General features: G+C 34.0%; 5 protein-coding genes and 1 long non-coding RNA gene across 9 annotated transcripts in view; 3 read left to right on the top strand and 3 right to left on the bottom strand.

Annotated features, from left to right (window-relative positions):
- Positions 1 to 5,320: 5,320 nt before the first annotated feature.
- LOC102617956 (IQ domain-containing protein IQM1) lies at positions 5,321 to 8,406 on the bottom strand. The gene is made up of 7 exons (XM_006475419.4): positions 8,253 to 8,406; positions 7,625 to 8,124; positions 7,313 to 7,493; positions 6,961 to 7,137; positions 6,614 to 6,844; positions 6,353 to 6,454; positions 5,321 to 6,019 (listed from the first exon to the last, which is right to left on the bottom strand). The coding sequence occupies exons 2-7, from the start codon at positions 8,110 to 8,112 to the stop codon at positions 5,588 to 5,590; spliced, it is 1,611 nt and encodes a 536-aa protein (XP_006475482.1). The 5' UTR covers positions 8,113 to 8,124; positions 8,253 to 8,406; the 3' UTR covers positions 5,321 to 5,587.
- Positions 8,407 to 15,388: 6,982 nt separating this feature from the next.
- Positions 15,389 to 18,523, top strand: LOC112497872 (uncharacterized). The gene is made up of 3 exons (XR_003064818.2): positions 15,389 to 15,815; positions 17,206 to 17,255; positions 18,234 to 18,523. It is a non-coding gene; the product is annotated as an uncharacterized LOC112497872 (long non-coding RNA).
- Positions 18,524 to 25,810: 7,287 nt separating this feature from the next.
- On the top strand, positions 25,811 to 28,200 carry LOC102617476 (uncharacterized). Of its 2 annotated transcripts, XM_006475418.4 has the most exons (5): positions 25,815 to 26,048; positions 26,259 to 26,499; positions 26,618 to 26,658; positions 27,074 to 27,421; positions 27,874 to 28,200. In XM_006475418.4, exons 1-4 carry the CDS (start codon positions 25,955 to 25,957, stop codon positions 27,400 to 27,402), a joined length of 705 nt encoding a protein of 234 aa, XP_006475481.1. In that variant the 5' UTR covers positions 25,815 to 25,954; the 3' UTR covers positions 27,403 to 27,421; positions 27,874 to 28,200. The 2 variants fall into 2 exon arrangements, with proteins under 2 accessions (XP_006475480.1, XP_006475481.1); XM_006475417.4 differs by lacking the exon at positions 27,874 to 28,200 and having other exon boundaries at positions 25,811 to 26,048; positions 27,074 to 27,631.
- A 1,220-nt stretch (positions 28,201 to 29,420) lies between these two features.
- Positions 29,421 to 33,684, top strand: LOC102617188 (BTB/POZ domain and ankyrin repeat-containing protein NPR1). The gene is made up of 4 exons (XM_006475416.4): positions 29,421 to 30,453; positions 30,933 to 31,680; positions 32,970 to 33,173; positions 33,277 to 33,684. The coding sequence occupies exons 1-4, from the start codon at positions 29,911 to 29,913 to the stop codon at positions 33,537 to 33,539; spliced, it is 1,758 nt and encodes a 585-aa protein (XP_006475479.1). The 5' UTR covers positions 29,421 to 29,910; the 3' UTR covers positions 33,540 to 33,684.
- An 888-nt stretch (positions 33,685 to 34,572) lies between these two features.
- Positions 34,573 to 36,916, bottom strand: LOC102616876 (heat shock factor protein HSF30). Its single transcript, XM_006475415.4, has 3 exons — positions 36,038 to 36,916; positions 34,993 to 35,918; positions 34,573 to 34,872 (listed from the first exon to the last, which is right to left on the bottom strand). Exons 1-2 carry the CDS (start codon positions 36,599 to 36,601, stop codon positions 35,010 to 35,012), a joined length of 1,473 nt encoding a protein of 490 aa, XP_006475478.1. The 5' UTR covers positions 36,602 to 36,916; the 3' UTR covers positions 34,573 to 34,872; positions 34,993 to 35,009.
- Positions 36,917 to 69,933: 33,017 nt separating this feature from the next.
- LOC102615714 (uncharacterized) overlaps positions 69,934 to 72,089 on the bottom strand; it is a 5,449-nt gene continuing 3,293 nt past the window's right edge. The window contains exons 6-8 of one of the 3 annotated variants that reach the window (XR_370371.4): positions 71,775 to 71,915; positions 70,409 to 71,627; positions 69,934 to 70,314 (exon numbers count right to left, since the gene is read on the bottom strand). Coding sequence is in view for 1 of the 3 variants with exons in the window: in XM_006475414.4 (XP_006475477.1) it covers positions 70,641 to 71,627; positions 71,775 to 71,915 (1,128 nt within the window). In the remaining 2 variants the exon portion in view is untranslated. Of the gene's footprint in view, positions 71,628 to 71,774; positions 71,916 to 72,089 lie in introns of all 3 variants that reach the window. The other 2 variants (XR_370370.4, XM_006475414.4) reach the window with 2 other exon arrangements.

Genomic DNA, 72,089 nt, shown 5'->3' with positions numbered 1-72,089 from the left:
GGTTTCATTGATGATCAAAACAAACTCATACAAAGTTTAATGACCAAATTGGTAATAGCAAGTACCTCATTAAATGTTACGTTAATTACCTATGAATCTTAATTTCATAAAATGGTGAAATCAACTTCTTTTTTTTAATTTCTTTTTATACATAGTGAAGCATCAAATGATGAACAAAATCAAAATCTATCTACATCAACTCAATTTAATAATACCCCACAAGTAAAGTTTAAACTTATACAATAATTTATGCTGTCATAATTAATAGTTTAGTAACTATTAACTTAATTATAATTAGAAATGTTGTTTTCTTTGTTTTGCTTATGTGTACAGCATGTAAGCCCAAATCGGAAAGGCCAAAAGTGCAAGTTGTTGAATTGGCTTGAAGTAGATGAAATAGTTGCAATAGGATGTTGGGTAACAAATGATCCTAATGCAATGGTGCATTGTGTAGCTCTTGGAAAAAATGCTTCTCGTGTGTGGGTAGATGAGGTGAAAAATCCTTCTATTGAGTTGTGGAAAAAATTTGCAGATATGGAAACAATAGAAGATGCTTTGGGAAGTTCAATTGCATGGCCAACAAAAGTGATTATTGTTAGGGAAGATTAATTTTGGTATGAATGGTTAAAGGTTTATTTGAAGGCAATATTTTGACGTAGTGTTTTGGTTAGATGATTTTGATGGGTCTAACGGTATATATCATTGTTGTAGTGACTATTGGTATTTGTTAAACTTCGCATTCATAGTTTTGAATGATGTTTACGGTAATGCTAGGTCTTATTTTGGACATTAACTTTAGTTTGCCTTTGTATATGTATGATGTTAATATTTTTACTCTTAATATACCTGATGGTATTTGTAGTTCATGAATTAATGAAATGTAGTTTATTCCTTTTGTTAAAAATCCCAGTTTTAATTATAAATCATATTGTATTCGATTATGTTATAAATATCTGATAAATGCTATAAAGTAAATAAAAGTTACAAAATTAACCAAGCACAATAGCATTCCAGAAAAGATTATTATGGCATTACCAAACTTCATAAAATGCTATCAATAGTTTGTAGCATGAAAACATGTTATGACGTTTCAACTAATGTTATAGACTCTTCAGCTAAATTATAACATTTATATAAATGTTATAAATTACTTGAATACAATTATTCCTTGAGCATTTAAAAAACATTATAAACAAATAGCACTCCAAAAAATGCTATTGCATGATATTTGATAACATTAAATAAATGCTATTATAGTTTTATAACATCATTTAAAAACCGCAATACATCTATAGCAGTTTTTAAAAACGCTATAGAGAAAAGATAGCATGGGCAATCACAACGTTAAATAAACACTATAATAATGATAATATAATATTTTTTTAGCGCTATAAAAAGTCATATTTGTTGTAGTGATAGTTCCTTTAATAACTAACTATTTTAAATCATACGGTTTAAAAGTCCATCCACATTTTAAAAAAAAATGCAGGCGTCCGCACCTGAGAATGATTACATACACACTAACAAACCAAAAAGCACAAATTTTCAATATACACAATTTTCAATATATTAAAATTTGTGTTTTTTTATATTTTAGTTAGGGATGGCCAACTTTAAATTCGAAAGAATCCAATCGAATTTTGGATAATTCAGATTGAAAAAAAAAATCTATTCAATTTTAATCAAAACTTCAAATCTAATCCAATCTGATCTTAAATAAATAGGATCAAATTTAGATCGAATGAATATTTCAGATAAGTTCGGATTTGGATTGAGTTCAAATCCTCCATTTTGCTCCCGAATCTACCATTACTTTGTAAATTCACCACCTTTTTCGATAACCTCAAAATCATAATTGATTAATTATACATTTGTATTGGTCAAGATTATCAATTATTATTGATCAAACTAAGTTATTATTTGACAAATGCAAATCCTAATGGTCAATACAAATGTGAAACACAAATATGAATATCAAACAAACACAAAATCGGTTATTATTTAACAAAACACATCCATATTACTATGAACAAATAACCAAATTTGTATTAAACACAAATATGTTTTAAGCATAAAATCAAACACAAATCATCTGGAGTTTTCATGCGCTAGAAACCTCGGTGGCATGCGACTTACAATTGGTCAGCTGGACGTCGATGTCAATTAGGTGTTGTGGGTCTAGACTCTAGAGGAGTCATGGCGGCTGCAACTAGGTTCTGGTTTGTGTTGTCAATGGTTGGGTTCGTTTGGTTTGGTCGCGGATCAAATATGTCCATAACCTAAGTTGCAATTCAGCAATTTATTAAGAAAAGAATGGGAGATGTGCATAGATAGAAGATATTTTTCCAAATGATATAAGCTTAGCAAAGGAGATGGTTGCAATTGGTTTGAGTTTGAGCTTTGAGGTCTAGGAAATTAGGAATTAGGTTTTCCTATATGCTTTTATATTTTCTTTTTTTTAAGTAACAATACACTCTGATTGGATTATCCGAGTTGACCTAAATCTGATCTGATCCGAATCAAATATGATCGGATTCAAAGCTAAATCCAAACATGATCCAATGCCCAACCCTAATTTTACTGAAGTGAGGATGCCTTCACTAGAGAATGACACTCTCTCTCTATACACATACACACACTCATTTTTGAATTGATCAAATAGGGAAAGTAGTATTACTAATACAATTCCTTAAATAATTTAAGATATTAAAGCACATCAACAACACTTATAAATGCAATGAATTCAACTAAAAAAATATTTCAATTAAATTTGTGATGAAATTTATTAATTTTGTTACTGTTTGAACTAGCTCCCTTTGAATCAACTTCCTGGCAACATATAGAGAGGAAATAATAGCTTTACGTAAAAAAATACATAAGTGCCTTAGTATCGAGTATAAATTAATCAAAAAGTTTATATTGTGCACATTTTAAAGGTTTCCACCATATTAGGCAATAGTGTTGCATATCCCTTTTGGTTTATTGTTGTGCTTGCATGCCTCTATTAAGTATTTTTTCCTTTGTGATTGGAGATTTTGCTTCTTGTTCCCATCCTTATGTTTTCCTTCATTATTTGATCTCTATTATAGGTAGGGTCCAGCCTAACCCCCACCATGTTGGTAGTTTTAAAGGAGAGGAGGAAAAACAAAAGGTTTCCACCAATTGAGAAAGAAAATTCTATTTGATTTCTTTACTCCACAGTAACTCATTTTTTTTAAACGTTTGTATAATGTAATTATGTTGATTAAAAAGGTAATACAGTTAGAGAATAGTAAATTAAAGGGTTTAGGCCCAGGCCATGTTACGGGACGTATAAGGGTTGGGCTTAGGCTTTCACATATTTTTAATTATTTTTTAAATGGATGTAAACTTGTAATGAATTAATAGTTAATAGGTTGTTGTAATCAATAATAAATTAAAGAAAATGACTATTTTACAATAAAATTATAAATAAATTATACAGACTTAATTTTTTAAAAATGGATTATCTAATTCAACCCTTTTAATTAATTAATTAAGATTTAAAAGAGAGTTTAGTATTATAATTTTAAGTTTTTTGAATCATCATTGATTTATAAATAAAGGATTTAAGCTTTTTATTTTTCTATTATTTTTAGATTTTAATTTATAAATTTATTTTTTAAAAAATAGAAGTTTGGGTCTAGCTACAATTTTTTTTCTTAAGTCTTGTCTAAGCCCTCATGTGGAGGCCTCGCTTTTATGCCAACCTTAAATTAGGGGTGGGCATAAACCCACAACCCATGGGTTTATCCAAACTCAAACCAAATTAAATGGTTTGGGTTGGGTAAATCATTAAAATTGGTTAGATGTGGGTTTTATATAGAAAATTATTTTATTATGGTTTGGGTATGGTTTACCCATGGGTTATGGACAAAACCCCAACACTCAAATTTTCAAATCAAATAAATGAAAACAAAATAAATGAACACAAATAAGTGAAAGACCACCATTAAATTTTTTATGGCGTGATCAATTGTCAACAGTTAGAAAATAAAAATAACAGTAAAAATAAATTTAAATTAAATAAATATTGTTGTAAATAACATAAATTTTTTTCTTAATTACAAAAATAATTCCTCCCACATGGAAGGATCATCATAGAAAGAGCAGGAGACTCTACTAATGATCAATAATAACTCGGTTTGGACTGAGTCCGATATGCTAGATGGCAGCTAATTTTTTATCAATAATTGAATGTAATGCCCATATTAAGTATTAAAACAAGAAATATATGTTTTGATATGAGCAGAAAAATTAATAATAAAATTTTTTCTAGTAATTATTTATTTTGTGAACATTTTCTTATAATAAATATTTTGCAATATTTTAAAATTAAATGTAAAAAGTATAGGTAAAATATTTTATTATTTATCTTATAATAAATTTTTATTTGTCAATCAAGTTTTCTTATAATAATTTTTTTATCATTTGACTAATAATTTTCTTATATATTTATTATAAGAAAATTTTCACAAAATAAATAAGTATAAAAAAATTTTATTATTAATTTTTTTGTTCATATCAAAACATATATTTCTTCTTTTTAATGTTTTATTTTTTATTTAGTTTATATTCATGTGATTTATTTAATTTAGAATAAATATAAATAAAAGAGTAGTTGAAAATAAGGGTAATATTATAAACTTATACTATTAGAGGAGTTTTTGGCCATTATAAAAGCAGAAGGGGGAAAAATAATATATGTTGATTACTGTAGGGGGGAAACTGGCAATCTCCCTAAAATTAAACATATAAGTAAACAACATAACGCAAAACTACCAAAACGATAAATAAAAACAAATATTGCATAATTAAATAAATAACAAGTGGCAAAATTTATTATTAAATTGTTAATGTCATGTTTGTGAAAGTTTATTATTAAAGAGTACGTTCTTATTTATTGAGAAATAATAATTTTTGTGATTAAACTTTATTTTGATTTTCTAGTATTCTTTAATTTAAGGATTAAGTTATTGTAAAATTTATAATTTTTATCCACTATATTTTTTTATATTTTAATATCAATTTTATAATTAATAACAATTAATAATTATTATAATTTTGATATAATTAAATTTTATTAAAATAAAAATTATTTTGATAATAAAATTCAAACCAAACCCAAACCAAACCCAAATTGTTTGGTTTGGTTTGGGTTAAAAATATTTGGGTTGGTTTGGATTGGATCCAAATTTTTATGGTTTGGTTTGGGTTGACTTAAAATCCAACCCAAACCAACCCATGCCCACCCCTACCTTAAATACAGTATTAGATTCATGGTTTGGGAAGAACAGAAAATTAGAATATAATAGAATAATATAAATTAGAAACATGACCATTGCGGGATGATTATTTCCTCGTATTTTGGTATACGCAAAAGAATCAGCAAAACCCAATATACAAATCGGTGAAAAATATATATTAATTTGGCTTAGTGAAACCAAAATTTGAAAAAAAAAAATGAAACAATAAATTAAATTTAAAAAAATGGAAGAAAAAAGTCAAGTTAGCCTCCCCATCCTGGTATAAAGTTGAAACCATTCACCCCTTTTAGTGAATTGGTGGTTTAGTTAGCTGCAGGAATTGGAGTCCTTGGGCTTGGGAGGCCCATATATGCAAGCCTTGGAGAGAGACGGACCCTTGGGCTAGGCCGCGGCGAAGGAATTGGGCCGTAGCTGACCAATGGCCCAGTCACAGGACGAGGTGATAGGTTAACTTGTTCCAATGCCTTGGACTGTAAGTTCGTAGGATAGTCCCGCACACACCCGATTCGTGGACCAGTACCCGTAGTCCACTTGCATGACAACCGTTTAGCCAGGTCAAAGTCAAACACCTTCGGATTGTTAACCTCCTTGATGTTATCATTTTCCGCTTGATTAACAGTTGGGATTGTATCTTTTGATTGTTTAGCTAAAGCAGGGCCCACCGCGGGCTTTGATTTTGATTCCTCAATGGGTGGTGCAACAAATGAAGGATTGTCGTCATCGATGGCGTACCTCTGTCATGTAAAACAATGAAGCTAACATCAGTTGTTTTGTCACAGGAACAGCTAGATTTAAATCCTATTCAATATTTAATTAAGCCAACTGCATAGAGGGAAGCGCTAATTAATTAATTCACATCCCCCCCCCCCCCCCCCCCCAAACACAAACACACACATAAAATTGTCCCGATCTAAAATTTTAAATTTGTAAAAATATATCAAAGTTATGTACTTTAACAGTGTAATCACACAATACTATTGAGTATTGAACCTAAAGTTCAAGATCTTGAATATATATATATATATATAGTAGACAATTATATATATGAATGAAAATAATGTAGATACCTTAACATTGGTGAGATCTACATGGTTTTCCTCAAGGAAGCTGATAAATTCCCGGAAGTTCTCTTCTGTTGGGTGATAGTGACCACTATATGGCCATATTGCCTGAAAAAGTGAAGGTAATGCAATAAGATATTAATGGCATTTTGTATTTGTTAATTTGCGTTATTAATATGTTCAGAAATTTAAATCTGCACTTCATAGGTGCCCACATCCTGAAGACCCCTATTATGTATCTATATAAGTAAATAAATAAATACATACCTCCAGAATACCATTATGGGCAACTAATCTTCCGGCAGCCGTAGTGGCGCCACCGGATAGAAAACTGGAGTGCTGAAAGGAGCCTTTCTTTTTAGGGCCAACATACAAAGCCCTGGTGGTGCTGAGCACAAATATCCATTTGGAACCCTCAGTTGTTTCCACAGGAATTCCACTTTGCCGATATAAAAGCTTCCCATTTTCAACCACCACTTCAAATACTTGTCTTTCTTGCTGCGTTCCCATTAATAGACAACATCCATAATGAATTCGTGCAAGTTGCGAATAATAATTAAAAGGAAAAAAAAAAATTTATCTTCAAATTATATTATCACATAACTTAAACTTACTGGTCCAAGATATGTAATGCATTGACGCTGAAGAACAGCCCTAGGGCATTTCTCAAGATTCACTTCTTTTCCATCTCCAACATCCAACCAGTAAAAGAAGGGTTGCGTGCTCTCACTATCAAACCAGATATCATAATACATATGTAGATTATGCCCATAACGGTGTCGAGGATCAATCTGCTCAGAAAATTATATAAGATCGATCAATCAGTGCTCCCTCATTCTAATAAAATGTGTATCATGATAAAATATTTTTTTTGTATTTTTTCTTTTAAAAAAAAAAGAAATAAAGAAATGCCATAGACTAAAATATAAAAGACACTGTATTGAAATACATGAGTTATATACTTACAGCCTCGAGCCAATGTTGTAAAGCGAGTTTTTGAGCTTTATCATCTTTACTTAAACCCTTTCCGACCTTGGCTGCTCTGGTCCTAGCCCTGGCCCACCGTGACACTGCGGTTTCCGGTTTCTCAATATTGAAGAATGATACTGAACTTCGCTTCAGGGCAGCAAAATCCAATGCCTTCCACCTATATATGTGTGTGTGTATTGTAATAACAATTAATTCATGGAAGTAACAAATTAAATTAAATTAAATTAAATGAATATTCCTAAAAGAAAAGTTAATTAATAAAAAAGAGAGTAGGTAGCTAGTACTAACCAGAGCTCCTCAACAACAACAGCACAATCTGCAAGGTTTCTTCGAGTTCGGTAACTCTTATAAACCTTTTGAAGCTTAACCGCAGCAGCATTAAGCTCGCACACCGGTCTCGGTGAGAACATGATTGCCGGTTCGGGAAGAGAAAGGGAAGGCATTGGCACATGCTTCAAGGTATTTGAACCCATCATAATCTCTTTGTTGTTATCTTCAACAGCTACATAATTCTTGAATGAAAAATTATTTTCTAGCAATTTTACATTTTCTGGTTTGTAATTCTTTAAGCTTCTTGTTCTTTTAGTACTTTTGATGGTTTCATCATCATCATGATAATGATCATTTGAGGAGCCATCTGTTTTCTTGAAGCTATTTACCCTTACGGTGACCTCACCATCTTTGGTATCAAAACTGATGTTGTATGCCAAACTAAAAATCCTGTGTTTCAGAATCTCTTCCCAGGCCGATAAGAGCAATGAAAGCGAAAAGCCCATAGATATATCTATCTGCAATTTTTAAATTAATAGGAGGAACCCAGATTAAATTAAAGAGAAGCAAATTAAAAGAACATGAACACGACCCTCAATTATCAAAAAAGAAAAGAACAAAAAAAAAATCTCTTCTATTAAATTACCTGTAGTACTGTGTTAGAGGACCGGAGACCTGCTTATTCCAATTTTTCTTAATTTGTTTTATGGTTGTGTTTTTGATTTGATGTCAAGATGCAATTGATGATGTTAAATTTGACTGCTCCTTTGCTTAATTTATATTACAACTGCTCAGGGAACAAAACAAGTAGTCCAGTCCACAAAACCTTCAAAGACGTGCTGAACACAACAGTTTTTGAATGGAAGATAAAAGAGATAAAGATGGGCTCTGAATTCAAGGCTTAATTTTAATTTCCAGGTTCAAGACCAAGAGTTTGATGTATTCAAAGCTTGAAAATGTTGAATTCCTTTGCACAATATGTTCCGTATTACGTGTAATATGTATACATAGAAATCTTTTTTTTTTCGTTATTCAATTCAATTTTAATAACATTACACGTGTGAATTCGAAAGATATTGAGGCTACGAGCGGTCAAAAAAAGGAAGCATGTTAGACTTTCCATGAAAATCTTTGAGTCTCGACACAGACCTTTTTTGGTGTGTTTCTTATTTATCATAAATAGTCAACAACCATTCGGTCACCCACGCGCCCCTTAAAAGCCTCCACTTATGATTTCTTTATTTGCGTAAAAACTGTTAAACTGTTACAGATACTGCATTTATTTTCCCATCGTCTTTTTTGACTCCTTTATATATATATATGTTTTAATATAGATTTTTTTTTTGACGATGTTTTAATATAAAATTTTACACTTTATTAAAATTTAAAAAAATTATTAAATCATATAATTCAATAATATAATACCTATAAAGCCTATTAAATCATATAATTTAATATTATAATGATATTATACTATTAAGTAAGGCTTAATAACAGTACAAAGTTTATAGCAACTAACCATCCGAATTCAAGCCTTGGGGGAGATGAGAGGAGAATAAAAATTATTTGGGTTTGACCCACCCCCTTACCTTTTTTTTTTTAAAAAAAAGCAAGGTTTAATAAATTTTTCAAACTTTAACAAAATAAATCAATATACACACGCACGCACATACGCGCGCGCGCGCGCACGCGCGCACACACACACACACACACACACACACACACACACACACATATATATATATATATATATATATATATATATATAATCATTCTTTAATAAGGGTATTCTCACTTTTTTAAAGTGAAGATGTTAGTAAAAAATTAAAAAAAAATATTTTAATATACTAATAGATAAAAAAAAATATAGTTTTAATGCATTGAAATATGTGTTTTATTTATTGACAACATCACTAGACAAAGGCACCCCTCATTTTTTTTAACTGGACTATTAAACAAAGCGGTTTAATAATTAATCAAAATGACTCTATTAAAGCACATGATTTAATTGTGAATTGAATTATGAATTAGTAGTGTGTCCATAAAAAAATGAAGGTGTTTACATTAAATAATGACTATACGTACGTACGTACACACACACATATATATACATGTGTATATATAGACACATATACATATGTGTGTGTGTATAGTAGTAGTCAATAAAGACATCCAAATTTTTATACATAAAAAAATAAATAATTTAATTTTTTTTATTTTTATCTTTTAGTGCATTAGAGTTTGTATTTCTTTATTTTTTAACTCTTTCTTGATTAGTTTAAAATAAAAATATTCACACCGGAGCAAACATAAATTAATTAACCCCAAAAGGTTAAAAACGCCAAAATTTAGTGTGGAAGGGCGCATGACATGCAATAGCCATTTTGTTGTAACACGAACTAAGAAATGCTCTAGGAGTATTAATGAATTAATGAATTAATGAAGCTATGTGCTGCACCGTGCACGTGGGTCAAGATCATCTGCTAAGAATATTGGTCAAAATCAAGACCATTAAAAATAGTTCTTCCAAAAGTGGAGATGTTGTGGGACTTTTCAATTCTTTCCACATCCCCAGGGGTAGGGGTGGGCAAAATACCCGACCCGACCCGATCCGATCCGACCCGACCCGAAAAATTTCGGGTTCGGATCGGATCGGGTTATAAAGGAAACCCGATCGGATGAAGATGGTGAAACCCGATCGGGTTGTGATCGGATCGGGTCAAATTCGATCCGATCCGAAAACCCGATCGGGTTGCTTTAAAAAAAAAAAACCTAAATCTAAACACACACGCCACACACAAACAACCTAAAAAAAACCTAAATCTTTCTCTTCACTCTCTTCTTTCTCACTCTCCGTGTTCTTTCTCTTCTTTCTCACAACTCACACAAACAACCCTCTTTTTTCTCTTCACTGTCTTCGTTCTCTTCTTTCTCGCAACAACAAAACTACAGATGGTTAGCACAACAGCGGGCCACATGCAGCACACCACTCGACCAGATCTGCTGCACTGACGACAGGATCTGCTTGCTGCTGCATCAACGGTTGCTGCACTTCACTTCGATCGGATCTGCTTTTCCGGTAGCCATCGACAAAACCCGTGAAGCCATGAGCCATCGACGAAACCTGTTGCCGCTTGATCCATCGGCTGCCGCTTGACCCGCGCGAAGCGATCCATGGTTGTTCTTCCAACGAGACCGAGACTGAGATTCATGACACCAAGTCCTCCAAGCTCACAACTTTTTCAATTCTATTTCAGTTTATATTTTTTTTATGACAGTCACTGGAAAGTGGAAATGGACTAAAATGAACTAATTATAGGGATGGCAATGGGGAGGGGAGGGGAGGGGACCAATCTCCCCATACCCATCCCCGATGTTTTGCATATGTCCCCGTCCCCTCCCCGTCCCCGTCAAAATTGCTTGAGAGAATCCCCATCCCCTCCCCGAATAATAACAGGGGATCCCCGAGGGTCCCCGGTCCCCGAATAATTAATAGTCTAATACATTTTTTATTTTCGATTTTAAATTAATCATATTAAAATAAACTCATACCGCTATTGTAAGCTCGTAACCAACTTTGACAGCACATTAAGGCCTCCAATGTGCTTGGATGAAGTTTGTTATGGTATGAGCTCACAACTCTACCACTAGTGTTAAAAGCTGATTCAGAAGCAACTGTTGTAATTGGAATTGCCAAAATATCTCTAGCAATTCGAGCTAATGTAGGATACCTATTAGCATTTGTCTTCCACCAACTCAAAATATTAAAATCTTCCATCCGAGATATAACTTTCTCATCCAAATATGAATCTAATTCATCTGCAACAACTGCACAATCTCCATTGTTTACATAATCATTAAAACCTGTCATCCATTTGGTTGCTTTCTTATAAGAATCCCCTGTAAATCTAGTAGAAGAACTACTACCAGTATAATCAAAGCAATAAACAGTTGGTGAAAACTTCAATTAATACTCTTCAACTAATTCCCGGCAAAGGGTGACCACTTTCCCAACATACAACTATTTTGATATTTATTATTTTTAACAATATTTATAATTTTGTTATTTATTTATTAGTAATTTTAAAAATAAAAATAAAATTAAAAATTAAAATGGGGAAATGGGTAGGGGATGGGGATTCCACCTCATCCCCGTCCCCTCCCCGAATAAAAAGTTGGGTAAAAAATTTTCCCCGTCCCCTCCCCGAAAAAAAAATTGGGTATAAAATTATCCACGTACCCTCCCCGAATGGGGAAAATCCCCGAGGGTACCCATCCCCGTGGGGATTTTTGCCATCCCTAACTAATTGCATAAAAGTGATCTTGTAATTATTAAATAATTATTAAACAACCCAAAATTAACACAAATGACTCTTTTATCCTTAACCCGAATTGACCCGAAATTGATCCGAATTTTAGATCCGATCCGACCCGACCCGAATATAACCCGATCAGATCCGATCCGATCTAAAATTCGGGTTGAATTCGGATGAGTTTCTCTCCAACCCGATCAACCCGAAATCCGATCAGGTTGATCCGAACCCGATCCGAACCCGATTTTGCCCACCCCTACCCAGGGGTATGATGACTCGTAACTTTTTATTTTTCAGTCAAAATTTCCACAATTACCGATGATCAAGATCTTCCTGTTTGGTTTAGAATTATCACGTTGGTCTAATTGTCTTCAAGACCATTTTTCATAAAGCAGTCTCCAGGAAATTTAAATATAACTTTCAAATTAATGAAAAAAAACTTTTTTAAATTAATAATATTGGAATCACAGAAAATCTATTAATTTAACAAATATCAATCTATCAATAAATTATTAATTTATGAAAAAATTCTAATTTTTGGAAAATACAATATGTTTATAGTATTTTTTTTACCTTAATTTAATACTTATTATGCTTTACTTTTATATTAGTTAGTTGTCTTACATTGATATAATTAGATTATCTTAGATATTTTAATTTTCTATATTAAGTATCACGTATGCAGCCCGTTTCGTGTTTATTGCAAAATGACAATGTAAATTGAAATTTCACATTACAAAAAGAACTAGAGATGAGATTAGATATCAAGAGTTGGACTATTGGCACCCCTATGATCTCCTTATAAAATCTCATTTTCAGTTATATTTATTTTATTTCCAAAAATGCCCCTTTTTTAGATACACTTTTCTAAATTCTCAATTTTCATTTGATTTGTTTTATTGTTAAAACTTAAAGTATTATTGTGCTATTTTTAATTATTTTCAATTTTATTATTACTCTACACACAAATTAAAAAGTTATATGGGTGATAAGTTTTTTTAGTTTTAATCATTGGGTGAAATAACACATATTTCAAATTATAATTTCAAAGCAATTTTAAGTATAAAAATATTTAATCAATAAGAAATCAAAAGAGAACAATAGATTATTCTAAATTTGTACAATTTATTTTAGTTAGATAGAAATAATATATAGAATTTTTTTTAAAAGGATTGATTATGAATTAAGTAATTTGCTGGAAAAAAATCTATATGTGTTTAATTTCAATTGTCCTTAATTGTAATTTTATTTAAAATGGGGTTTTATAAGAATAATGTAGGGATGCCAATAGCTCCACTCAGATATCAAATTAGTTTCAAGAAGTATCAAACAATATGAGAACATATTTTACAAAAACCACATGACATATCATGTTGATTTAGTTTTAGATTTGGTAGTTACTAATTTATATAGTAGGTAGGTCCAACAGGCAAATAGGATTTTTTTAAAAAAAAATTATAATCGTATAAATCTATTGAATTATTAATTTACCACATTAACCGCAAGTTTGTGACCACCAAAAATCATTATTTAATTGAGGTTATCAACTATCAAATTTTTACTTATTAAGGTTCTATGGTATATTCAAAATATATTGAGAAATATTAGACCAACTAAACTAAGTTTTTTAGACTTGAAATTTATTTTATACGTGGCTAAGTTATAAACGATCTTTAAATAAATTGATTAATATTTTAGTAAAAGGCCAAATAAAAATAATGCACATTATAAGAGTAAATAATGATATAACGAGACTTGCCATTCATAATGTAAATCTAGACAAACATAAGGGGGCTTACACCAAAATCACGTCCCTTTCAATACTTCTATTAGTAAAAGTTAATTAACTACCAATCTAAATTGGTAGCAAAAAGTTTATATTTTTACACTTTCCATATTTAAATTAATTATGTCAAGAAGTTTTTGATAGATACATATATTAATTTAATAGTTCAATTCCATTGAAATAAAAAAATTTCCATCTATTGGACTAGATTACAAAAGGCTTAAAAACCCACAAAAAGCCTAAATCCATTATTTGTAAAGAACACCTAATTATTTAGAAAATATTATTTTTTCTAAATAAAATGTCCAAATTTATACGATTATAATTTTTTTTTAAACAATTTTGTTCATAAAAACAATCCTATGATAAATCATATGATAAAATTTTTTGAAGCCCATATATAAATTGTTTATTTTATCTAGATCTAGAACAAAAGTTTCCAAGGGTAATGACGATTATAATTTATAATTTTTGCAAGAGACGTGAGTAATGAGACACAAGTTGCAGCTGATTGGTGGTTTGCGGCTATGAACATATCAATAACAGCTGGGCATGATCGGGATGGGACAAGGAGGAGTGTAGCAGTGATTAGGCGGCATCACTAACGGTGGAAAACCTAATAGCGATGGAGATGAGTGGTTTTTTGGGCTGTTTAGTGCAGACTTGGCTGTTGTAGAGGTGGTTGCCAGTTAGATGGGAAGTCGCTGGTGCGGAGCTGAACTTTAGTTATGGCAAAGCAACACCACCGACCGTCAATGGAGCCATCGGGTTAGTCAAAGTTCGGTCAACAATGGGCAAGTTAATATACTTAACGGTTATTTTACTTCTTCCTAGTAGTAAACAAAAAGAATTGTAAAGTGGCTAAAATCTTCATCCAAATATGGTACTTAAAAAAGTTTTGCTTAATAATCTTTTAGGAATATTTAAAACACTATAGAAAAAGACAATAGATGACAGATTGTGACAGATTCTTCGAAAAATAACTTATATCATAAAATTATGACAAACTCATGATTAATAATGGTTTTGTGATATAATTATTGTCCATACAATAAACTCGTGATAGAAGTTTGTTCTATCAAAAAATAATGAAAGAACTATGATTTTGACCATGTTTAGCTGAAACATTAATATATTATTATTTTATTTAAAAACCAAAACAGTAGCATTTAGAATTTACTCAAACGGTATGTTTTAAAAATTAAAATAATACAAAAAATAAAGGATAATTTTTAAAAACCTCCCCTGAGATTTGGGCTTGTTGCAAGTAGATGGCGAGAATTTATTTATTTGTAAAAAACCTCATACCGTCAGTTAACTTTAACATTGACCGTTAGTTGACTGTGCAAAGACAATATTACCCTTAACAACAGTTTGTAAACGAAAATAACTAAAAAAAAATTAAAATTGTTGGCTATTTTACACTCTTTAAATTATTGATATTTTCTTAAAGTTCCTAAAAAAAAGATAAAATAAAAAACTTGAAAATGAAATAGTTATAATCTTTGCCTATGATATTGTAAATCTTTGGAATTGACAAAAATAAAATTGTCAAAAAATAGGGTTTGTGCTTTTTGCGCCAACAATTTTAATTTTTTTTTAGTTATTTCTGTCTACAAACTGTTGTTAAGGGTAATATTATCTTTGCACAGTCAACTAACGGTCAATGTTAAAGTTAACTGACGGTAGAAGATTTTTTACAAATAAATAAATTCTCGCCATCTACTTGCAACAAGCCCAAACCTCAGGGAAAGTTTTTAAAAATTATCCAAAAATAAAAATGTATTAAAAATTAAAAAAAAAAACAAAACAAAACAAAACTCTACACTTTCTAAACATGGCTCCCCCTCATTCGCTTAGAAAATTTTCCGATTTGCCTCTCTTTTCTCTCCATGGCAAAAAACTTTCCCTTTGATTTACTTCAATCCTTAAGCCACAATAATAAAAAAAATACACCAATTAGATCAATTCTCTTCGTGTTCAATATGTTACAAAACCCAATTACTTCATTCTATTTGTTTTCAGTTTCTCTGATTAATCTTATCTTACTGCCTATTCATTAAAACCCTAAATTGCCAATTCCATTCACTGTTTGCTTTAGTTTGCTACAGTAAGTTCAATTCTCGCTTTCACTAGCTTTAATTTGTTATATGTTTCATTTGAGATTGTGGAATTTTTGTTTGGGTTTTTATCTATGATTTGGTTTGGGATTTTGGTTTTCCTAGTAGATAAGAGCTGAGAGGACCGATGTAAACAATTGCCATGATTTAATTTGATCGGTTAACCTCAAATCGCTACCTATCATTGAGACCCTAAATACCGTTTCAGTTCACCGTTAAAATTGAGTTCACAACTATAAGTTCAGTTGTCCCTCTCTCTCTCACTCACTCTTGTTCATGTGTTATATGAGTTGGTTTTTCTGATTTGGTTTTTCTTTTTCTATTAGTGTGGTATTTTTTGTGCTTACTCCATTTAGTCCAAATGTTTTCCTAACATAGATCCTCTTTCCACAAATAGTGTTCACGTTGAATAAACTCAATTTCTAGAATGAAACATTTGATAACTGATATCTCATACTTGATAATAATGTATATTTTTTGGGAATACATTGGGAAGTAAGTAAGGAAGTAAATATAGTAACACTTTTTTGTTTTGCTTATTTGATTTGCTGGATTTAATAGTGCCACTGGATTTTTTGTTGTAGCACTCTATGGACAATCAATTTGATGTCAACTACCCACGACATCTATTGCTATGCTTATCAATAAACCAATGGGAAATTATCATTTGTATACCCTATAGTTGCTCTATTATCAAAAATACTATAACACTTTGAGGGTGTATCAATCGTCAACTAAAATGTATTTGCCGTCCATCAAACTGTTACTTGCTGTTTAAATAAGATGACGCCAGAGGGGTAATTTGGTCTTTTCATATGATACAAGTGATAATTTAAGGGTATACAAGTGATAATTTTCCTTTACTTTAATTTAAGTTTCAAGGGTAAAATCTTCAATTCACTATAATTCTGTTAACTTTGAAACGGCAGCTAACTGTTTGGTGGTTGGCAAATAGCTTTTGTCAATTTAGAATGGATGATTGATATACCCTCAAAGTATTGTAGTATTTTTAATAATAGAACAATTATAGGGTATACGATTGATAATTTCCCTAAACCAATTAACTATACTTGGGAGTGGATGGTTCGGTTATCTTGTTAATTTACTTGTTCTCTCCTTCTATACATGACTAGCAACTTGTTTGTAAAATAAAATAAAAAATTAGATTTGATTGTTTGTATTTGCATCTGAGTGACTTGAAAGAAAAAGAAAATAGTAGATTACGAATGAGAGGAATTTGTGGAAGTGTTTGTGAAAATGTTAAATTTAAGTGATAAGTTCTTGCTTTAGCTTTATTAATAATTAACTTTTAGGCAATTATATATCGAAGAAAGAAAACTCATATGATGTTTAACATTTATTTGTTGGTGATTGTTGCAGCATTTTGCTTAGGAAAAACACAAATGTTGATTTGATGGCCAAGGAGCCTGGTAAGTTCATTACTCTGTTTAATTTTCTTTTATTTTTTAAATATTTTACATCTTTTTGTTCCTTGAAAGATTAATTAAATTTCGAAGCCTGTTAAGTTCATTGCTATGTATTAAATTTCTTTTCTTTTAAAAAAATTTTTTTTACATGTTTCCTTTCTTGAAAGCTTAATTATAGATCAGTGTTGAGAGTTTGATCTCCCTTGGATATGCTAAATCAGTGATTATGCCTTTGACATCAGATGAGAAGATGACACCTATATGCAGTTATCTGTAAAAATCTTGTTAGTACACTGAATTAGCTTGTCATTTGAATTATTACTTCTAATTGATAAATTTCTGGTTGAAGGAGCTAAGAGTTTTCTAATTGTTAGGTTCAATGTTAGAATATGTAGGTTGTTGAGTAATCATTAATCACGCACGCTTTGTGCCTTTTATTCCTTTTTACTATTATTATTTCAATATTTCAAGTTCCAATCACTTTTTGATGCTTAATGAAATATATTTATCCAAGAGCATGAAAACTTTTTCGCTTGGAATTTTTTATACTTGGCCACTAATATTTTACAATCCGTCACTCATGGACTGATAGCACAACATCAAATTCTCCGACGTTCTAATAGTTGCTACTTTTATTTTCCTTAATAATTACATTCTTAAAAAGTAGTAAATGTAATCAAAATAAATGAAAACAACTTGCTGCTTGTGCAAGCTTATTGGAATCTAATACTTATTGCTCTCATTATGTGCATCTATGGTTTTTCCCCCATTACTTTGTCCATAATTTGATTTCAAATTATAATGTATTCTCTTTTATAAATGACACATTAATTGAGCTTTTATTGTTTAAGTCCCTTTTAAGTAGCATAATGTTGGGTTTAGATAATTTGCTTTATCGTATTTCTAGGTTTCTTATTTAGTTTAGGATTAGAAGTTAAGTTGCATATGATAATTAATATTGGTGTTGGAATTAAAGTACAGCTTTGCAGGAAAATTAACTGCTGGATGGTTTTGCATGGATTCAAGTGTTATTGGAATTGGAGTGCATTTTTGTTGAAAAATTAGCTGCGGGATTGAAAGAAAGTGATTCTGCTTACTGTTAGGCCGGAATTTGAACACAGAATGCCTAGACTTGGATTGTTTATTGTATTGTGAATGGATGCATAATTTTTTTAATTGATATATTTTAAAGGTATAGTGACACTGGTGGTTCGTAACTTTTAATTTGTTAGATATTTGGTTGTACTTTGGATTTTATTTAATATTAAAAATTTTACTTCTAAAAATAAAATTGCAAAATTTGGGATTTTATAAAATAAATAATAAAAAAACTGCAGTTCAAATAATAATAATAAAATATTAATTCAATTCAAAATAATAATAATAAAATTTAAAATAATAGCAATAATATAATTTTAAAAAAATTATATCAATTTTCCTGTTAGAAAATTTAAAAAAATGTTAAAAATTTCGAATAATTTTCAATTTCTCACTAAAATATGGTGTGACATACATATGATTATTGAAAACTGTTATAAATTCATGACAGAAAAAAAATTATTATAAATGAGTAAAAGTGACATAGACAATGGATAAATTATCTATTATATAATCTCTTTTATGATAACTATTTCCTATTATTTATTGCTTGTTTTCTTATGCTGAAATGATTTTATAAATGCTTTCATCAAATTTTTTTCAAAATTTTTATATAATTAATTTCAAACAAGTAACAAGAATGATGATCGGGAATGGGACAACTAATTAATCATTATCAAAATCCTATTAATAATTCTTTGTCACGTGAAGGGCAAGTTAACAAGTGGCGACCCGAAGATTTTACGTTTGAAGGTTGGACTTTCATATTTCAACTTTCTAGCACACCTCAATAGTGTGGCCGTGTGATCAACGCAGCGGTAAGCTGGCATTGTGTTAATTAATTAACCTTTTGTTTGACAAGCAGACTAAATTACTAATTATAAATTTATAATTCATGCAAGTAGATAAGTCAAAGATCAAATAAAATAGTTTCTCAAAAGTCAAATCAAACGGATGAGGTTTCGACGTACGTTTAGTCGAGCTTAGGTAATCTAAGATTTAGGGCTTTTGGAATTCTTACGACTGTGAATAAATGAAAGAACACGTCAATCTAAATCCGTATGTAACTCAGCTATAGTTGTAAATGCGCATTATGCACACAATCACTTAATTTCAAGTAACAATAGGAGGACTAAGATTGGTTTTTACTTTTTAATTAGTGAAATTTCTCGTTATAGATATATATTTTCATCGCGAAAGACATCCCACTCGTATTTTGGAGTATAATCGTTGCTATATATAAGTAATACAATACTTTGTTTTTGTGAATGGATTATAAGCGTAGGATTGAACAATCCAATTTAACTTTCGTGACTTTAGCCCCGTTTGGAGAAAATTTCTCCTGTTTCATACGTGGATAAACGAGCTATTTATCTTTCATTTTAGAGTAATAATTAGTAACATTATTACAGTGATAGAAAATAAATAATATTTTAGAGAATGGACCTAGTAATATTGTTACACTTCATAAATAATATTTCTTTTTGAATAAAATAACCTCATGAATAATATTAAACTACTTACAAATTAGTATGTGTGAGTCTCTGATAGTATAATCTTACAGTTATACAAAATAAATAAATCATAAGATTATTGACAATTCCAAATTTGAGCGTGGCGGAGGGTTATACATATATTTGAATAATCTTGTAGTAATAGATAAGAAATAAATCATAAGACTATTGACAATTTCAAAATTTTACCTAACGTCATTACCCTTGGAAACTTTTGTTCTAGATCTAGATAAAATAAACAATTTATATATGGTCTTCAAAAAATTTCTTCTAACTCCTGATAAAAGAAATAACGTTCATATTGATTTTTAAAAACAATGTCTTATAACCTCTGATAACATCAACAATCTCTAGATGGACCTAAGGCTTTTTTATCAAGAGTTTCCCGTAGGCGTATTTGCAAAATTTCACGATAGGCATTTTCCTTAGAATGTTTGCCTGTAGGTGCTTTATTTGGCATGTGCCTACGAGTAAATTTTCGTGGAATATATGATAGCTTGTTGGCTCATTCCATGTAATATATATTTGCCAATAGGCATGTCACATAGAATACGGCTCATAGCCTTATTCCTTAGAATATGTATTTGTCAGTAGGATATTCTGTAAAGTATTTTCTGTGTACCTAGGTCATTTTTGTAGAGAATAGACCTAGATCATTTTTGTTGAATTATTCCCTTAGACATTTATCGGTTCTTTCTTTTAGGTAGTTTACTTAGAATTTCCTAAGTACCTAAGTCACTTTTGTAGAGAATGGGCATAAATCATTTGTGTAGAATTAGCCCTTGGATGTTTTGTTGATATTTACCCTCAAGTAATTTACTTTGAACTTTCTAATTACCTAGGTTACTCTTGTAGAGAATGGACCTAAATCATCTTTGTATAATTATGCCCTTGGACATTTTGTCAATACTTGCCTGTAGGCAAGTACCTAGGTCATTCTTGTAGAGAATAAATTTAGCTCATTTTTGTAGAACCACACCTTTGGATATTTTGTCACCCTTTGGACTTTTTTTTGGAAATATTTTCCAAGTACTTATCTTACTTTTTGTAAAAAATGGATTTAGGTCATTTCTAGTAAAATCATATCTTTGGTGTTTTGTCAAAATATCGTCCTTTAAGGTTAGAGATAGGACCTCGAGTTGGGCAAATAGATTGCTCTCCTTGGTAGGAAACTAGTGCTCATATGCCATGTGCTATCTCTATGCCTCTACATCTGTTTTATATTTCTTGACCGCCTGCAGCCATTGTTCAGCAATGAGAGTTACTTTCCACTATATTCTTATGGGGTGATTATGAGACTAAGAGGCGAATTCATTGGTGTAAATAGTCGTCGGTTTGTTATCCAGTTGAGGAGGGTGACCTAAGCATCCAATCTTTTGATAATTTGGCTGAGGTTCTTAAGCTTAACCTTTGGTGGCATTTTTGTGAGCAACGTTCCTTACGTGCTTCTTATATGAAGTCTAAGTACTACAAATTTACGTTCAATTTGGATATCCTGCCTCTCCTCTTTAGCGACGCATTTGCTCGATTGCATGTGTTGCTGGGCCTTATATGCATTGGTTATTTGGTTGTAAGGCTTATAGTTTTTGGTACGATTACTAGTTAAACTTTTGCCCTTTAGTCTTATATAACCCTAGAACGGCTTCTATGGTATTGATTTTTTTATTAACGGGGTACTGTCCGAGATAGGGGTAAGCTCCAATATACATTGCCCTCGTCAATTGTTAAGCAGATTCTATTGATTTCTGTCTCTAGTAGGGAACTAAATTTGATTCAATAGGACCTCATCCCTGATGGTCTTTTCATTTGTGGATAGCTTAGAAGCTTTTGTGTTGCTCTAGGCCAAGGGATGAGGTTTTCTCTATTATCAAGCAGCGACATATCCCTTTTCAAATTTCTTTTTTCTCCAATGGTTGTTACATGGGTTCTTATCCACAAATTTTGTATAGTTTCTTGGTGATTTTACATAGTTTCTTGGTGTTTCTGTGGTCAGGCTTTTGAGACTTCTCGACATATATTTCTTGATTGCCCGTGGGTTATATGAGTTTGGGATCACTTTTTGCATCTCTTGGTTTGAGGCATGTCAGTTTCGGTCCCCCATACTTTACTTCTTCATTGGCTGCGATGTGCCTCTTCTCGGAGCCATATTCGAATCTTTCTTCTTTGCTTCATCTTGTGGCAAGTTTTAAAAGCTTGTAACACTTTCAAGTTTGACTTGATGGCTTTTTATATTGATGTTGTCGGTGTCGGATCAGAAGCTTGCTAGTTATGTCTTTTGTTTTAAACCATCCCAAATGTAGGGAGTTCTGGGTTCTCATCTTGTTAAGGGCTTATGAGTTATAGTTCCACCCAAGAGGTTGATTTGATTAGTTTCTTGGTTGTGCCCGCTGCCTGGGGTAGTCAAACTAAAGGTGGACGATTGCTCTAAGGGCTATCTTGGGATGTCTACTTTAGATGGCATTCTCTAATATTATCAGGGTGTGGTCTAAGCTACTTTTGGTTCCTTAGACGTCATCTGATTCTTTATCCTAAGCTTATGGCTGTTTGTGAGGGGTTGAAGCTTATTGTTTAGCTTGGTTACTCTATGCTTGAGGTAGAGTCTGACTTGCCTACTGTGGTTTCTTGTATACATTCCCAAGGCCTTGTTAGTTCGGATTATGCTTATTCCTTGTGTCAAATTTATGTTTTGTCATTTTCTTATACTATATTGTTTAGGTATGTGCTTCAAGAGGCTACTTCTGCTACTAATTTTTTAGCTAATTAGGCTTGCACTCATTGGGTTTGCTGGCATTTTTTGGGTTCTTGAGAAATTTCTATTGGCTTATTTAGTAATCTTTATTTGGATCCGCAAGCAGTTTCTCATATCAATCGTTAGGATTGTTCACTATTACTGCTTCTTATCAAATTTTTTGTTGTTCATCTATGCTTTATTATGTATTTCTTTAGGAGATTTTGATTCATGTACCCCTCTTTATGTCCTTCCTTCTTTTTCTCATCTATATTATAGGTAGGGTCCCACCTAATCCCCACCTTCTTGGTGGTTTCAAAAAGAAAAAAAATTTTTACTAAAAGAGCACTTTAAAACCGTTACTAAAAATTTATTTTGAAATTTTTTTCTCAAAAATAAGAAATTAAAGTTGTTGTGAATTTAAGGATAAATTTGTAATACAATTAAAATAAATAAGGAAGTCTACAAATAATATAAAGAGGAGGGCTTGATGATATTATATGAGAACTGGATTGAAGAATTTGATGGATCATTGTTGTGCATTGAACGATGGGTAGTGGTAGAATTAGGATTTTAGTTTGAAAGAGGTCGTAATGAAAAAAAAATTATAAATTAAAGTAAGCAACAACATAAAATTTGTAAAATTGAATAGCCAAAAATGGGATATATAATAGTAAAATTATAAACATTTATAAGCCATAACAAAATTATGTAAAAATACGAAGTGACCAAATGTAAAAATTCACATATACGGTTATTTTTTGAATTCAATTTTAATTGGGACTTTTTTGGGACTTGGCTACAGATTCAACTAGTTTTACCCCTGTTATGGCCCTATTAATTGAGGCCAATCAGATGTCAAGGATGTTTTGTTGAGATCAAGTGTGATTTGAAACATCACACACCTGAATTAATCATCTAAGCTAATTATGTTATCATATACATAGCCTCATCATTTAATCAGTCTTATCTTATTTTATTTTATTTTTGGTAATTAGATGTGCTTCAAAATCGGCTCGTTGAAAACTTTTATGAAAAAAATAACGGAAAAGCCTAGACAAAAGGAAAGGTTGGATAGTGCACGGTTGTCCAATTTGTTTAAACATTATGCTCTTATGCTGAAATTCAAAAAAGAGAATAGCGCGCACCAAAACAAATAATGTGCAACAACCTCCCTTCCCAACCACATTGCAATGTTGATGGAGAACAAATCTTGAACAATAACTAACTCAGAGTGATCAATGGAAGCTTTTTCACAGTAAAAAAAAATTGAAGGTATTTGCGCTATAAACAAAAATGATTTTTTTGCATATGAACATCTTAATTTCTTTTTTCTTTTTTCAAGCACAATACTCCAATAGTCTGATTTCTTTTTTTTTTCTTTTCTTTTTTCTTGAGAATATTTGCACTAAAAAAGTGATAGGTTTTTTTATGCATATCTTAACTTTTGTTTGGGCCATTTTATTTTAATTTTTATTATTTTTAACTTAATTGTGTTGAATTATTTGGATTAAAATAAAATTTAATTTTCAATATGTTTAAAAGTATTGTTCAGATAGTATTCATTCCTGAGATTCGACAAAATCTTCTATTTACATTCGCTATGCTAAAGACTACTGGGCTCGTCAAAGTAATCTATCTGCTTCGTTAGTTAACATCGATACACCTTGCTACAACTATGGTACTTGAATCATACGCTCGACATTTTATTAAATCTATTTGAACATAATTTAAAATACTAGGTACCTTAATGATAATTTTCCTCTCTTAACATTAACTTGAGGGAAAAAGACAAATACACCCCCAAAGTTTAGGTAAAGGGATAAAAATTTTCCTAACGTTTCAAAAAAGACATTTACACCATAATTTATTATAATTTTATCATTATACCCTTCTAGCATATAAAAAAAAATTTGATTATCCAATTTGTCTATATATTGTTAATAAAATTATAAATAGATAAATTAGATATTATAAAAAAATTATAAATATACCCTCATTGCCCAATTCCTATATTTAAATTTTTATCAATAACCAATTTTCAAAAAATACATCTATACACCTAAAAAATTGTAAATAAATTATAATTTTAAAAATAAAATTAGTTATTAATAACCAATTTTATTTAAACTTTAAACTTGTATATTTAACAATTCTTCACATATCAATCATTTAAACTTGTACATTTATAACCAAATTTCTATGTTATTTATTATGGTATTAATAACAAATTTTATTTTTAAAATTATAATTTATTTACAATTTTTTTAAGTGTGTAGATATCTTTTTTTAAAATTAGTTATTGACAAAAATTTAAATAGAGGAATGAGGTAATGAGAGTATATTTATAATTTTATTAGCAATATATAAATAAATTGGATAATCTAATAATTTTTTTTATATGCTAAAAAAGTATAATGATAAAATTATAATAAATTGAGGCCTAAATTACTTTTTTAAAACGTTAGAGATTTTTATCTTTTGTCTAAATATTGGAGGTGTGTTTGTCCTTTTACCTTAACTTTATTGGGTAATTTTAAAAAAACTCCCCTGAGGTTTTGGCTTGTTGCAAGTAGATGGGGGAGAATCTATTTATTTGTAAAAAAACTCCCCACCGTCAGTTAAGTTTAACATTGACCGTTAGTTGACTGTGCAAAGATAATATTACCCTTAATAACAGTTTGTAGAAGGACATAAGTAAAAAAAAACTAAAATTGTTGGTTATTTTACCCTCTTTAAATTATTGATATTTCCTTAAAGTTCCTACAAGAAAGATAAAATTAAAAACTTGAAAATACTCTTTAAATTATTGATATTTTTTTAAAGTTCCTACAAGAAAGATAAAATTAAAAACTTGAAAATGAAATAGTCATAATCTTTACCTATGATATTGTAAATTTTTGGAATTGATAAGGATAAAATTATCAAAAAATAAGATTTGTGCTTTTCGCGCCAATAATTTTAGTTTTTTTTAATTATGTCAGTTTACAAACTATTTTTAAGGACAATATTATCTTTGCACAATCAACTAACGGTCAATATTAAAATTAATTAACTATAAAAAATTTTTTACAAATAAATAAATTCTCCCCATCAACAAGTTCAAAACTCATGGCAGGATTTTAAAAATTACCGTAACTTTATTTGATGGCAGCTGACAATTGACGACTCATACCGATTGGGACCGCAGAGGATACAACTGTCGAGCGTAGTACGCAGTTTTTTAGTGGGGCCCGAATTCGAACAAAACGTACCTCGACCAATCTGGCGGAGGACAGAGAGACACGCCATAACTTTGGGTGGTTCCACTTTCGTCTTCTGTTCCTCCGGCTTACAAAACTGCCAACGGAAACTGAACTCGCATGACCAATCACGTACAAAAATCTCAACACCCTTCTGCTTTTCTCATTATCTCTCAGCAGTCATCAATGGCGAAATCAGAACAATCTTTGCCCGGTACGTTTACAATTGTTTCGTTTTGTTTATTTCAATTTTCAGAACCCCCAAAATCTTTGCTTCGATGTCGGTGCCTGTTTTAAATGTTCACCACATTTTAAATATATATATATTTTTTATCTTGAATTCGCCAATTTAATTAAATTATTTTATATAACCGTGTAAGGAGTGAAACCGAGTGTTACTTTTGAAATCGTTATAATTTGGCAGATAAAGAAGAGAAATCACCAAATGCACTTGAAAGAGCAATGGGAAAGATCGAGGCAGCATTACACAGTGAAAAAGCACATCATCACCACAAAGAAACTCATGGTAATCGGAACGACATTGATGAAAGTACCCCATTAAGTGATGTTAAAGCCCCTAATCTTTTTGAGAGAGCGAAGGAGGAGATTGAGGCTCTGGTTGAAACTATCCATCACAAGAAAGAATCTCAAACAAACGAAGAAAGGTTTGATTACCCTTTTTTTCATTTTGGGTTTTGATTGTATGATAAGAATTGAAATTAGATTTTCAAGGGACTTTAATTTTGTAGATTACTTACTGATATGTGACATTGTTGTGTTCAGGGATGAATCTGCCGAGGCAGGGCGAAAACCAGAAAAAGCAGGTTCTTGAGTCACATCTAAATCTAATCCTTATTCTTGATTTATTCATTCATGCTTTCAAAAACATTTTTAAAATGTTTTGATTAGCGTTGATTCTGATTGTACTTGTTATGGCTAAGAGTGTGCTTGTGCAGTTTCATTAAACTTTCTTGTGGGATATAAATTTCAGTTTTTGAGACGGATCAGTAATTTATTTATTTATTTTTTTCAACTTTCTAATCGCCGAGCAAATGTTTTAGAGGTACTGACTATATATATTTTCTTATGTTGAGTTATGGCAGTTGCAAATTCATCTATCATTTGTTATTAATTTCGTGGTTATTTGTATTTTCATTATTTAATTTTAGCTCTTTGCTTCAAGAATTTATAGCTAAATTTTAAGTCCTGCAGGTGTTTTATCTTAATCTTAATTAACAGGAAAAGAAGTCATCGTACACAATCTAATTGAAAAAGCTAAGGAAAAGATTGAAGCCATGACTCACCATGAAAAGTTGCCAAACCACCATCAGAACGAAACTCATGGAAGGAGAGATGATATCGATGAGAACACCCCTGTTCATGAAGTTAAAGGACCTAGTGTATTTGAACGAGCGAAGGAAGAACTCGAGGCGCTTGTTGATACAATACACCACAAGAAAGAATCAAGCGAGTTTGTCCCGCCACCTAAGGAGGAAAAAGGATTCTGGTCTGCTATTGGAAGGTGGTTGCAAAAAGTTTGCTCTCCTTTGCAAACCAAGAGAGATTAATTAACATCAAGCTTATATGGTATGCAAAGAAGTCTGATCGTTCCTGCCCGTTTGTTTTGTTAAAAGTTGACCTATACAGGCAGGCTAGAAATGAAACATGTGTGAGAGTTAATCTTTTTGTTGTTTTGATTTCATTGATATAAATGTGGGTAAATCAAGTGTCCAGAATTGAGATTGTGGAATTTCTTTTAAAAAGTATCAAGAAAGTTTTTTCATGTGTTTCAAGCAAGCTGCGATTCCTGATTTTGTACTCCTAGGCAATTGGTAAGGTGATCTCATTCATGCATACTACTTGCCTTGCCTCGGCGTCCTTTTAGGCATGAGAATTGCTTGTTTTTATCTTCATTATAGAGTATTGGGAAACAATATTTAGACCTCATATGTAGCAATATAATCTGGCCATCAAATTGTTGTCATTTAGAAAAAACAATGTTTCAACGTCCAATGACTGTTATTTGAAAACACGTGCAGGTTTCATCTTCTTGATACTTTTATAGATCACTTCCCCTGAATGGAACAAAGTCGTATTTTGCTGCAAATTTATGCACATGCTTGATATTTTGTTATATTGATCTACTAAGCCTTTTCATTGGAACCAAGAAGCAGGACGGCACCAGAAGCACCTCTCATCAGTGAAAAGGTTCTACTATGCTTTTATTTCCTCAGCTAGAAACATAAAAGGCCAGTGCCTTTTTCTGTCGAATTCCATACCCAGTAGTCATTTTCTAGATACGTACATGTCTTGCCTTGAACCAAATTTATTGGATATTTAAATAATTTTATAATGTTTTCTTATTACATGTTTAACTGTGGAGCCGACGTAGCTGTAGGATGGGTAATTTTTAAAAACCTCCCTTGAGGTTTGAGGCTGTTGCAAGTAGATGGTGAAAATTATTTTATTTGTAAAAGACCCCCTACTGTTAGTTAAAATTTTCATTGACTAACTGTTGACTTTAAAAAGACAATATTACCCCCAATAATAGTTTACCCCCAATAATAGTTTATGTCATTTAAAATTTCCTTAAAATCTTAAAAAAAATAAAATTACAAACTTAAAAAAAATTATATTTTTATATCAAATAATTAAGATTTGTAATTTTATTACAAACTTTAAAAAATTATATTTTTATATCAAATAATTAAGATTTGTAATTTTATTACAAACTTAAAAAAAATTATTTTAAGATTTGTAATTTTATTTTTTTAAGATTTTAAGGAAATATCAATAACTTGATCATGGTAAAAATAATTATTTTAATTACTTATGAAATTATAAATATTTAGAATTGTAAATATTGGGGGTAATATTATCTTTTCAAAGTCAACAGTTAATCAATAAAAATTTTAACTAATGATAAGGGGTCTTTTATAAATAAAATAATTTTCACCACCTATTTACAACAGCCTCAAACTTCGGGAGAAGTTTCTAAAAATTACCCCGGTAGGGTTGATGACTGTTTGGTGGTGGTCCTTTTCAAAGCAAATATAAGCGACTTTACGCTTTAGTCATTGATGATAAGTTGTGACACCAGCGAAATAAAATAAAAATTCGTGGGAAAAGTTAAATGACGAAATCCGATGACGGCTGCAGCCCAACTGTTGCTCCATTTACAATGATCCTGTAGAGCAAGTACTATCGTAGTATCTTAATTCCAAACCCTATTATCATCCCATTCCTCCCATATATATTCTATTATCCTATATTTATCTATTAAGAATTTTGATATAGCGTGCTAATGAAGAGGGGTTTGAGGATATATCATATATATTATAATTAATTAATTTATATATGATATATGTAATTAAATTTAATATAATAATTATTTTTATAATAATTTTTAAAATAAATATACATATATTATAATATTATTCAGTTATTATATATGAGTGATATGTTATTTCTAATACATTTTAAAATTATACCTGAGCGACGTCGTGACAAATTATGGCGGGCAGATAGCGTAAGGTTGCCTTTATTAGCGGGCAGGTTGCGGGGCTCTGCTTGGCCCGACTGGTGGCCTCCATTTATTAGTGGCAGATAGCAGACATTTTCATTTGTCTTTCAAAGAATCAAAAGTCAAAACTCTTTTGAGTAAAAGCCTCAGCTTAACCGTCCGATCCGATCAAATCAGCAGACAGAAAACGACAAAAAATGAAATCAGTTGTTTGTGCCCGTGTCTGATTGAACTATTGTAGAAGAGTTGGGGAGAGTGAACAACAGAAACAAAATTGGAGTTTGGGAATCCTAATGTACGGACGAAATTGGGGAACTCAACAGGTAAATAACGACAATGATAAACACTGACAACGCTAAATGAATAAAAGAACAGCTATTTACAAGCTCTTATTTGCGCCTTAATGACAAGCTTTGTTTTTATTCTTCGTCACCCATGTTACTGCTCCATAATCCATATCCATGGCAGTTCATGAACACAAGCATCTCTCTGCAATTTGATCAACATTGTTTTCAGTCTTTTCTGGTCATAGACACAACACTCTTGGTCTTGGATGGATAATAGAAATGGGTTCTCGGATTCAAACGAGATCAGTAACAACAGCCGCACCAGCTGTGTAGCTGCAGCAGCAAATACTGAGTCTTTCTATTCATCAGAACCTGTAAACTCTGACATCACAGCTCTTCGAATTCTCTCAAAGACCCTCGAAACAATCTTTGAATCTCAGGATTTTGACTACTTTACAGATGCCAAGATCGTGCTTTCAACCGGCCGCGAAGTCCCGGTCCACCGCTGCATACTTTCTTCCAGAAGTGGTTTTTTCAAGAATGTATTTGCTGGGACTGGAAAACAGAGAGGACCCAAGTTTGAGCTCAAGGAGTTAGTGAGGGATTATGAAGTTGGGTTTGATCCGCTTGTTGCGGTTTTGGCTTACTTGTATTGTGGGAAAGTGAGGCCTTTCCCTATAGGCGTTTGTGTTTGTGTGGATGATGATGCCTGCTCGCATGTTGCTTGTAGGCCGGCTGTTGATTTTATGGTGGAGGTTCTTTATGTGTCTTTTGCTTTTCAGGTTCCAGAGTTGGTGGCTCTTTATCAGGTAAGTGTAAAAGGCCTTCTCCCCAAATGGGGATTTTACATTAGCGTTGGGAAGTAATTCTGAAGAATTTCAATACCCTCAACTAGCCTAACAGTCATCAATGATGATAGAGGACTCATACTATGTTTCACTTTTTATCCTTTATGGACGTTCCTTATCAATTATAAAATTATCTTGAACCAGGTATCAAACTGGAAAATTAGTCTATTAGCTGTGTATGAGCTTGATTTATTGTGAAAAATTCTGGTTAATTAAGTGCTCTGTGGTTGGCTAAGTTGTAAAAACTTTATGTATAACCACATAGAGCAAATGGAGATGATGATAGTTGCTGAGGGTGACTGGAAAAGAGTCAGTCTGATTAATTTCAGGAGAATACATTTTATATGTTTTTGTTACTGTATGTTCTTACTTGGCGTGGCTAAGTCCTTGTCCACTAATTCTGTTTCTCAATGTTCTATTGGCTGTTTGTTTAATTACAGAGGCACCTCCTAGACATTCTGGACAAGGTTGTGGCAGATGACATTTTGGTAGTTTTATCTGTCGCACATATGTGCGGTAAAGCTTGTGAGAAGTTGTTAGAAAGGTGCATAGAGATTACTGTCAAATCAGATATTGATATTGTAACTCTTGATAAGACCTTGCCACAACACATTGTGAAACAAATCATAGACTTGCGTGTGGAACTCAGCTTACATAGATCTGAATCCTGCGGTTTTCCAGATAAACATACAAAGAGAATACATCGAGCACTAGACTCAGATGATGTTGAATTAGTCAGAATGCTATTGAAAGAGGCTCATACTAATCTAGATGACGCACATGCACTTCACTATGCCGTGGCATATTGTGATGCAAAGACCACAACTGAGCTTCTTGATCTTGGACTTGCTGATGTCAACCATAGAAATTCAAGGGGCTATACTGTGCTGCATGTTGCTGCAATGAGGAAGGAGCCTAAGATAATAGTGTCTCTTTTAACAAAGGGAGCTCGGCCATCAGATCTTACATTGGATGGTAGAAAAGCACTTCAGATCTCAAAGCGGCTCACTAAGGCTGCAGATTACTATATTCCCACTGAGGAAGGAAAAACAACCCCAAAAGATCGGTTATGCATAGAGATATTGGAACAAGCTGAAAGAAGAGATCCCTTGCTCAGAGAAGCTTCTCATTCTTTTGCTATGGCTGGTGATGATCTTCGGATGAAACTGCTGTACCTTGAAAACAGAGGTAACGTTGCTTGAGGTTCAAAGTCTTTTTCTTTTTAACCAACACATGTTATACACTTTCAGTTTTAGCCGGGGGTTATAGGATATAATTCTACACAGTGTTATTTTAATTCTTACATCTTCAATTCTTTTCACCTTTACAAGTGCTTTTATATATTTCTCAAATCAGAATTTTCATGGTTTTATTCCCTACTCTTACTTTAGATTTGCAACATAATTTGTTTGCAATATAAATGACACTGGTGAACTCTAATTTGTGTGTATCTCGTGTGTTCAAAACATCGTCATATTGTGGCCCTCTTTATAATTAACTTATAGGAGTTTGTCCTTGAAAATAGAATCTAAATTTTATTGATTTCTGGTAATGATGCTACATCATGCTACTCATTTGAATTTGATGTTTATTATGCTTGCAAGAGATACACCTCTGAATCACTAGTTAACTGCAGCGTTTACTGGTCTTATGTAGTGGATAAAATGGACACTTCTTACTTACTGACGTGAAATACAAAATATAATATTTATCTTTTATTCCCTTCAAGTCCAATTTTTCATCTCTAGGAAACTCCTCTCTCCCACACCTGGGGTCTCTTATTTTCTGTATGTTTAAGTCCCATTGGCTTTCACACTAATCTCTTGACATCTTAAAAGTGTTAATTTTCTCAACATATATCTCCATTGTTCACAAGTATGTAGACATAGATGTATCTATTGTGAGAGTCCATAAATTAATATCCTTGATTACTTATTTTGAGAATGTGAAAATTTGTTTTCTGTGAACTTCTCTGATTTTTTAGGAAAAAATTAGGCATCTGGTAAGAGATATTCTATTTTTGTGCTCCTGCGAGCTTGCACATGAAATGTATCCATTGAAGTATGAGTACTGGCTCATATCTTTACTCAGAAATCTTGTTCCTTCCTTTTCCTCCATCAGCTCATATTAGCTTGGCAGCATTGATTAGAGACATTAGTTCCTAAACAATTTTATGATCTGGGTGTTTCTGTAAGGCAATAAATTGCTTCTGTTCCCATATTGTTCCTCTTCATGTGTTTTTTTATTTTTTCCCATTATTCCTTGAGATAGAAAAAGGAGTAGATGTTCTAATTACAAATTTTGAGGATATTATTGGGTGGGATGGCCAATTATAGGTTATTCTCCTTAAGATGTCACAGAATGGAAAGACTGAAATTTTGAAATCATATGATCTCTGCAGTTTCATTTCATTTTCCTTGTGAATGGAGTCAATTAGTTAATAACCAGCTTCAAATGTTTCTGCTAACTTTGACCAGTTGGACTGGCTAAACTTCTGTTTCCTATGGAAGCAAAAGTCATAATGGATATTGTCCATCTTGATGGCACTTTGGAGTTTGCATTAGATGGCATCAAAACTAAGAAAATGGCCGGTGCCCAGAGGACAACTGTGGACTTGAATGAAGCACCTTTCAAAATGCAAGAGGAGCATCTAAACAGAATGAAAGCACTCTGTAGAACTGGTAATGATGCTTTACATCTGCATGCTTTTGCACTATATGAGTTTATATATATATATATATATATGCTTGAATAAGCCTGATTGGTGTTCCTTTACATGAACAGTGGAGCTGGGGAAACGTTTTTTCCCTCGTTGTTCAGAAGTACTTAACAAGATAATGGATGCCGATGACTTAAATCAGCTAGCATGTCCGGGGAACGATACTCCAGAAGAGCGACTCCTGAAACGAATAAGGTACATGGAACTTCAAGAAGTTGTAAGTAAGGCGTTTAATGAGGATAAAGAAGAGTTTGATAGGTCTGCTATATCATCTTCTTCATCATCAAAATCAGTTGTGAGGCCTCGTGGGGGTAAAAGAACTCACTGAGCCGGATGGTTAGGCCTAAAGTATTATTTTCTTGTACCATAATTTTGTGTATTCATGATTTTTGTCCTTCTAGGTTCTTCAAATGACTTCTTTCTGAATCACGCTCTGATAGATATGGTCTCCTCCTTCTGGTTTTTTGACTTTCTGATAGGGTCTTTTTCTACATCTGGAATGCCTAAGTCTTGCTTGATTTCGTGTGAAAAAGAGATCACTTCCATAACCCATATCGATTCATCCAATTCTAGTTTCTTGAACCTGAGACAAGTTTTGGTGGCATTTGCCTTAGGGGTTTGGGATTGAGTAGTCGTAACTTTTAAGTCGTAACTTTTAAGTTATAATTGTTGTGAAAAAAAAATTGTAAGTATAAAATAAAAATTAGTAATATATAATAAATGTAAATTTTAAATAATAATTTTAATAAAATTATTAATGATATAATAATTTTTTTATTATACACATAAAAAATTGTATCAACATAATTTTTAAATTATAACAATTAGTATTTACCAAATAATTTAGTGCTGTATCTTTTAAATTACATATGTTTAATTTTAATTTCAAACACACCCTTAATTATCCACCCACCAATCAATTAGCGTATACAAGGTTCATGTGTCAGTGAACACGTGGTCAATCTCTAAGCACAGATTATAGGTTTGTTACAACTTTCTAGTGAAAATGATAGGCAGACGCATATCGTTGCCCACTTTGTCAGAATTTGGGGAGCATGTCAACCACCATTTACCATCATATTTTGGAAAAAAAAAAGGAAATATTTCTTATTTTTTTAAAATGAAATATTCATATCTTTACAGATAAATTGAAGATTATAGGTGAATTGAAGTTTACCCTTTTATAAAATTAAAATCATCTTGTAAAATGTGATTTTCTTTTAACCTTTTTATCTAGCAACTATTAATTATCCACTTGAATTTTTAATTCCACCGGACCTGTCGTCAAGAGAGATTTTATTATTATTATTATTATTACTCTTTTTTGCATATAAAACAGAAATTCAACCCAACGAGAAATGTCATGCATGCAGCATCAAATTCCCATGGCGATGGAAGATCAAGCTTATAATATGTACCATGTGCTAGGAACAGCAAATATACAATTCTAAGAAAACAGGGAATGGTTACACATGGAGAAGTAAATGACAAAGATTGAAGAAAAGAAAAGAGGTTAGATGTGTACAATTTGATACACATATATGAACAAAACACTGGTTTTTCAAAATGGTTTGGTTTCACAGGAATTCATGGGCCCGCATATTTTAACTGATCTGTGAAGTCTACAAAACCACCACATCATCTTCAGCTCGGCAGCTCCCCTGCAATAATTGCGAAAGCAATTAATATTCACTATTCCTACACCATAAATTAAATCACATTCTAACAAATCTTAGAACATAGATACAACTTGATAAAATGAGGGGATTAATGTAACATACCACCGAGAAAAAAGGAGTCAAAGGATGGATCCATCACAATCAACTTGTTCCGCGAGCTCATTTACATAACCACCCCAACTATGGGACTTTCCAATCAAATCCTCCAGCTCATGAAAAAGCTGACTGTCGCTCACAGCGACTTGATCATCATCGGTCCCATTCTCTGTAATTGAACTGTCCCCAAGTACGTTTCCCAAGAAGGTGTTATAAACAGAAGATGAGTCCTGAGCAGTAATTGTTGTTCCATTTCCACATGTACACATCACATTCCCCTTAAGATCCTGAATAGGACTTCTACACAAGCCATCATCATCCATAAGAGCTTGGAACGCCGGCGGAGTATCCGTTGTGTCAATATTTGTACTGTCTGCCGGCAACATATCAGTCAGCTCAGATTGCATTGTTGCCAATTGCTCCCGAGCTTGGTTTCTACAATTGACATTTTCGCTGCTGTCCACAGACTCAGGCACGCTTTGAGACTCTAATTGGGTTGCTGTCAATCTTGGTTTCTTACTCAATTTGAATTCATCCCCGTGAAGCTCTCTCTGTTGCTTTCTCTTGTGAACTAATTGTTGAACAAAGTTAGGGTATTTAGCAATTTTGGCAAAGAAATTCAACATCTGTTGCTGCTTACACTCTGCGCACCGAATGCGTTCTGCAACTGCACTCATTTGACACAGTGACTCATCTTGTTGCTGTCTAAGTTTCAACATTTCCAATCTCAATGTCTTCTGATCATTCCTTAGGGTCTCAAGCTCCATCTCCACTCCGAATTTGGCAGAATCAACACAAGCTAAAGTTACTGTTCCATCTTGTGCCTTGTTAAATCTACTTCTTCTCTTAATGTTTTTAAGCAAATGTTTCTTCCCTCCTCGAAACTTTTCGTTTGCAAATTCCCATCTATTCGAGTGAATCTTCTTAAACCCCTAAATAATAACACAACTTTGCACTGTCAAAACCCAAACCCAAATCACAAATACTACCTCCTCCATTCCAAAATAAAAATAAAAATAATAATAATTAAAGTTGGTTGGTGGTTACTCACATAAGTATTGAGCTGGCGAATGAAGCTGGAGAAATTCTTGTGCTTGAAATACTTGGGAAGAAGATTTTCGGAGAAGTCGTGAGATTCCCAAACGATAAAGCTGTTACGATTGAGGCTCCAAGAAACAACCGGGTCGGTTTCCGGATCCTCCACCATCTCGTATATTTTCCTCAAAAAGGGCGGCGGACCGACCTCGTTTAATCCTTCCATTGGCTTTGGCAACGATCCGCCGCCGACAAGTTCATCATCAAAGGCGCCTTCCTCTTCTTCTTCTTCTTCTTCTTCTTCTTCTTCTTCTTCTTTGATTCTGGGTAAAGTCGGCATGGAAGAAGAAGACGAGGATGGCCCACCGCCGTTGCTGTTCTCATATGTTGAAGCTTCTTTCTCTTCCTCTTCGTCTTCTTTGACCGTAATCAAGGGTATCTTATTCTCTGTTTCAACTGTTTCTTCTATTGTTTCCATTGCCACGTCTTGGCAGGATTTAGGTTTTGGAAAAAGATTTGAAGAACAAACTGAACAAAAAGTCCCGCCGGCGCCGCCGGCCACAGCTGTAGGTATCACCATTTTGTTGGTCACTGTGTTTACTTAGTCTGATTTCAATGGGTGACAAAAGAACTGAGATTTTCATAGCTTTTATATGCAAACAGAGAGACACTGACTCGTCACGTAACTGCGCTTTTTGTCATTTGTATTTTGTAGTAGGAAGCTGTATCTTGTGTGGCCCGCTCGTCAGATTTTAAAATTGCTTTTATTCACTATACGACAGTAAGGACACTAACAAACACAACCTCCAGCCACGTGTCTTTAAGTCGTTGTGAAGTCACCGCAAATTTCTTCGTATTCCATGCGGAACACTTGCCGTAATTCGTTGTATCATCATCTCTCCACCAGACCACCAGACCTGCATGCAGATGCAGTGTATAATTTGTCAGTTTTTGATGCTAAATATAGCAGCCCCTCTGTCAAGGGTAAAATTGAATTTTCTACAATAACACCAAGCGGCGACCATTACAGACGTTGGATCCTTCCCGCGCGAAATTTGAACGGTAAAGATCAAGCGGTCTATGAGAATATCATTCTTCGTTGTGACCCTTTCAGCATGAATGCCACGTTTCGCTGAAGTAATGCATGTTGTCTTCATTTGGTAAGTGAGACGGTTTGAATTTCAACATCTCATTTACCGTCTCCCTGTTACAGCTACGTAAAATTTGGCCACCGGATTTCACTATTTTATTACGATTTTTGTATTAAAAAAAATCAATTATAAGTTACAATAAATGCAAGATAGGAAAATCCTTCGACTAGAAGTTCTTTAAACTGTTTCTTTTCTTTTCAATAAATATACAATTCTACTTGTGTATTAATCAACTCCGAAATAAGCTACTCCCTTTAAAAAAATATATTCTTATTTTGTCAGTAGTGGGGGATTGAACCATTCAAGATGGGTTCTCAATTGTCTTAAAGCATCACCATAACACTCTTCAAATAAGATTTTATTACTTATTTGAAGAGCCACATTAGTATTTAAAATTTTAAAAAACACTCTAATTAAGATTCTTCAAAAAAGAAATGATCATCTCTCTTTAAATTAAGAGAGTTACTTTCTCCCTCTTCAATTTATATTTTATTACTTTTTGTTAGAGAAAGAGAGAGAGGTACTTTAATAACTATTGACTTTTTCTTTAAAAAATAGTTATTTAATTAAAATAATATTAACTCATTTATATTTGAAGAGTCTTTTGGAGAATAATGTATTTTTTTTCACTTTTCTATTTTCCACATAGGTAAGTAAATAAATATTTGAAGAGTAAACTTTATAGTCTTTTGGAAATACTCTTAGTTGATTTTTTTCTCTTTTTATTTATGTATTGAAAAAAAATCACACGTCTACGCCCAAAAGGTGGCTTGAATAGTTTTAAAATTTGTTCGTCTACTTAAAAATTATCTGTTTAAATATACTAGTATATGATATTTGTAATATTGAATATTTAACAAATTTGAATTTTGAAAGAAATTAAAGGCTAAAAACTAAATATAGGATTTATCCACTCAAAAATTATTTCTCTAATTATTTTCACAAGTGCCAAAAAATATAACCACTTACGTTACACCACGTATTTTTTAAAACTTGTTAATTTAAACGTCAAATGCATTTCATATTGATCCCAAATTAAAGGTCGATACAACCGGATTCACATTAATCCTAAATTACAAGTCAATATTGGATGAAACTTACAGACAAACTCAGATTTAAGATTAGTGGTTGATGGATGATTTACACAGATAGCCCAGAGAAAGCAAATGACAATAATCCCTGAAAAGTTTATAAAGTGAAAGCACATGGTTACTAATAGAATCACTTGTTGAGATTTCAAATACAGACAAAAATGGTTATTATATCTAACATCCTAAATCAAATTAAGAGAAGAACAACGAGGATTCATATCTAAAAAATATTTTCTAACCAACCAGTCATCTCTCAGTCTATAAATAATAGCCAAATGATCGAGAAAGAATCTTTTGACTAATTTCAGAATTTAGTCAAGAGAGAATTAAGATCTAAATTTACTTTTAAAATCTTCAAATATTAACTTGACCTTTGGAGTTTCTTTTGCAGACACATCTCGAGTCTAATCAATCTAATTACACGAGAATTGAGAGCTTAATCCAGAGTATTCCAGAAGAGTTAGGTATCATCCTTAGTCACTATACTTCGAATTACCTTGCATCAAGGACCCTCAATATTAGTAAGTGAAATCTCTAATAGTAAAATGATGAGTAAATTCGAATCTTGGGAGAGTTAAAGGGCTAAAAAATAAATTTAGGCTTTCTCAACCCCGAAAATCACCTGTCTATTAATATTTGTAGGTAGTATCTATGATATTAAAATGTTTGGTAAAGTGTTTCGTAAACAACAAAGGTAAAAATGGCAAGATAATACTAGTAGGTAATAACTCTAGTACTGAAATGTTTGATGAACATTTACTGCTCGAATTAAAAGTTGAAAGACTTGGTCTCACAATTATATAATGATAAACGTATAATATGTTTACTTATTATTAATTTTATTTTTTGATCTCTCTTTTTTTCTTATTTTTTGATTTCTCTTTTCTTCCCAAAGTAATAGAAAGTCACAGCATCCTAATATCAAAATCGAGCCCAAAACTAGTTAGCTAGCACGCCTACGGCTCCTTATAATTGGGTAAGGTTCAATGTCGCCTACCATAATTGTGCACAAATATAATATTAGTGCAGTAGGTAATATCTTTATATAATAGGAGGTCGAGCTCGAGAAGTTCTTTTCCCTTCTTTAAACTAAACGACAAGCCATGCATGCCCACCTTTTCATTCTGAGGAAGAAAGCTATTTAAAGATTGAACGGGTGAAGAGCTAGTCCTATTTCATTACACCAATATTCAGTTATACATTTTGGCATGCCAAAGTTACAATTTCCAAATGCGTTGAAAGATAACAAACATTTGTTTTTAGTATAAAGAAACACGAGTTGCCTGGTAACATTTAGCATGGTAGCGTAGCTAATATGCTTATTGAGTTAATGGTCATGTTCGGTCCAATTGAATAAAGTAGTAGTAAAGTTGAATAAGTCCAAGTTAGTTGAGATATTATCAACTTAGTATCCAGTTCCTAATTTGTTGGGATTATTTTGTTCAAGTAATCAAGTTTCTGTTTTGTTTAGCTTGTATAAATAAGCCATGGTTGATTAATAAAAGCATGAATCATGTAATCAAAGAAATACTTGTGTTTTACCTGGGAGGGATTGGCTTCCTCGAACTAGCCAACTTACAACGTTTCCAAGTGCAAGGGCAAGATAGGAAGAGACAAGCAGAATAAAAATAGCTTGCTTGTACCAAAGTGGTATCAGAGCCTGGCTATGGATCAAAGAGTGGAGAATATTGAAAAGAGTATTGAGTCACTAACCACTAGCCAAAATGAAATCCTCAGCCAAATTAGCTTAATGTTTGAAAGGCTGAATGCACGGATAGATCAAATATCAAGTCAAGCAGCTAATGATAAGGCAGAAGATTCTTCGACTCCTCAGCGAGTCCAAAGAGGACATAGCAACGGCAACGATAACACACCTCAAGCTAGTTCCAGCCATTGCTATGCACTAAAACTAGTAAAATTAGACTTTCCAAGATTTGATGGTAGGGCGGATCCAACAAGCTAGTTATGCAGAGCTGAACAGTTCTTTAAAATCTATGAAACTCCTACTGCCGATCAAGTTTCTTTAGCTTCATTTCACTTGGAGAGCGATGCACAACTATGGTACCAACTACTGAAACAAGAAGCGGTTTACATATCTTGGAATGAATTTAAAGAATGGCTTCACTCAAGGTATGGTCCTAACAAATTTCTTGATTTCTTTGGAGAGCTAACCAAGTTACAACAATCTGGAAGTGTAGAGGAATATCAAAGTAAGTTTGAGAAATTGTTAGCTAAAGTCGAACATCTATCTCAAGCACGCCAAGTGAGCTGTTTTATTAGTGGTTTGTGTGAATCAATTCGTATTGATGTACAAACCAATCGACCAGACAGCTTGACTTCGGCTATCGGGTTGGCTCGGTTATATGAAGCAAGAGAATTCTCTAGACGCAAATCCTCTGTTGATGTAAAAAGGGTTCTCAATCTCATAGTGTGGCACCCACAAGCTTGCCTCGTGTGCCAATGAAAAAGATGACAATTGAAGAGTTAAACGAGCCGAAAAAGAAAGGCTTAGCTTCAAATGCAATAAAAAATTCAGCCCTGGCCATCGTTGCAAAATGTTGTTCCTAATTCAAGCAAGCTTTGAAGATAGTAATGAAAATGTCGAGATGGAGATTGAGGGAGATGAGGCTGTTGAACAAACTGAGACAGCAACTGAAATTTCTTTCCATGCCATGGTTGGAACTCAAACTCCCGAAATGATGGGAGTTATGGGAAGGCTGGTGCAAAAGGTGGTGACAATACTTATTGACTCTGGAAGCACCCACAATTTTGTCCGACAAGAGCCAGCCGAAAGGGTGGGGCTACAACCAATACCAATCAAGCAGCTCAATGTGATGGTGGCATCCGGTGAAAGATTGAGTAGCCTAGGTACATGTCCGCAAACTCCAATTAAATTACAAGGAGTTCCATTAATTGTGGATTTTTATTTGTTACCCCTTGAAGGCTATGATGTTGTTTTAGGCACTCAGTGGCTAAGTACATTGGGTCCTATTGAATGGGATTTTTCTAAGCTGGTAAGTTTAAGGTAAGTGGGAAGGACATGGTGTTGCAGGGTCTATCTACTCCACAAAATAAATTGGTGGGTCACCTTCAATGTCAACAAGCGATGAGGAAAAAGAAAGAAGGTTTTTTACTACAGCTAAATGTTTCCAACACTTAAAATGAAACCCTTCCAGTGCCGAAACAAGTGCAATAAATTTTAAGCACTTACAGATATGTATTTTCGGAACCTAAAGACCTTCCTCCAAGGCAGTGCCCATGATCACAGGATACCACTGCAACCTAACTAAGGACCAGTATCGGTAAAGCCATATCGTTACCCCTATTTTCAGAAAGCAGAAATAGAGAAAATGGTAGCTGAGATGTTGAGATCAGGTGTCATTCGATCAAGTGCCAGTCCTTACTTGATAGGCCAAGAAGATCTCAGCGAACTCCTAAGAAGAATCCCAAGTTTTTAGCTTGTGTTAGACCAAGTCTAAGTCTATACCAGTAAATAGCAGCAGCAAAAGCTTTTTATTTTATTTTCTGATGTTTAGTATTTCTACTCATTCAAAGTTGTTACAACTTATTTCCTTGAATTTTGGCTAGTTAGTTTCCTGAGTTGAAGCTGATCTGTTAAGCTTAACTCTATTTATTGGAACGTTAGCAATGAATAAAGGTACGAGAATTATCCTGTAAATAATTGTGTGGTTTATCTTTCACCCAAAGAAAGTGAGTATTTATTATATTTTCTGCTGCTGTGATTGGGACCTATCATTGGTATCAGAGCAGGTTATAATGGCATCCAACAAAGAGAGGATTGAGGCTTTGGAGGCTGGACTCGATGGAGTTCAAGATGGAATGCATCAATTGGAGTTAGGCGTAACTGATAAGCTGCACCATTTGGAGGAAACCATCAACAAACTTTCAGAAGCTTTTCTTTCAACCAGAGAAGCCTCTAGCAACAACAACCATGGGCGAGAATGATCTTTCCGTTCACATCGAGAGGAGAATAACGGCGGCAGACAGATTTTCTATTCCAAGATGGCAAGGTTGGAGTTTCCAAAATACTCTGGAGAAGATCCCACTGAATGGCTTAGTAGAGTAGCTCAATTCTTTGAATTTCAAGGCATAGCAGATAATCAGAAGGTAACTCTAGCATCTTTCCACCTTGAAGGAGAAGCTAATCAATGGTGGCAATGGATGCGTCGGACTTACCAGGAGGAAGGCCGCTCAGTGACCTGGGAGTTCTTTGAAGAGGAATTATGGGCTCGTTTTGGACCAACAGAGTGTGAAGATTTTGATGAAGCTCTGTCTAGAGTTCGACAGGTTGGATCCCTTCGTGATTACCAAAAAGAGTTTGAGAGGCTTGTCAATCGAGTTCACGGATGGACACAGAAGGCTCTCGTTGGCACTTTCATGGGAGGATTGAAACCCGAAATTGCCGATGGAATTCGAATGTTCAAGCCCAAAACATTGAAGGAAGCCATCAGCCTATCAAGAATGAGGGATGAGCAGATTGCCAGAACAAAGAGGTTCACGCGACCTCCACTTCTGAACCGTGTACCTACCACCAGCACCACAATGAATCGTTCTAACCCAACAGCCACACCCAAGAGGTTGAGTTGGGACGAAATGCAGAAACGGAGAACACAAGGTCTTTGTTTCAACTGCAACGAGAAATTCACCCCCAGACACAAGTGTCAAGGACCTCAACTACTCCTTCTTGAGTGCCCAAGCAGCAACCAAACCAAAGAATATGAGATGGAAGACAGAGAGTTGCAGAGGGCAGAAACTCCAGAAGATCAAGTCGAACCAGAAATCTCATTACATGCACTTACAGGCTGGACATCCCCTCAAACCATGCGAGTAACAGCTACTATTGGGTCTCAACACGTGATGGTGTTGATTGACAGTGGATCTACTCACAATTTCTTGAGTGAGAGAGTAGCTAGATTGATTCGACTTCCAGTGATACCAACGAAATCGTTTGCAGTCCGCGTAGCAAATGGGGAACGATTAACCTGCCAAGGTCGCTTTGAAGAGGTACAAGTGAATTTACAAGGCATTACTTTTTCACTCACCCTCTATTCTCTACCCCTAGCAGGACTTGATATAGTGTTAGGCATCCAATGGCTAGAGATGCTAGGTTCTATGGTCTGCAATTGGAAACAATTAACCATGGACTTCCACTGGGATAATCAAGCACGGAGGTTACAAGGAATTAACCAAACCATTCAAGCTACATCATTGACATCGGTTGCGAAAGAGATGCGCCAAGGCCAAATGATGTTTGCTATCTACCTGCACAATGCCGAGAGGTCCACCTGGGCAGACATCAGTCCTAATATGCAGCAGACATTGAAGGACTATGCAGATGTGTTCAAGGAACCAACCACGCTACCACCCTTAAGAGATATCGACCATCACATTCCCCTCAAAGAAGGTACTCAACCCATCAATGTTCGGCCCTATAGATATGCATATTTTCAAAAAGCAGAGATCGAAAAACAGGTCCACGAGATGCTCAACATGGGAATCATTCGACCCAGCACCAGTCCATTCTCATCGCCCGTTTTGTTGGTGAAGAAAAAAGATGGTACTTGGCGATTTTGCACAGATTATCGGGTACTAAATGCAGCCACCATCAAAGACCGGTTTCCTATCCCCACGGTAGATGATATGCTAGATGAGTTGTATGGGGCAGCCTATTTCACCAAACTAGACTTGAGAGCTGGATATCATCAGGTACGAGTACATGCTTCCGATATTCCAAAAACTGCATTTAGAACCTATAATGGCCATTTTGAGTATCTAGTTATGCCTTTTGGTCTATGCAATGCCCCTTCCACCTTCCAAGCCATTATGAATTCGATATTCCATCCTCATCTTCGCAAGTTCATACTAGTCTTTTTTGATGATATTCTTGTTTATAGTCCTACCTGGGAATTACATATAGAACATGTCAGAACCACATTAGACATCCTGAGACAACATCAGTTTTTCATCAAAGGAAGCAAGTGTGACTTTGGCAAACAAGAACTGGAGTATTTGGGCCATATTGTGACGCATCAAGGGGTAAAGGTAGACAACAACAAAATTGAGGCCATGGTAGCTTGGCCCCAACCTGCTAATATTACTGAATTGCGTGGTTTTTTAGGCTTGACAGGTTATTACCGGAAATTTGTTCAGAACTATGGACTTTTGGCTCGCCCCCTTACCAATCTCTTTAAAAAGGGAAGCTTTCAGTAGACTGAAGAAGCAGCAAGTGCATTCAAGCTGCTCAAGCAAGCCATGACAACTACCCCAACTTTAGCCATGCCAAATTTCAATGACTCTTTTATTGTTGAAACTGATGCTTCAGGTGATGGAATCGGTGCTGTCCTTACTCAGCAGGGTCAGCCAATTGCATTTATGAGTCGCGCCTTGGGAATTAGTAAACGAGCATGGTCCATCTACGCTAAGGAAATGCTCGCAATTGTAGAAGCAATTCAGACTTGGCGGCCATATCTTTTGGGCAGGAAATTCTTCATTCGGACCGATCATCGGAGTCTCAAATATTTTTTGGATCAACGTGTGGCCACTCCTGAGCAACAAAAATAGGTAGCAAAGCTTTTAGGCTATGACTACGAAATTCTTTACCGGCCAGGACGTGAAAATTCAGCAGCTGATGCCCTCTCTCGCCGCCCTGACAGCCCTCTCCTTAATCCTTTGTTTGTTTCACAGGTTACCCTTTGGGATGACATGAGAACGGCAGCATAAGATGATCCTTATATGCAGCAAGTGAGCCGCCAATCCACTATAGATCCCACTGGTCCATACTCAATGCGTAATGGTCTCTGCTTCTACAAAACACGAGTAATTGTTCCGCAAGTTATCCGCAACCAGCTGCTACAAGAATTTCATGACAACAAAATGGCAGGGCATTCTGGTGTATTGAGGACATTCAAAAGGTTAGCTCAACAATTTTATTGGCCGTCCATGTACCGGCCCGTCCAAGACTACATTACGCAATGTGAAGTTTGCCAAAAAACAAAAACTGAAACTCTGGCCCTAGCGGGATTACTTCAGCCACTTCCCATTCCCTGTCAAGTGTGGGATGATATTAGTCTAGATTTTATTGAAGGTCTTCCCTCCTCCCACGGCAAGGATAGTATTTTGGTGGTCGTAGATCGACTAAGTAAGTATGCTCATTTTGTTGCCTTATCTCATCCATTTTCTGCAAAGATTGTAGCTGAACAATTTGTAGAGCACATCATCAAACTCCATGGCATGCCGAACTCAATCATTAGTGACCGCGACCCCATCTTTATCAGCAAGTTCTGGCAAGAGTTCTTTACTATGTCAGGAACCAAGTTGAAATTGAGCTCCGCTTACCACCCGCAGACCGACGGACAAACCGAAGTTATGAACCGCTGTGTTGAACAATACCTCCGCTGTTTCGTCCATCAATGGCCACGAAAATGGTATAGTTATTTACCTTGGGCAGAATTATGGTATAATACCACATACCACAGTTCAACGGGGATGACACCTTTCCAAGCCTTGTATGGTCGGCTTCCTCCCTCCATTCTACTTTATTTTGATGGGTTATCTCGGGTTAATGAAGTTGATCAAAACCTCTTACAGCGGGATGAATTGCTCCAGCACTTGAAGAAGAATTTGGACATGGCAGCCAATAGGATGAAACAAACAGCAGACAAAAAGAGGCGAAATGTGGAGTTTCAAGTAGGTGAGATGGTCCTTCTCAGGCTTCATCCTTATCGCCAACAAACTGCCTTCAAACGTGTTCATCAAAAACTTGCTAGCAAGTTCTATGGCCCTTATCAAATCGAGAAGAAGATCGGTAATGTTGCTTACCAATTACACCTACCAGTAGGCACCAAAATTCACCATGTTTTTCATGTCTCTCTCTTGAAGAAATATGTTGGGGGTCCTCCACAAGTTACTTTAGAGCTTTCACCTATTACTGATGAAGGTGTGGCTTCCGTAGAACCAGAGACTATCCTCGATACACGCTGGATTAAGCAAGGCAATAAATTCATCGAGGAGAGCTTGGTAAAGTGGAAGCAGTTGCCCAAAGAAGATGCTACATGGGAAGACTCATCACTGCTGCGTAATCAGTTTCCTTATCTGGACCTTGAGGACAAGGATCCAATTGGCGGGGGAAGTATTGATAGGCCAAGAAGATCTCAGCGAACTCCTAAGAAGAATCCCAAGTTTTTAGCTTGTGTTAGACCAAGTCTAAGTCTATACCAGTAAATAGCAGCAGTAAAAGCTTTTTATTTTATTTTCTGATGTTTAGTATTTCTACTCATTCAAAGTTGTTACAACTTATTTCCTTGAATTTTGGCTAGTTAGTTTCCTGAGTTGAAGCTGATCTGTTAAGCTTAACTCTATTTATTGGAACGTTAGCAATGAATAAAGGTACGAGAATTATCCTGCAAATAATTGTGTGGTTTATCTTTCACCCAAAGAAAGTGAGTATTTATTATATTTTCTGCTGCTGTGATTGGGACCTATCATTACTCTTCACAGGTTATCTTAGTGAAGAAACAAGATGGGTCTTGGCGTTTTTGTGTTGATTATAGGGCCTTGAATCGAGTTACTATCAAAGATAAATTTCTGATTCCAGTTATTGAAGAACTCTGGATGAATCATAGTGCAAAAGTTTTCTCAAATCTAGATCTTCGATCCAGATATCATCAAATCAGAGTTCATCCTGATGACGTCGAAAAGACCGCATTTAAAACTCACGAGGGCCACTACAAGTTCTTGGTAATGCCGTTCAGTCTCACAAATGCTCCATCAACATTTCAGTCCCTCATGAATGAGGTATTTAAAGCTCACTCAAGAAAATTTATTTTAGTTTTCTTTGATGATATCTTATTATACAGCAATTCATAGGTTGATCATGTTGAGCATTTAAAGATTGTATTTTCTATTTTACGACCTCACTGTTTATATGTAAAGATGGAAAAGTGTAGCTTTGGCCAAGAACAAGTCAAGTACCTAGGCCATGTAATATCAAATGCAGGTGTGACTGTTGATTCTGAGAAGATAGAAGCAATGTTCAGTTGGCCAAAACCTTAAACACTTAAAGCTCTTCGTGGATTTCTAGGATTAACTGGCTATTACCGTAAGTTTATATAAAATTACGAAAAGATAGCTGGACCACTAACAAGGATGTTGAAGAAAAATTCATTCCAATGGGATCTGCCAGCTGAAGAAGCATTTGAGAGGCTAAAGAAAGGTATGACACAAGCACCAATATTGGTGCTACCAGATTTCACAAAGAAATTCATTATTGAATGCGATGCTTTCGGGTCCGGAATAGGAGCTGTGTTGCTGCAAGAAAGACCCATAGCCTTTTATAGTTTGGCACTCTAAGGGAACAATTTGTTGTTGTCCACTTATGAAAAAGAAATACTAGCACTTGTCTTGGCGGTACAAAAATGGTGGCCTTATTTGCTTGGTAGGCAGTTTATAGTTCGTACTGACCATCGGAGCCTTAAGCATCTCTACTCTCAACAGATTACCACCAGAGCACAGCAAACATGACTTTATAAATTAATGGGATTTGATTTTATAGTTGAGTACAAACGCAGAAAGGACAATATAGTAGCTGACGCACTTTCAAGAACAGACAAGAAGGAGGAAGTTTCAAGGGAAAATCATGATATCTCTAAACTGCTACCTAATTGGGTTGAAGCTGTCAAAGAAGAAATACAATCTAAAATTTCTCTCCGAGAACTATTGCAGAGGGTCAAGAATGGTGAGGTCATAGGTCTATGGAAGTTGCAGGATGGGGTCTTATTTTTTAAGGAAAAAATGTATTTAGAAGAAGATTCAACTCTCATTCTTGACATCATTGAGCAATTTCACAACAGCACACATGAAGGTTTTTTGAAGACTTTCCACCGAGTTCGTGCAAATTTCTATTGGAAGGGAATGCGAAATAGAATCAAATCCTTCATCAGAAATTGCAATGTTTGTCAGCAAAATAAGGTTGAGCAATTGATGCCTGCGGGACTTTACAGCCACTTCCAGTACCAGCTCAAATATGAGAGGATATAGCCATGGACTTCATTGAGGGGCTGCCACATTCTCATGGTAAATCTACTATACTAGTTGTTGTAGACCGGTTGTCAAAATATGCACATTTTATTGCCATTCCTCATCATTATACTGCTGAGAGTATTGCCCGTGTTTTCTTCGATTAAGTATTCCAGTTTCATGGTATGCCTCATTCTATTGTGTGTGATACATTCTAGCGGGAACTATTTCAGCTTCAAGGTACCTCTTTCAACTATAGTTCCGCCTATCATCCTCAAACAGATAAGCAGAGTGAAGTGGTTAACCGTACGCTCGAGATGTATTTAAGATGCTTTTCGAGTTCATGTCCAATTGGGTAAAATGGCTGACATGGGCAAAATTTTGTTACGATACTAGCTATCATTCATCAATTCGGAAAACACCGTTTGAATCGAAGCACAAGGAGAGAGAGCTTTCTGTTGGAGATATGGTGTATCTGAAGCTGTAGCCTTATTGACAACTCTCAGTATCTATGAGGAAAAATTCTAAATTAGCTTCCAAGTATTATGGCTTCTATAAAGTATTACAACGAATTGGAGCAGTAGCCTACAAGCTAGAATTGCCTTGGTTTCTTGCATTCACCCCGTTTTTCATGTTTCACTCCTTAAGAAGAAGATTGGAGAGCATATAAAGGTGCAGCACCCATTGCCAAAAACGATACTTAGCGAAGAGAAAATTATGCCTATGCCGCAAGCAATACTTGATTGTTGAATCCACAAGAAGAAGCAAGAGTTTCTTGTCCACTGGTAAGGGATGTCTCCAGCTGATGCAACTTGGGAAGATTGAAATTTTATCACGGAACAATTTCCAGACATCACCTTTGAGGACAAAGGAGAATTTTAAGGGGGAGAGAGTTGATATGCTTATTGAGTTAATGATCATGTTCGGTCCAATTGAATAAAGTAGTAGTAAAGTTGAATAAATCCAAGTTAGTTGAGATATTATCAACTTAGTGTCTGTTTGTTATGGCTTATTTAAGAGCCATAAGTGCTTATTTAATCGTATAAGCACTTTTTAAAATTTTTTATGGTGTTTGGTTATTTTTTTAGTAGAGTTTTTTTAGCTTAAATAAGCTAATTTATCTCTACTAGCAAAAGCCCAAATTTCGAGCTTTTGGGAGTAGAGGTTAGAGAGCTTTTCTAAAAATATATAATATAAAAAATATCACACAGTTTAATGGTTCAAAAGTACTTTTTTTATTGACAACCAAACACCTAATGACTTTTTGTTCAAAAGCTCTATTGGTATAAGCTCTACTGCTATAAGCTCTACTGTTATAAGCTCTATTTAATAAGATGTACCAAACGGAGCCTTAGTCTCCAGTTCCTGATTTGTTGGGATTATTTTGTTCATGTTTCTATTTTGTTTAGCTTGCATAAATAAGCCATGGTTGATTAATAAAAGCATGAATCATTTAATCAAATAAATACTTGTGTTTTACTTGGAAGGGATTGGCTTCCTCGAACTAGCCAACTTACAACGTTTCCAAGTTCAAGGGCAAGATAGGAAGAGACAAGCAGAATAAAAATAGCTTGCCTGCACTAAATTAACATGGGCATAAAACCTGTACATTACAGAAATCAATGGCAAGAAATGCCAAGTATCCGGTTTCATAGTGGTTACATAAGTCTGCCTAAACAGCAACTTGATTAATGTTTGCTCGCAAGAAAGGAAACATTACTCTTCCCCTACCAATTGTAACTGCCTTCCAGTTTGAAACTAATGTTTGAATCTCTGACTACAATGTTGAAGATAATGAGACAGGAGTAATAGCAACCTGTCAAGCAAGAAGACTAAAATAATAACCAGACAGTTGGTAGAGGAGGTTGATGAAGAAATTGTAATTGACGAATATATCAACTCACAAATCCATCTTCGAGGGCTTTATAATCTACATCTTCCTCAGCATTTTCCAATTTCCTGCTCCTTCTCAAGGATCTGCAATATGAATACTATCACTCATCATCGACTATGCTCCTTATGGTAATCAAATTTAATGCACAAAGGAATTTAGGGCACAAGAGATAAATATGACAATAAAGTAATCTAATAAGCAAATTAAATCCCTTTAGGGTTATATTTCCTTTCCTTATATTCTTTTAATTATTTATTTTTAATTGAATAATAAATGTTAGAATGTTGGTACTGAAACTCAGCAAAGTGTGTCATTCTTTTATACCTCTAAACGGAAGTATTTTTTAACTTTTTGCAGATCATTAAACTTTCCTGTAACCCCCATCAATTCAATCTCCACATTTTTTCAATGCAAGTTTAAGTGGCGCGCTGCGCCTTGAGAAGTTCAGAAAGATTTAAGTTATTTGAGGAGCAAGGACAAGCTCTGGAATGCTGTAATTTTCGCTTCAAATGTTTAGCATTTTTATATCATATAGGGGGAACTTAGAGCTGCAGAGGCATCTCTGCTGAGCCGTGCAAGCTTAATACCAAGGCTCTGCTTTTTTTTTTTTTGAAAAGGAATCATAACCTTCATTCATTAGACGACTGGAACAAATACCAGATATTTTCTGGAAATGGGTTCTCCCATATGACAGACTCCTCACAACCTAGAGCTAATCGAGCTAAAGAGTGTGCAATGGAATTACAATGTCTTGGAGTATATTGGACTTTAACATTACAAAAATCTTTGACTAGCTCTTGAATTTCCGATATCACCCAGAAGACTTCAAATCTATTACTCTTCTTGTTGTTGAGCAGATCCGAAACACCTTGAGAATCAATTTCCACTATGATCGAAGCCATAGTAATAGATCTTGCAACCTGCAGACCCCATTCTACAGCCTCCGCCTCAGCAAAGATTATATCTCCATAAAACTTAGATGGCTTTACTGCAGCAGCAACCACACTCCCATTAATGTCTCTTAGGACAATTCCCAATCCTGCAACTTGTTTCTCAATCTTTGTGGCTGCATCTACATTAATTTTAATCCATCCTTGTGGGGGTGGTTTCCACCGCTACTGCTTAACTGTTATCTTGCTCTCCAAGTGTGATGAGCTGGGAATTTTGACTCGTTTATATGAGTCCAACACTGCCTCAGCTTTTGCCATGGAAACCAGAGGGTCCACCTTCTTTCCTTCAAATAGAAAAAGGTTCCTTGCATGCCAAATTGACCAAAAACAAGCCACCAACAATTCAAAATCTGTTCGATTTAGCATTTCTGTCATACCTTCCAGCACATACGACATACTTTGCTCTGCAAATGTGTAGACCTTATCCGCACAAGAGACCATTTTCCATACCTTCCTGGCCATTTTGCAATCCACCAAGGTATGAGAAATGCTTTCCATAGTCTTTTTACACAGTTGATAAGTAGGATCTGAGATCACTTTTTTGCTCCAAAGATTCTCAGCTGATGGTAACAAATTCCGGACAGCTCTCCACATGAAGATTTTAATTTTTTCAGGCAGCAAACAAGTCCAGATAGCCTTCCATATACTTGGATCCGTAACTGAGCAACTAGGGGAGTCCTGGAATTTTATTTGCTGAGCAATCCGATATCCACTTTTGACAGTATAATTGCCTTGCTTATCATAATGCCACATAATCTGATCTGGCTTTGGTCTTCGCGGAAGAGGAATGCTAGTAATTAATTCTGCATCTTCCTTTATAAAATGTTGGAACACTTTAATCACATTCCAGTTTTGGTTAGAATCAATCAACTTAGATACCACAGCCTCATTTGGGATGGTTGGAGAGGAGATTGGTCTGAATGTTTCTGGTCTTGGGATCCAGTTGCTGTTGTGAACTTGCACGTTGTTCCCTGAACCAATCCTCCATCTGTTGCCCTTTTGGATTACAATTCTCCCCTACAAAATACTTTTCCAGATATACGAAGGATTTGACCCCAGTTTTGCTTGCAAGAAGTCAGATTGCTTGAAGTATCTTGCTTGCAAAACTCGGGCTGCTAAAGAATCTGGAAACTACAAAATCCTCCATCCTTGTTTGGCTACTAGAGCATGATTGAAGCACGAGAACTCCTTGAATCCCATTCCACCTCTGCATTTTGCTTTACTTATCCTCTCCCACTTAGCCTAATGGATGCCTCTCTTATCATCCTTAGATCCCCACCAAAATCTAGCAATAATTTTCTGCACATCTTCACACAACCCCAAGGGAATTTTGAACACGCTCATGGCATAAGTTGGAATAGCTTGGGCTATTGCTTTGATGAGGACCTCTTTACCACCACTAGAGAAGTGTTTGTGTTGCCAATTTGAAATCTTACTCTTCACTCTGAGCTTTAAATCATCAAAAAAATTCCTTTTGTTTCTTCCAACCATGGATGGCAGCCCTAGATATTTTTCGTGCCTGGAAACGACCTTCAACTGAAAGATTTCTTTAATGGCAGCCACTTGATCAGCTTTGTTCTTGCCACTGAAAAACATTGAGGGTTTGTCTAGGTTGAAAAGTTGTCCCGAAGCCATGCTGTAACAGTCAAAGAGTGCCTTGAGGTGCTTACAATCATCTATTGTGGCCCTCATGAAAATTAAGCTATCATCTGCAAACAACAAGTGGGATACCGTGATGGTGTTCCCAAACCTCATTCCATGTATAAGATTCTGGTTTTCTGCCTGCATTAGTAAGCTGGAGAACACCTCAGCACACAAAATAAAAAGATATGGAGACAACGGACAACCTTGCCTAAGTCCTCTTTGAGGTCGTATCAACCCTTTTGCAACCCCATTAATAAGGACTGAAAAGGATGCGGTGGTAATACATCTCATAATTAGATCAACCCAACCAAAGGAAAATCCTAGCCTAAGCATTGTAGCTTTTACAAAAGACCACTCCACTCGATCATAGGCTTTGCTAATGTCTAATTTTAGAGCCAGAAAACCATTTTTCTTTCCTTTGCTATGACGAATTTTATGAAGACATTCATACCCAATGATAACATTGTCAGTGATGAGTCTATTGGGAATAAAAGCACTTTGAGTGGGGGATCTGATCGTATTGAGTAAGTGTTTAAGTCTATTTGCAATGGTTTTTGCCACTAACCTGTAGATTACATTACAAGGACTTATGGGTCTATATTCAGTCACTTTCCTTGGTTTCTCAACTTTAGGAATGAGTGCAATATATGTGTGATTGAGTGGAGCAAGAGTACCTTTCTCATTGAGCACATGGAGGCATGCAGTGATCACCATTTCACGGACAATTTTCCAATGCTTTTGAAAAAACACCGCTGGCAGTCCATCAGGTCTAGGGGCTTTGGTGGGGCACATCTGCGCCAAGGCTGTTGTTATCTCATCTTCGGTAAAGGGCTATTGAGGCTTTTCATTCATTTTATCCGAAACGTTTGGAACTAGACTTGCCAGGGCAGCTTTTAGTTGGTCATGAGAAGGATTCGAAGACTTAAAAAGCCCTTCAAAATAGTCACAAAACTCCTTCTCTACTTCTCTTTCATCCTTGATCCAGTTGCCTTGATCAGTTTCAATTCCTCTCATCTTATTCTTTCTTTTTCTGGAGGAGGCTTTTGAATGGAAAAACTTTGTGTTCTTGTCTCCCTCTTTCAGCCAATCCGCTCTTGATCTCTGTTTCCAGTATATCTCCTCATCAATCAGAATGTTATCAATTTGCTTCTCAATCTTTTTTATCTTAGCTCCACACTCATAAGGCTTCTCGCTTTGTCTGATCAGCTGCAACTCATTCACTAATAATTCTAGCTTCTTTTTTCTCTCCCCAAACTCTTCTTTGCTCCAGATTCTCAGGTGAGCCATTGATGTCGTGGCTGATTTTTTGAAAAGTTGCACTGGGTTTGCATTTGTCCCCCCTCCATGGCTAGTCCACTCATTCTTAACTATCTCTTTACAAGCATCGTAAGAGCTCCACATATCCTCATAGTGGATTCTACGCCAACTCTGCCTTTTACAAATTTGCTCTACACCCTTCTTAACCACTTCCATCATAATGGGGCTATGATATGACGTCCATGACTCTAAGTTTGTAGCTGCCAATTCTTGAAAATAATTACCCCACTCCTTGTTGCATAAAAATCTGTCTATTCTCTCTTCTATAAAGTTTGGCCCATATCTTTGGTTTTACCATGTGAAAAATCTTCCTGTGCAACCCAAATCAGCTAAGCTACACTCTCTAATAGCATCTTTAAACCCAGAAATCATATTAACATCCCTAGCACTACCTCTTTTCTTCTCACTTAAGTGTAAAATTTCATTGAAATCACCAAAGCATAACCATGGTAAGGAAGATAAGCTTGCTAACCGTTTCATTAAAGTCCATGTGTGCCTCTTCTGAGTTATTTCTGGGTGTCCGTAAACCCCCGTACATCTCCAATTCGATCCTCCTTCTTCACATATCTCAGCATCTATATGGTGTTGACTGTAAGAGACTATTTTTACATCTATGTCAGAGCTCCATAACATTGCTAGACCCCCTCCTAAACCATTCATGCTTACGGTAAAACAATTCTCAAAATTTAATTCGACTCGAACATTGTTCATCTACATAGGTAGCATTTTTGTTTCGCATAAGAAAACAATTTGCGGCCTATGTGTTTGGAGATTTTTCTTGAGTGACGTTCGGGAATTCCCCAAGCCCCGGACGTTCCAGCTGAGGATTTTCATGACTCCCGGCGAGGCTGACCCTCAGCCTCCGCCGATATTTCTTCGATAGTGGACCCTATCACCTCCATTTCTTCCATATCTGATGCTTCTGAGTTTGTACTTGCATTAAGTGTTGCTAAGAAAAACACTCCATCCTGTGCTACTGCCCTCTCCACCGAACTACTCATCTTTAACTTCTTTGCTTCTGGGTACCATTTTCCCACTTCTCCTCTAGGCCGTTTCTTTACAAGTAAACTCATTTTGTTTTCATCCTTAGAACACATGTCCCTGGCCAGATGCTTCCATTTTTTTATTTGGGCTTTTTCTTGGCTGTTACTTCTCCCTCGATTGAAATTGTTTGGGCTTTATTTTTTAAGCCCATTAACCCCAAACTTTGGCTTTCCTTTGTATTCGCCAATTCCCTCCACTTTCCTCCCGCTTCATTTTCCACATTCCCCAACATCTGATTCTTGCCAGCTATTGTGGTCAGATTATCACAGCCAACTTGTTGTTCCATCGATTTTGCTCCCTCTAGCATTAATGTTTCTGCATCCATCTCAGCCACGTGGCTTTTACTCGTTGGTGTTGTAGCTCCACCCACTTCAATCCGGGTTGTTTCTAACCCGTTTCCTGAGTCTGAGTTGGGATGTTTCTGGTTTTGCTGTTGATTTTCATGGCCTTCTTGGTTTGCCGATTCCTCCTCCCTTGAATTGTTGCCTCCATTCCACTTATTTTTGACTTTATGAGAATTAGCCTGCTCAGTCATTGTAACTGCTCTCATCCATGGGCCGAATGCAAGATCTTCTTGTTTCTGATCTTTATATTTGATACATTCTCTAAATTGATGGCCAAGGGTTCCACAGCAAAAACAAAAGTCTGGTAATCTCTCATACCTAATCGGCATTGGTATTTTCTCCTCACCCTCTGGTTCCAAGAAAATGATTTTCTTTAAAGGCTTTGAGATATCCACTCTGATTCTGACTCGTGCATGCTCTCCAATGCATTCCCCATTTTCGCCTGTCTCCACCTCCTCGACTGTACCAATAATGGCTCCCAATCTTGAGATAGCGTCCGTATTCATAGCCATGATGGGCACATTTAGGATTTGAACCCAAAAAGAAACATGAGTAAAGGCTTGCTTCGCAATATTTCCTATTCCAGTTGGCTTAATCAGTACTAACAAAGCTCTATTGAAGTGCCAAGGCCCCCCTATTAACACTCTTCTTTTATCAGCTTCCAATGCAAACTTGAACAAGAAGACGTTCTCCCCTAGGTTTTCAATTCTCACTCCACGTATTGTTCTCCAGGCTTGGTGCATTGCCGTTCTAAGCCCTTCGATACTCACTCCCCTTGTGGTCAGGATCTTCCCGACTAGACATCCTGCAGCAATTTCAGCCCCTTTTGTTTCATGTTTCCAACAAAAGAAACCTTATCATCTTCTTCCCCTTCTAAAGAAATGGCCCTACACTTCTTAATGAGTTCTTCTGTCTCCATAGTAGCTCAAACAAAAGTAACGAATAACTTTTTAATTCACCAACCACACTTTATGATTTTTAACTCGCTGAAACCCCTGACGATTAATGGGGAAGCAATTTATCTATTGCAGCTCACACTTTTAGACTGCTCAAAATACACACAAAACGGAACTGACCTACTCACTCAATTGGGAGTGACGAAGCTGAGCCAATAGGACCCCATTTTCCTTCCATTCGTGATTCTCTTTTCAGAGAAAAGAGATTTTCGAAGAAAGACCGAGTTAATATCAAGGCTTTACTGATTGGACAAGAAATGGCCAACAGAGAGATGTCTACTTGCCGACACACCTTGCTAGCTTAAAGAAGACCTCCTCATACTCTGTCTGGTCACTTTCAGTCCCTGCCACACAAATAACCATATGAAGCACACTTGCGATTAGAAAGCATTTATTTCATATATTTAAAAAAAAATTCTACGTAGAAAGTGGATGAATTAGAGTAAATACTTATCAGCAGAAACGACGTCGTGGAATTCAAAGGAAAGAGTTGTTCAATTAATGTTGAGGAACCAAATGAAAAGTCATAGAAGATATTCAGAAGGGAAATTGTTTTTTTTTTATTTATTTAAATGGCCGATCCAGAGAAGTTTTTCTAGACTGGACCGGTCCGGTTTTCAATTACTACAAGATAATCACACACTAACAACTTCACTTATTGTTAGAGTAGGACCAATAACAGTATGCCATGAAAGATAGGATTCATGAAGAAAGCAAGGAAAATGATGTTCTCACAACACTTTGCACAAAACGGTGCGTTTTGTGCAAAGTATAAAAGCCTCTCTTTGCTGCAAAGTTTTAACACCAAACACACACAAGTGAGGGGAGCAACAAAACTCAGCATCTCTCTCTCCCATCTCCTTTCTCCCTCACGAAACCTCACAAAACCTCACGAAACAACTCATATTTTTCTCTCTCATCCCCACGCCACTAACAGTCTCTGCTCCGTTCTCTATTGTCGCGTAAATTATGAAAATAAATGTGCTATAAATGAGGGAGATGCTTAAATTATAGCATAAGCTCAATGTTTCGGGGCTGTAATTTTTTTTTTAAATTCTTTTCAAATAATGGCAAATACAATTTATTCAACAGAGTAAAATAATTTGAGGGAGCAAACTACATTTTCCAGGTGCTTCATCAAATAATCAAATCACAACATAGAAGCTTGAAATAAACATGATTCCCAAAGGCATCAGGTTTTGCATAATTTGATTCTAATTTACAACACTCAAGCATAAGACCACCACCATCCATAGGTAATTCAGCACAATGTCCTAAACGAGTTAAAGATTTCAATTAGAACAATGAATTGAAACGGGTGAGAGAGAGATCTTATGGTTGCTGCGTGGCTAGAGAGGATGGAACTGTGACTATTAGCGGCGTGGAGACAGGAGAGAGAGACTTGAGCTGTCTTGTGAGGGAGAAAGGAGGCCGAAGAGAGAGACCCGAGCTCTCTCGTAAGGAAGAAAGGAGGACGGAGAGAGAGATCGGATCAATCTCATGAGGAAAAATGGAGGAAGAAAGGAGACTTGCTGCACGTGAGTTTTGTTGCTCCCCTCTCACGCGTGTGTGTTTGGTGTTAAAACTTTGCAGCAAAAAGTGGCTTTTATGCTTTGCACAAAACGCACCGTTTTGTGCAAAGTGTTGTGAGAATATCGGCACCGAGAAAGCAAACCATGAAATGGAAAATCATGGCTGTCTTCAAGACTCGTCATTTTCACCGCTACTTCTAGTGGAACCCACATAGCTTAGCTTGCATATTTTTTTATCGATTACATTTTCTCTCATAACCCTCTTAAATTTTTAAGGATCATAATTTCATTGACATGTGTCATTAATGAAATTAAATGGTTAAAATTTTTTAATTAATTTTTATCTAAATAAACATCTAAACTCACTTGACTACTGACTATTGTCAAATTCTTTCCCTCTAAACTCTTTCTTCTTTGACGACAATCTCTAGGAAATTGTTAAAAAAAACACAAATTAAGAAAAAAGAGATTGAAAATAAGATTTGCACCTTAATTTCAATTTTTTTCCTTTGTTTTTTTGTTGTTGATGTTTTGTCTTCTTTATTTATCTTTTATATTTTCAGTCTTATTGTTATGCCTTTAGAATGCTTGATTGATTTGGAAGCTAAATTTGAAATGGAATTTCAATCTGAGCAATTAGCATATAATTTCTACGAGAAATACGTACCGAAAATGGGATTTAGTATTAGAACAGTTGAGAATTTGGTATAATGGAGATATACTTCTTGTAACTGCTTGTAGATATACTTCTTGTAACTGCTTGTAGATAGATTAATTAAAGATTGGTTGATTGAGGAGGCTAAAGAATTGGTGGAGCTTGCGAATTGATATGGATGTCAACAGGAGCAATTTATCTATTTATTTATTTATTTTTTATAATTGACTATTAGTAATTTGTAATAAAAATTTATTTAGTGCTGGATAATTATGAGTTATTGTGAGATTGTAGTAATTTGCTTACAGTTTATGAATTTCCTCTAGAATATCAATGTGGTTTTACGAGAATTTGACAAGTGTGGTGTGATCTTGAAACATGTTCCTGATCCTAGAGATGTAACTAGATGCATATTCTTTATCAAAATTGTTCTGATGCTCAAAAGGCTCTTAGTAAGAATGAGATGCAAATCAATGGAGTCCTATTCGTTGGTGTGAAATCATTTACAATGCCAAGTTTTGAATGAAAGAATTAATAATAAAGTATTAATGATTCTGTCCACTCTATTCAGAAAAAATAACCAAATGAAAAATTGAAATTAGGACGCAAACCTCATTATTGATTGCTTTTTGTAATTTGTGCTTTTTTTTTTTTACATTTTGGTCAAGGTCAATGTCAAAGTAGAAAGAGATGAGAGGGAAATAATTTGACAATAGTCAATAATCACATTTGAGTTAGGATGTCTATTTAAATAAAAGTAATTAAAATAAAATCTTAACCATTTAATTTTATTAATGACACATGTTAATGGGTTCTTAAAAGTTTAAGAGGACTAGGAAGAAAATGCCTAGGAGAGGATCCAGATATTGTTTTTTTGGGTGGGCTGAACCCATCAATTTTTTAGGGTTAATTTCATATTATTCTTCGTGAATTGATTTGCCCTATTTTTAAAAATCTTGATTTATTCTCAATTTTTTTTAACAAGACAAAAGAATTCGGATCTGAACCCTGATCCAGACATTTTCTCTCCCTATTCCTCAATTTCTCATACTTTAGTTACTTCAACTTTTTCTTTCTCAACTTTTCAAAATTGATTTAACAAAAGCTGTTACAAATTGGGAGAGACAAAACCTACCGTTAAAGGATGAATGTCAATCAATTTTTGCTAAGAATGAAACTAATACAGTTAAAGGGTGTTTGTTTTTAACTTAGAGGTGTTTGTTTTTATAACTTAATGATTTTATAACTTAACGAGACTTTTCAGATAATTTTGACTTAATTAAATAAATCAATTTTTTTTAGGCTTGTACTAAATAGAAAATTTTGAATTAGCCAATTAATTTCTAATGTAAAAAATATCCATACTTTATTATTTATTTTTCATGTCTATCCCAAAACCTACTCATACACGTTTACCCACTAATAATCTCAATCTTTAATTTTTTTTAGTAATCACAGAATTCCTCCTAACTTTGCTTCTCTCATCAAGTTCTTGTTGGTAATCAAAAATATTATTCTTAAGCTTTTTTATGTAGTTATATAATCATTTTTTTATTCTACTTTTTTTCTTAATTTGTTTTCATGCTTTAAGGTGTGATATTAGGGTTAGACCTTTATGGTTAGGAAGTACTCAGTAATGTTTTATCAATAGTCCACAATTTGGTTCTATTGATTGTGTTTGGTAGAATTTTCTAATAGATGTCATCATAAGGGGAAAGAGCGAATTGGGCTGATCCTACTTATTGGAAATATTTTATTGGTCTCTACACCGCGTGAAGCAAACAACGAAAATAGATCTGAGGCAACCTTGACGCCTATTGCTTGGAATACGAATTCTCAGGAATATAAAACATTGACGAGAAAATCTATTACCCCAAAACAACTTAAAAATGGATGGGATTATATGAAAAGACAATACATCACATGGCTGAAAATTAGCAATGGCAACAAGACATGGTTACAATTCTACTACTCGTTTTTTGATTGGCCACTTGAAAGATGGGAAGAATACACGAAGATAACATCTTTTTTTTTTTCTTTTTAGAACTTTTACAATGTAAGTATAATCAATTACTATATTTTGATTGAACGGAATGTCTAAAAACTAAGCAATTTTGCAATAAACCTTTAAGAAATGCTGAAGAGTTAGAGGCATTGTTCTCAGATGCAGTAGTAGCTGGAGCTTATAACTGGAGTTCTGGAATGGAAGGGAAACTAGAAAGATATATTTTCAATATTATCTAAAACTCCAATCGGTTTAGATGATGATGATTGTGAGGTAAAAACACCTAATTCATACACCAACGTGGATGAACCACTTCCCGGTGACATATAAAGGTGTAAAAAGAAACAAAAGAAAAGCAAATTGGATGAAACTGGCAAATATATCAACAAATTGGTGGGTGTATTGGAGAAGGCGAATGATAAAGGACTTTAATTACTCAGTGCATGCCAATTTCGTGAAAGCCACTAACTCATGACAATCCCATGTATTATGTGGGGGTAAATGTTCTTTTATTCCCTATAAGTTGATTCAATTATCCATTTAATCCCTATCTAAAAAAAATCTCAAAACACACGTATAGTTAAATATGTTATATTCTTACTCTTACTTATTCTTTGCTTTTAATATAATATCCTTACAACAATATTCCTGATGTTAATTAATTTATCTATGAAAAATTCAATTAGCAATTTAACCCTTAATTATTTATTAGTAAGTTAACCAATAAATATCAATATGAAAGAACTAGTATATTTTGCACATATACAACAATATTAGTAATAATTAATTTTACATAAATTAATATCAACTAACTTTAAGTAATTTTTAATATTCTTGCAACAGTTTTAGTAATAATTACTTTTATAAAAAAAATAATTTGTAAAATTAATCCTAAAAGTAAAATAATAGTATTAAATTTTGTGTAAATTTTTATGCTGCTTTTAAAATTAATTTGATAAACTATCATTTTTTTAATTAATATCCCCAAGAATATTGTCGCCAAGAGATTATTGTAAAAAGAAAGAAAAAGTAAGGTTAAAAGTATAACAACATGGGTGTCATGAAGTATTTTTTAAATATATTGATTAAATAAATACTTAAATTAAAATATAAGGATTAAATGAGTATTTACCCTATTACATATTAAATCACTTTGCAATAAGAGAATATCGAGAACTATAGATGGACATGGAGTGTGACGAAGAATGCATTGGATGGAATTTTTGTTTATCAAGAGGGCCTTAATATCTTTTTCCTAGTTTATTTGTCAATGTTTTGTTTGTTGTCATTATGGAACTTTCGGATTTTATAGCTTTTAGTTCATGTAATGAGTCAACGTTTTGAGTGGGGTCATTGTTGAACTTTGGTTTGTGTAAAGAATTGTGTGTTTTGGTTATTTGAATATTTGACGATTATCTTGCTGCCAAAGTGTGCTTTATGTGGTTTATGTTTACTTTATTTTTGAAGTTGCAATTTCTTATAAATTTATTTATATGGTCAGGTTGTTATATCCCCTCACAAATAGATTGTGCCTAAGCGATACTTTGGATTTTAATAGTAGGTATGTCCAATATTCAATTGATAATAAATGCTCTTCTTTAGGTGTTACATGTGTAATACATATTTGTTTATTTATTTTTGTATATTGATAGATATGTCTATGAGTGATGAGTTGGCATAAGGAATGAGGTTAAAAGAATATTACGGAAACGATTGATCATAATAGTGAAAATTTTATCGAAAGTGTCGGCTAAAGGGATTTACCTCTATGTCAATTGTTCAAAGAAAAAGGATCTCTTAATTTACATAATCTCTAGCAGGATTTACATCATATTGTGCAGGATCTCTTTACATTCAATAACTTTAAATGGATTGCCAACAATATGCTATGATCTTGTGCGGATGGATATATCTATGTGTCACTTGTTCAAAGAAAAATGATGGCTTCTTAATGGTAAACATTCAATTGTTGAAAAGAAAATGGCTATGTTCTTATTTACAATCAGCCAAAATCTTCGACATCGGTGTTGGATTTTTTAATCTAGTATTGTTGGATCCTTAATCTAACATTGGACTTATATATAAATAATTATGTGTTGCGGAATGTCATATAGGGTAAAGCCCAATTAAAAGTGATCTATTAAGGTTTTGAGTAATATGAGCTTTAATGTATCTAATAGGGTATGAGTCTTTAATATGTAAAGACTTAAAGAGGTAATTTCTATTTCTATGATGAGTTTAAATATAATTATCTAAAGACAATAAAAGAAGTTATCTATATAAGTGGTCATGATCCCCAAGTCACATGTATCTTTTTATTTTTTCTGACATTCTATCATCAGAGAGAGAGCACAGAGAAAATTAAAGGATTCTTTATGAGAACGTGTTGATCTGAAATATCAACCACACAACTCTAGAGAGCAATTAAGTATTATGAATTCAGGTACACTTTTGCATAATTTTGTTATTGATTCTTGGTGATACAACATGAATGTTCTTGAATTATAGGTGATGGTTTTCACCAAAGGATTTCTTATTCTAAAAATTGGTTCATTAGAATTAGATTCCAGCACTCAAGTCATACAGTGCATAGATATTTTCATTAAGGACTAGTGGCAATGATGAAGTTTTCGAAAGAAATGATCACTCCTTCATCATTTACTGATAATTCCAAAGGCATTCATATTACTTAATTAAGGCAAACTTTTGAGATATAAAACTTTGTGTAAACTAATGCTCTGAAGGATAACACTTCTTATTTTGGTTTTTGAGATAATTTAATTATTAATATGCAGGATATTATTGGCGCAATTGATAGAATGCATGCATTCCAACTGATGAACAGGTACCATATAGAGGTTGCGGAAGAGGAGAATGCTTTCAAAATGTAATGGCACTTTGTGATTTTGACGTGATATTAACTGTTGTATTTTGGTGACAAGAATAACCAAAAGAACCTTTAAGATCGAAGCAAAACAAAGAATCAATTAACAAGATCAAAAAACAGATCAAAGTACACAGTTGCCAAGCAACACAATTTGAAAAGAAAACATTTGCACTCTTTTATTGCTCAAATTAATTACAAATTGATCGGACCTTGTAAAGGAATTTACAAGCTTTACAGAGAAACCAGAATTAATGAATTTGGATGAAAAATGAACAAGAAACGCCCACACACCAGAAGCTATGTAACAGCTCTTCTTTTATTGCTGATTCTGGAAATTTTCCAGAATTAGCTTAACAAACATAACGATTTTAGCCATGTCAGCAATGTAATTACATATTGACCCACAAACTGAAGTCAATCTGCATAAAGACCACAAAAGTCTTAATTGTTTACTATTAAGCCCCCAAAAAACAGAATCTAGTTCTCCACATTTATGTAGGTTGTTGTTGAATGGAAAAGAATTGTACATGATTTAAGGTTTTTAACTGAAACCATTGGTAATTCAAGAAACAATTTTCCTATTCCACCACTTGGTATGTCAATATTCATTGTTTTATCAGTTTGATCATTATTATTTATGTTATTATATTTTCTTAGTCAATCATGTTCAACATTTTTTTTTCTAAATAAATATTATTTAGTAGATGCAGCATATTCATATACTAGAGGTTTTATGGCACCATAGCATCATGTCCGTTATTGGTTGGGTGACTTTTGCAATGGTGGTCCAGTTAGAGGAAGGGAAGAAATATTCAATTGTGCCCATGCTAAATTGAGAAATGTTACTGAATGTGCTTTTGGTGTGCTAAAGGATGGTACCATACTCATTTGATACACAGAGAAGAATAGTGGTGGCATGCATGGCAATACATAATTTTGTTTGAGAAATATCAATGGATGATGCATTATTTGCTCAATATGAAAATGATAAATTTGAGCTAGAAAATGTCATGGCAATCAAAATCAAACAAATAATGCTAGCAACTCTCAAGTATTTAAGATTAAAATTTCATGCAATAACTTCAAGATTATATGGCAAATCAACTATTTCAAGCATATTATTAGTTTTTCTCTTATGTTATGTACTATAGTAGAGAATTTGTGATAAATTTTGAAACTTATGGTATTTTATATATTATAATTTCAAGGAAAATTATCATTACACCACCTCTATTTTGCCTTATATTCATTCAACCACCACAAAGTTCTAACATGTTCTCTGCGCCACCTTTCTTTTTAAATTTGTATCAATTAGCCATTTTTATACTAACATCGTTAAATAATTTAAACGAAATGATAATTTTACCCCTAAATAAATTAAAATACCATTTTATCTCATAAAAACTTTGAAAAATAAAAGATCATTTTATCTTATAAAAATGCCCTTAATTTTAATAAAAAAATAAATCCCAAATAGAGGTGCTCAGTTGATTTTTATTAAATTTAGATTTTGTAAAATTTTAATAATTATTTTTATTAAAAAATTATAATTTTACAAAATTTTAATAAAAAATAATTGAATTTATTTATTAAAAAATCTAATTTCACAAAATTTTATTAAAATAACTGATTTTTTTTAGTAAAAAAATAAATCCCAAAATTTTAATAATTTAGGGGATTTTTTTATATCCAAAAATTTTGCAATTATTTTTATAATTATATTTTTTTATTAAAATATTTTTTATTTTTTATTTTTAGATTTATTTTTTTATTAAATTTAAGAGTATTTTTATAATTATAATTTTTTTTAATTTTTTAAAGTTTTTATAAGATAAAATGGTCTTTTAATTTATTTAGGGGTAAAATTATAATTTTGTTTAAATTATTTAATGATGTTAGTGCAAAAGTGGATAATTGATACAACTTAAAAAAAAAAGGTGATGTAGAGAACATGTTAGAATTTTATGGTGGTTGGATGAACATAAGGGAAAACAGAGGTGGTGCAATGATAATTTTATAATTTCAAAATCATTATATAGTCACTTGAACATGATTTTGCTTATATATGATAAAATATTATAAATATATATATTATTTGATTTTCAAATTTAATTAAGATACAAATGTAAAAGTACATGTTTTTACTTTTTAAAGCTGAAAAAAATAATTTAATACTTATTTTTAGAGATTCAGATAAAAAATAAACATATTATTCAGATTACACTTTCAGGTCTATCCAAATTACAGACCAATTCAGATATATTTAGATTTCAAATAAAAAACAAATGCCACCTTCACTCTCGGTTTAATTTTGAAATTTTGAAGACTTAATTTACAATAATTAATATGCTCTTTTAGATGAGAGTAGAGAGGACTTTGGTAAGTTCAAATAGCCCTACTCTTTCTAATTTTCTATTAATTTCACCTAATTTTTTATTTTTAATTAATTATTATCTATGAATATTATAATGTGGTGTTTCCTAATACTCATGAACTTATACAAATTTAAAGTCTAATGACAATAACTAAAATTTGTGCCTCCCTCCACTCCGTACTTGAAAGAAATCTAAATGTTTCTACCCTACCCATAAGAGAGATTATTCTTCTTTATTTATTTATTTATTTTTTGTTTGCCATGAGAAAATCCATTCATATGAGCTTTTATCATCCACGATCGTGCGGGTGTAGATTTATTAATATTGAGACACATTGTAACTAAAAGAGAACTATAGAAGGAAAAACCAAAGGGTATGAATACAATTCCATTTTTATGAAGTCACACGTTACATTAAGGGTGTAACGTGCGTTTCCTAAGCTCACCGCGTGCCCTCATTGGCAAGGCCAAGCTTCTAATTGTTCTTCTATTTTGAGTGAACGAGTTCTAATTGTCCTGAAAATTCAGTGTACGGCCCAAATCTCATATCAATTGGATACAAAAGTTTATTAACAATTCGAAAATATCAACGCAACTCATCTCTAAATGACAAGTAAAAGTAAACAAAACAAAAGGGAAAATATTCAAAAAGCGACGGCAATAACATCATTAAATTTGAAAATGCAAAACAGCGAAAGAATATTCAGCTCATTCTGAACTCAAAAGTCTACAATTCAAACAAATTTGAATATGAAAAAACAAAAAAGAAAAGAAGACCATGTGCGCTTTTACTTTAGCTTTCTTCTTTGAATAACAATCCTAGTCTTTTCGTGATGACTCCAAAGCAATTATGATGAACAAGATTAGCCCTACAGTAACATACACAGAGAGAGAGAGAAGAAAGAAGCTTGAGTGGAGTAGAAGCACCTACCCAAATTGTTGAGGTGCTACAACCATTAACTTTCTATTTGGCAGAAATGATGGGTCAACTTATAAATTTTTTTATTTTAAATAATATGACGTATCATTTAATTTTTGAGTCCCACTAACATTAGACCAGCCAAATTATTATAGGCCCTCAAAAATGGTGGGCGCATGCTGGCCTTTTGGGAAATTTATACTAATAACCATAAAAATTTTAGTTTTTTTCATCTTAACCCCTCAAACAAATTTCTATCAACATTAGCCATAAAAGAACCGTTGAGACCAAATTACCCATCTCTCTCATCTCCCTTTCCTCTTCCTCTTGCATTCTTCTCTCCAGTTCTCTACTAATTTCAGCATCCACCTCTTTCTTCTTCTTCTCTCTCCTATAATCATCGTAGTTCGGTCTAGCGGGGTCGTGCTCCTTAATTACGGTCGAAGTGGCGTCGACCAATGCCGGTTGCGGTAGCGCTACCACGTCGTCGGGAGAAGGTGTGATTACAGGTGAGGAATGGAGTCTAGTCGGGAGAGAATTTTGGGTGGTTTTGGGTTTGGATTGGGGCTTGAGGATGGTTTGTGGTGGCGCAAAAATTGACCAGACAGTGGTGGTCGTGTTGGTGGGTTTGTCCTCATCGGAGGGTGGAGGTAGGTCTCCGTACAGCTCGCCTAGCATTTCGCAACATGGCTTTTAATGAAAAATCCCGGGGAATTTGAATTCCGAAATTGGATTTTGGAGAATTAAAAAGCTGATTTTGTTTTGTTGTTTGGGTTGTCGGATGAGATTCAATCTGAGGTAGAAGAAGATATTACATACAAATAAGAAGAGACGAACAAAGACGAAAGAACTGGCAAAAACAAACAAATACTGAGATAGAAGAAGGCAACCTGTCGCACGAAGCTTGGTGCGACAGGTGCTTGTCGCACCAAAGCATGGTGCGACAGGTGCCTGTCGCGCCAAGCTTCTTTTCGTTTGTAAAGAAGGATAATTTAGGGAGAAAAACGTGTGTTTGGCTAATGTTGATAGAAAAAAATTGAGAAGGTTAATTGTGAAAATAACAAAAATTTTATGGTTATTTTCGTAAATTTCCCTGACTTTTTCTAGGCACCGCACCCAGTCAGCCACACCAACATATTACATTGTCTACACCCCAAATGACTTGAAAACAACTGGAGGTCAGCGGATGTTTAAGAGGAGGTGTTACCATTAATGACGTTCTTGGAGCAACATTACTCTCCGATGCTATTGACGAAGTTTAATGAGCATTAGGCTCCACCTTTCCCGTACAAAATATATCATGTAACTATATAATAAATACCAGCTGACATGGAGAGCAAACATGGAAAAAGCCTAAATATGATGGTACTACATAAATGGTACAAATAAGATTTAATTTTCTGATCCTATATTGGGGACAACATTCACAGGGAAATTTTTTCTATAGTCTTCATCAGATCCAAGACCACTACAAACTATTAGCACGCAGGAAGCAACCATGAAAAGTTAATGCTTAGATATTTGTTGTTAGAAGCTCTCCAACAAGAAAAATGTTTTGGTCACCTTTGTTGTTCCAATATACAGGATGCAACAAACCTTCACATTCTCACAATTTACAAAGAGAGAGGTGACCATTTCCATGAAAAACAAAATCCTAAATAAAAGATTACTTAAAGATTTAATCTCACAAAAATTCACCATGTAATATGACATTTTAAGTAATCATGGAATTATACAGGTCATTGCACAAGTGTAATCATACTTACAATTCAAATATAACTTGTTCATTGATCGCTAATAACTTGTTCATTGAACTTAAAAACATTATATCAAAACCTGCCATTGAATCTCCAGAAGGAAAAAAATATTACACATGCTTCTAAGAAATTGACTTGACAAAATGAAAATATAACTGTGATTAATAGGTTTGCTTTTCTAGAGATTGACAGTATTCTGCATGATTCCTTTACAAAGATCAGCAGGAAGAATATTATGTTCAGCATGATGACTCGGATATGGAGGAGGTACATTTTGAGCAAGGAAATAATGGTACTAGGAAGATTATTGCATAAAGTAAGAATATAATTAAAAAGACTTGCAAGAGTTCAATCTTAACAATTAGGCATAACAATGGGTCACGTTTGTGCGGTTTGGTGTATGTGCTCTTATCACGTCGTTTTAAATTATACATACCCAAACCCATTCATTAGCTTATTTAGGTAAAAAAATATAAACTTGAACCTATTTGTTATCATGAGAATGCCACCCAAACCGATCCATTTAACCTGCTTGTTTGGGTAAATTTAAAATAATTATCTATTTTTAATTTAAAACACAACAATTTACAAAATAGGCTTGCTAAAAATGTATATAATACAAAATGAAACAAAATCTTAATATTCTTCATGTTTAATATGATCTAATAATATAATCAGCAAATTATCAATAATTTAGTGCTAGACACCAATATTAGTTATTAAAGTCTTAAGAGGGGGAAAAAAAACATAGAAAGAAATTTGCATTACCTGAAAAGTCATTTAATGAGTCAATAACAACTCCAAGTTTTACACCAATAGAGAAACCTTGCACTTACAATGTTAAGTGCAAGGGTTCGAGTCTCCATAAGAACTTTATGGAGGTTAGTTTCAGTACTCTCTCAATTATCAACTAATTGAGTGGAGACAGTCTCTCCTTAATGAAATGTGATGGAGTAGGCACCCCTCGAATATTAGAGAAAATTTAAAGTATCTGAGCAAGTGCTTCAGTGTGTCAATATATAACAATGGTCACAGTTGTATAATATGATTATAAATATTAATTGTAATGTCTGATGTAATATCAGTAACAATCTGTGTATAACAGAATAAAAAAAAAAAAACTCCAAGTTTTACAACAAATACCTAGGGATTTTAGGGCTTTTGATAATTTTATATAATTAGTCAATTTACATTCAATTTATTTTTTGCATATAATATTAAAAAAAATCAATTCACTTCTTTCAAAGTTTATAATTTCAGTTATTAAACTATTAATTTTAAGTGTTATTCGACTGAGTGAAATGGATTTAAATCTAAGTCCTGCCCCTTATGGGACAAGTTTTAATGAGTTGACTCATTAATGACCCAACCCAATAAAGGTTGACCCGACAACTGTTTTTGTTGTATTGATTCGTACCGTATGAGTGGGTCATATCAAATTTTACCAAGCCTACTTAAGATGGTAACAGCAATATACACTATTATCAATTGTCACCGAGCAAAAATCAACTATCAGTACTAGGAATAGTTGGCCAACCTTAAGTTAATCAAAACTGAATAGTCTCCAGTCATAAGCGCCCATAATACAGCTGCTAAACGGACAACAGATCCACAGCCTACCAAAGCCTGCTGTCAAGTGCCAACCTCAATTTTGGATACATGAACCATTCCGGAGAAATTTTGCTTCATCTTCATTGACTTGCAAACTGCAGTTATGAAACTCCATCCATACCATAAACTACTTCCATTAGCTTCGGTTCTCTAAATCAATAGCAGATAGCTAATGTGAAGCATTGAGAGCGATAATCACATAGATAGAAGTAAAAACTCACCTGCTTATTTTCTTAACATTTTCCAATGAAAGATATACAGATGCCGAGACTCCAAAAGAATCAGCCACATGTATATCAAAGCCAAACTCTCAACTAAACCGCTGGCTATCGAGTGTCTACTGCTTTGTTCTATTACTAACACCAGGCAAGAAGTCCAGAGTTTTTGAGGCTTTCGCTGAGTCATTATATGAACATACGGTACTGCCACCACTATCTAATACCCCTTGCTGCATTATTTGACTGCAGTTCCAACCGTAGACTGATTAGTCTTCACTTTGGGTTCAATCTTTGTTGCAAATTCTAGTGCCCTCTGAGCTGAGTTTGATGTACTTCTATAGTACCCTTGTGCTGAGTGATCTAAAGAGTGACCTAAAGTAAATGAAGAACCTGGCAGACTCCATGGATTTGCACTTGAATTTTGCGACATATTGGGAGTATTTGGACTCTCTTCAAGAGATCTATTGATAACATCACCAGCACTGGAACGTAATCTAGCTTGATTATTACTAATAGTGTTATTGGCCAAGGCTTTTCCAGTAGAAAGAAAGTTCAATCCCCGAGGTGTAATTGCAGGTTGGGTTTTCTTCGGCATATCATTTGACTTTTGAACACTATTTGAGAATATTTGGGTCGTTGCATTTCCAACTTCGGCATCATTCTCTCCACAGGAAGAGGAGCTAGATGTTTCATGCAACCCAAAATTGTTTGATAGTGATGTTTTGGCACCATTTTCCCGATTCAAAAACAAGTTAGCTAATTTCTTACCACTGGAATCCTCCAATGAACGATTGCCAAAAGAAAGAAAATTTACACCCTTTGTTGCCACTGGAATTCTCCTTGGAGTTTCATCCCTACTTTGCACAGAATCAGATGCAATTTGTGCAGTCTGATTTGCGAATTTGCTACTGTCGCTCTTCTTTGGAGATGAGATGCCTTGGCCAAGATTGCTGGCTTCAAGAAATGATGACTTCCCCAGAAAGAGATAACTAATACCTTTAGGTGCAAGTGCAGGTGGCTTCAGTATACTCTTTGCCACACTTTGTTCTATATTTTTGAAAGAAGAAACTTTCCCATGGTTGGATAGTGCATCAACATTCTGATGGGAGACTTTGTTATTGTTTAGTGGCTTCAACAAATTTGAAGCATACAACGGAGGTGAAGGCTTCAGTTCAGGTGTGCAAGTACTTGGAGTAGGCGGGTCCTGTTCCTTGGGTGGTAGCTGAAGCAAAGAAAAATTACGTACTCAACTCACTTAATCCAAACAAGCCTTAAACTGAACAGCTTAAGAAATTATACTACACAGAAAATTAAAGCAATGATAGTGGCACAAATGAAGAAGCATCTTGCAATAGCAAGAAGAAGGTACCTTGTGTGAAAACAAACAATTATCACCTCTGTTGCAAAAGCCTTTGGCCACAAAATTCTCACAGGGATATTTAGAGAGGTCATGATCAAATGGACAGTTATCTCCTTTCATGCATGAATTTCGTGCAAAATGACAGCATGCCTGCATCATTAAAATGCAAGAGAAACTGAGAATTGAGCTTTACAGAACCAGCAACTTTTCCATGGAAAATAAATAAATTCTAATTAAAGAGAATTATATGATTAATTTTCTTTCTTTCTTCTTTTAACTTTATAGTCCGATGGTCGTCTGGGTAAGTTAATGCAGTACCGGGAA

The sequence above is a fragment of the Citrus sinensis genome, chromosome 1, assembly GCF_022201045.2.
Source record: "Citrus sinensis cultivar Valencia sweet orange chromosome 1, DVS_A1.0, whole genome shotgun sequence".
NCBI lineage: Eukaryota > Viridiplantae > Streptophyta > Magnoliopsida > Sapindales > Rutaceae > Citrus > Citrus sinensis.
Note: the sequence above shows the minus strand (reverse complement) of the source record. Positions and strands in the feature narration are given on the sequence as shown.

Excerpts from the sequence above, each read along its gene's own strand:
- LOC102616876 (XM_006475415.4), bottom strand. The coding sequence starts at position 36,601 with ATGGTGATACCTACAGCTGTGGCCGGCGGCGCCGGCGGGACTTTTTGT. Across the intron at positions 35,919-36,037 it reads TTCGCCAGCTCAATACTTAT|GGGTTTAAGAAGATTCACTC; the intron begins GTGAGTAACCAC and ends GTTATTATTTAG.
- LOC102617188 (XM_006475416.4), top strand. The coding sequence starts at position 29,911 with ATGGATAATAGAAATGGGTTCTCGGATTCAAACGAGATCAGTAACAAC. Across the intron at positions 30,454-30,932 it reads AGTTGGTGGCTCTTTATCAG|AGGCACCTCCTAGACATTCT; the intron begins GTAAGTGTAAAA and ends GTTTAATTACAG. Across the intron at positions 33,174-33,276 it reads GAAAGCACTCTGTAGAACTG|TGGAGCTGGGGAAACGTTTT; the intron begins GTAATGATGCTT and ends TTACATGAACAG.
- LOC102617476 (XM_006475418.4), top strand. The coding sequence starts at position 25,955 with ATGACCAATCACGTACAAAAATCTCAACACCCTTCTGCTTTTCTCATT. Across the intron at positions 26,049-26,258 it reads ATCAGAACAATCTTTGCCCG|ATAAAGAAGAGAAATCACCA; the intron begins GTACGTTTACAA and ends ATAATTTGGCAG. Across the intron at positions 26,500-26,617 it reads TCTCAAACAAACGAAGAAAG|GGATGAATCTGCCGAGGCAG; the intron begins GTTTGATTACCC and ends TGTTGTGTTCAG.
- LOC102617956 (XM_006475419.4), bottom strand. The coding sequence starts at position 8,112 with ATGGGCTTTTCGCTTTCATTGCTCTTATCGGCCTGGGAAGAGATTCTG. Across the intron at positions 6,845-6,960 it reads GCATTACATATCTTGGACCA|CAAGAAAGACAAGTATTTGA; the intron begins GTAAGTTTAAGT and ends ATGGGAACGCAG. Across the intron at positions 6,455-6,613 it reads CCCATAATGGTATTCTGGAG|GCAATATGGCCATATAGTGG; the intron begins GTATGTATTTAT and ends TCACTTTTTCAG.